At 42.9% G+C, this 60,324-nt stretch overlaps 1 protein-coding gene and 2 long non-coding RNA genes across 5 annotated transcripts; 1 reads left to right on the top strand and 2 right to left on the bottom strand.

Annotated features, from left to right (window-relative positions):
- The first annotated feature begins 21,434 nt into the window (after nt 1-21,434).
- LOC148135569 (uncharacterized) lies at nt 21,435-31,155 on the top strand. 2 transcript variants are annotated; one of them, XR_015755042.1, is made up of 3 exons: nt 21,435-22,127; nt 23,583-23,864; nt 31,074-31,155. It is a non-coding gene; the product is annotated as an uncharacterized LOC148135569 (long non-coding RNA). The 2 variants fall into 2 exon arrangements; XR_015755041.1 differs by lacking the exon at nt 31,074-31,155 and adding an exon at nt 27,766-30,919.
- LOC148135568 (uncharacterized) lies at nt 23,450-34,129 on the bottom strand. 2 transcript variants are annotated; one of them, XR_015755043.1, is made up of 3 exons: nt 34,045-34,129; nt 30,954-31,032; nt 23,450-23,977 (listed from the first exon to the last, which is right to left on the bottom strand). It is a non-coding gene; the product is annotated as an uncharacterized LOC148135568 (long non-coding RNA). The 2 variants fall into 2 exon arrangements; XR_015755044.1 differs by having other exon boundaries at nt 30,954-31,139; nt 34,045-34,119.
- A 1,739-nt stretch (nt 34,130-35,868) lies between these two features.
- LOC148135567 (histone H2B 1/2-like) lies at nt 35,869-36,621 on the bottom strand. The gene has a single exon (XM_087984536.1). It carries the CDS (start codon nt 36,405-36,407, stop codon nt 35,952-35,954), a length of 456 nt encoding a protein of 151 aa, XP_087840662.1. The 5' UTR covers nt 36,408-36,621; the 3' UTR covers nt 35,869-35,951.
- Nucleotides 36,622-60,324: the final 23,703 nt, after the last annotated feature.

Here is a 60,324-nt window from a genome sequence, read left to right as displayed (position 1 = left end):
AAATGCGAGCTGTTGCAAAGAGACCGTGGAGTGCAGGTTTATAGTTTCTTGCAAGTGCAGAGGCCAGTAGATAGGATAGTGAAGGTGTTTGGTATGCTTTCCTTTATTGGTTCGAGCATTGAGAAGAGGTGTTGGGAAGTCATGTTGCAGCCATGCAGGACATTGGTTAGGCCACTTTTGGAATACTGCATTCAGTTCTGGTCTCCCTGATATAGGAAAGATGTTATGAAACTTTGAAAGGGATTGGAAACGATTTACGCGGCTGTTCTCAGACTTGGAGGGTTTGAGGTTTTGGGAGAGACTGAACAGGTTGGGGCTGTTTTCCCTGGAGCATCGGAGGCTGAGGGGTGACTTTACAGAAGTGTATAAGGGGCAGGGATAGGGTGAATAGCCAAGATCTTTGCCCCAGGGTACAGGAGCCCAAAACAAAAGGAGAGAGAAAGAAACCTACACTGCTAACTGACACAGCAGTGAATCAGCTGTTACAGGACATCAGAGTGAGTGTAGGAAAAATTAACAAACAGCAAAATTCACAGCTACCTTTGGAGGAACCTGTGTGGGAGAGCTCGCAGTACAGGAACAGATAAGTGCATAGTTTTTAACATGTAACCTTGCTGTATGTCTGGACTAGTGTATAGAGTGGGTTCTTTCTTGGTTATGTGTTTTATTGAAATCTGTCCCTTGATTAAATGTAAAAAATGTAAACTGTAAGTACGAGGTTAGCCTGGAGCATTGGTTTTTAAAGCAAAACAATGGTGCTATTGTCTGGTTCTGTAGATTGTCGAGGAAATATGGCCTTTCGTAGTGTAATATGCTCTTCCTTCAGATGTGGGAATTTCGGGAGAGTTTCGATGTTACTGTTGATTATGTCTGCAGTATGTTTGTTTGGTTGTGAATCCTACTGGATCACATGGATCAGATGGAGGAATGAGGAATTTACAAGAGGAATATTACAATAAGGAATACATCCAGGAAAGTTATTTGGGTGGAAATGAGAAATAAGAAAGAGATAATCACCTTATTGCGATTGTATTACAGATCACTGAATAGTCAATCGGAAATCGAGAAACAAATTTGTAAGGAGATTTCAGTTATCGGTAAGAACAATGGGTGGTTATGGTTATGGATTTTAACTTTCCAAACACAGAGTAGGGGTTGTGACGGATGGCAGTTATCAGAAGGGAGAAAAACCGCAAACAGTCAGGTAGATGGGTTAGCTCCAGGAAAGGTAGGAGGGGTAGGCTGGTAGTGCAGGAGTCTTCTGTGGTTACCCCCATTTCAAACAAGTATGCTGTTTGGAAAATGTAGGGGGTGATGGGCTCTCAGGGAGCAGGAAAAGCCAGTTCTAATGCAACGAGGGTTATGTTGGGATCCAAGTGATCAATTGTGATGGGGACTCTCCAGTCAGAGGCACAAACAAGTTTCTGTGGTCAGCAGCAAAAAATAAGAATGGTATGTCACCTCCCTGTGCCAGGATCAAGGATGTCACGGAGATGGCGCAGAATGTTCTCAAAGGGTAGAGTGACCAGAGGACGTCATTGTATACATTGGAACCAATGGCAGAGGAAGGGAAAAGGACGTGATTCTGAAGGGAAAATATAGAAAGTTTGGCAGTAATTTAAAAAGGTGGACCTTGAGGGTAGTCATATCTGGATGACTCCTCGTGCTGTGAGCTAGTGAGTATAGGAATAGGAGGATAGAGCAGATGAATGTGTGGCTTAGGAACTGGTGCATGGGAGAAGGGTTGACATTTTTGGATCTTTGGAAATCTTCTAGGGTAGAAGTGACTTGTACAGGAAGGATGGATTGCACCTGAATTGAAAGGGGACCAATATTCTGGCAGGGAGATTTGCTCGAGCTGCTCAAGAGGGTTTTTAACTAATAATGTGGGAAATAGTGAAGACAGAAATCAATCTGAGAGTGGTACAGTTGGGAAAGGGAACAAGTAAAACAGTCAGGGCAGGAAGGAACAAAGCAGAGAACAAGGTCGGACTGATAAATTAAACTGCATTTACTTCAATGCAAGAGGCCTAACAAGGAAGGCAGATGTCCTCAGGTTATGGTTAGAGACATGGTACTGGGATATCATAGCAATTACAGAAATGTAGCTCAGAGATGAACAGGAGTGGGATCTTACCCTCCAGGATATAAATGCTATAGCAAGGATAGAAAAGGGGGCAAGAGAGGATTGGGAGTGATGTTTTTGATGAGGGATGGTATTACTGCTGCACTTGGGGAAGAATACAACCAGGGATGTTATTTGGGTGGAACTGAGAAATAAAAAAGGGATGATCACCTTGTTGGGATTGTATTATAGACCACCAAATAGTCAGCCGGAAATTGAGAAACAAATTTGTAAGGAGTTTTCAGTTATTTGTAAGAATAATGGGGTGGTTATGGTAGGGAATTGTAACTTTCCAAACATAGACTGAGACTGCCATAGTTTAAGGGTTTGAGTACTGTAGATGCTGGAGATTAGAGTAGAGAGTGTGGTGCTGGAAAAGCATAGCATGTCAGGCAGCATCCGAGGAGCAGGAAAATCGATGAAGGACTATTGCTGGAAACGTTGATTTTCCTGCTTCTCGGATGCTGCCTGACCTGCCGTGCTTTTCCAGCCCCAAACTCTCGGATCTAAAAGTTGAAGCTCCAAATTGGAGCAAGGCTAATTTTGACGGTATTAGGCTAGAACTTTCAAAAGCTGATTGGTGACAGATGTTTGCAGGTCAAGCAATGGCAGGAAAATGTGAAGCCTTCAAAAATTAGATAACGAGAGTCCAGAGACAGTATATTTCTGTCCAGGTGAAAGTAAAGGCTGGTAGGTAAAAGAAATGCTGGGTGACTAGAAAAATTGAGATTTTCGTTCAAAAAAAAAGACAGAAGCATACGACAGGGGTAGACAGAAGAGATTGAGTGAATCCCTCGAGTATAAAGTTAGTAGGAGTATATACTTAAGAGGGAAATCAGGAAGGCAAAAAGGGGACAGGACGTAGCTTTGATAAATAGGGTGAAGGAGTGTCTGAAGGGTTTTTATAACTACATTGAGGACAAAAAGGTAACTAGGGAGAGAATAGAGCCCCTCAAAGAATAGCAAGGCAGCCTATGTTTGGAACTGCAGGAGATGGGGGAGATACTAAACAAATATTTTGCATCAGTGCTTACTTTGGAGAAGGGCATGGAATTTCAAAAATGTGGGGAAATAGACGGTGACATTTGAAAAATGTCCATATTAGAGAGGAGGTGGTGCTGGGTGTCTTGAAATGCACAAAAGTAGATAAATCATCAGGACCTGATCAGGTGTACCTTAGAACCCTGTGAGAAGCTAGAGAAGTGATTGCTCCATGCTGAGATATTTCCATTATTGACAGGCACAGGTGAGGTGTTGGAAGACTGGAAGTTAGCTACCGTGGTGCTACTGTTTAAGGAATGTGGTAAGGAAAAGACCAGGATCGGTGAGCCTGACTATGATGGGTAAGTTGGAGGGAATCCCAAGGGACAGGATTTGCATGTATTTGGAAAGGCTATGACGGATTCCAGATAGTCAGCATCACTTTATGCATGGGAAATTATGTCTCACGAATTTGATTGAGTTTTTTGAAGAATTAACAAGGAGGATTGATGAGGGAAGAGCAGTGGACGTGATCTATATGGACTTCAGTGAGGGATTCGATAAGGTTCCTCATGGGAGCATGGCTAGCAAGGTTGGAAACTTGCGGATCATTTCAGAGAATATCTCTGGGATATCCGCACCCAGCAACCCCATTGTCATGTGGCTGAACACTAACTCCCCTCCCACACATGTAGGTCCTGGGTCTCCTCTATCACCTTTTTTTGAAAAACTAACAACGTTTGGTTCCTTCAGCAGTGCATCATTTTCACCGAAGCACAACCCACCCCGACCCATTCCCCTACATTTACCCCTTCACCTAACACTATAGGCAATTTACCATGACTAATTCACCTAACATGCACATTTTTGGACTGTGGGAGGAAACCGGAGCAAACCCACACAGACAATGGGAGAATGTGCAAACTGCACACAGACAGTCGCCTGAACCCGGGTCTCTGGCACTGTGATGCAGCAGTGCTAATCACTGTGCCACCATGCCGCCCAGAGAGACAGAGAGAGAGAGAAAGCAAGACAGGCACACAGAGACTTAATGCTAACTCTCTGCAGCTTGAAGAAAGTTTAACCCTTTGAGATTCACTTTGGATGCACATTTATTTGTTGGTGAGTGAATGTTTGTGTTTTGTGTCTGTGCCCTGTCGTGACTGGGGTTGGTGCCCCTGTCGATCAGTAGTTCTGTGAACTCCAGATAAGATGAAAGACAAACATCCCCTAACGGAAATAATAAGTCTGTATCCTAATTATGAGAAACAATTAAGGGAAAAATCGGCTGCAGCTGCTCAACAAAATAAGGATTGGTCTCGAGGAGGCACACATGATTTAACTCTACTCATTAAAATTGAACAAGGGATTTGGGGAAAAAAGGGAAGTGAGCAGGAAGAAGCCATGAGTGTGGAAAAAGGTAGTTTGGGAAAAATCAATGCAATCATCATGAAGACAAAACTGTATTAAAAAGGGAGTTAGTCCATTAACTGAGGAAGAGTCTGAATTAGATTGGACAGAACTAAAATGCAAATTCGAAGCATATGACTTAGAAGCAGAATTGGAATTGGCTAGCAAAAAAGGAAAGCAAAGATTTAGAACCTAAGCTGAAATGTCAGGAGCCCCAATGAAAAGGAAATAAGAATAAGAACAGGCTGCAGGACCAGATGAATGACAGAGACTGTTCCTTATATCCCATCCTCCCCTCTCCCAAAGATACATAAAGAATCCTGATCCATCTGTGGATAAGGAATGGGATTCTGATTTGGGGAAGGAAATATTTTATGTCTCTCCTCCCATCAGCCGACCTCCTCAAAAATCACCCACAGTACGGTCAAGGTGAACAAGCTTCATAAAACAAAGTCACCTGAACCCCCCCTCCCTACTCTGAGGACCAATCTGCTGAGACCCATGCCCTTCCCCCAACTAATCATTTGTCATAGTGTGTTAGGAGTGTTACAATTGCACAGATGAGTGAACTTAAGATCACTGATTTTGATCAATCTAACTGCTGCTTTTAAAATCAGTTTGTACTCTTTAACCAGATAGTCAAAGAAAATGATGCACTGCTGAAAGAACCAAACATTGCTAGTTTTTCAGAAAAAAAGGTATTTCAGTTCAACTTTAAAACAACCAGAAGTGCAAGTCAAATTCAAATTACTAAAATTTAAAATTCCACTTGGAAGGATTAGGCCACTATAAAGTTGACAATTACAACTCTGCCCCCTAATTAGTATTTACACACAGCCTGTGGCATTCTACTGGCACCATATTTAAATAATTCAAGATGAAAGTACACATGACTTCTACATGATTACTTTAAAACTGCACCCAGATTCTCCCAACCATCCATGCTGTGGGATTGGCTGCCTCTAATATAACTTTGCATCAAAATGTGGACGTCTGTACCTCCCATTCTGCAATATCCTCGCTTACCTCTAAACATCCTCCACTCAGAATCCGCTTCTCTCCTTAAATACTGCTCTCACATTAACCCTGTTACATTCGTACAGGACGAATATCTTGAATTGCTTGATCCTCCCCATGATTGTGTTCTCATAAATTAATTTGTTACGAAACCACATCCTGATCTTACTGATCAGCTTCAGTGAACCCAGATCTTACTTTATGTCGATGGTTCTTCTTCTATCTCTCCAGAGGGCAAATGCATGTCAGGATATCGATTGTCACTTTTTCTCAGACACTAGAAACTTATTCTGTCCACCCACCCTGTTCTGCCCAGCAAGCTGAACTCCTTGCTCTTATCCATGCCTGTATACTTGCTAAAAGAAAGTCAGCTAATATCTGATTCCCATTATGCCTTTAGATGTGCCCATAATTTTGTTCAACTTTGGCAGCAGTGCGGCTTCCTTAGCTCATCAGGAATCCTGACCCTCAATGCCTGTGATGCTAATCTCCTCATTGCTATTCAATTTCGCCCTCAATTGGCAAGTATCAAATGTTCTGCTCACTCATCTGATACATCCAATGTCACTAAAGGCAACAATTCTGCTGACAGCAGCTGCTAAGAAAGCAGCTCTTGAGCAAAAAGACATGGTTACTCAAATGACGAATAGGAAACCAAAGAGAGACTCTCCTATTTCCTCTTCTGACACCCGACCATGCCTGACCGAGAGCAAGTACGGACCCAGTGGGGGACGCCTCTAATGAGGAAAGACAACGTTGGATGAACCATGGTTGTTATGTAAGTAGTTATAACAAGCTTTGGGTTATGCTGGTAAGACAGACATCAGCCCGACATGCTTTTGCCTATTCTAGTTGATTATGTTCATACGCATATGCACGTAGGTGTGGAGGGAATGGTAGACAGAATTCTCCAAACTTGGTGGAATTCCCACCTGAAAGAAAAAGCAAAACAAGTAGCTGCAAATTGCCTAATTCAACAAAAGTATAATCGGGAAAGGAATAAAGTGTCCACCAAGTGAAACTCCCTTGCCAAGTGCACTTTTTGATATTATCCAGTTAGACTTTATAGTTACCTAGATGCCACGGTTATAAGTATTGCTTAGTGATAATCAATGTATTTAGTAATGGATTGAAGCTTATCCCTGTACTGCATAACAACAACTACTTGTAAAATTCTGTTAAGGGAAATCATACCCAGATTTGGAATACTAGTAACGGTCTCTTCTGATAATGGCCCCCATTTCTCTGTGTAGCTAAACAAGGAACTATGTAAGAGCTTGAAAATGAATCAAAAATTCCATTGTGCCAACCATCCCCAAGCAGTGAGAATTGTAGAAAGAGCCAATGGTACCCTAAAAGGTCAGCTAAGCAAATTGGTAGAAGAAGCAGGCCTTAATTGGCTGCAAGTACTTCCAATCACCCTTTTTAATATGAGATCCATGACACAGAAAAAGACAGGATTCTCGGCAGCTGAACTAATATATGGAAAGCCCCTGAGGACTCCCTGATCTGCACCATTAACTGCCCAACACATTGTTGATGTGCTTTCATGGCAGAATAGATGCACAGGTATCTGAATAAACTAACGAAGGCATTGCAGTCTTATCATCAACAGGTCAAATAAGCCTATTAGAGACCAGGGAAGGAAGAAAGAGCTCCAATATTTAAAGACATTAACCCTGGTGACTACATACTATTGAAAGACTTTAATTGTGGAAAATTGGGACCCCCTGGAAAAGTCCTTATCAAGTTCTTCTAACAACTGAAACTGCAGGAAAGGTAGAAGGATGCTCAACATGGGTCTACAAAGGCCATTGCAAGCTTGTAGCCCCCGTCACAGTTCTAGTGTTAGTACTGATACAGGCATCCGATGAAAGCCCAACCCAAGTACATGTGCCCAAATGTAACCAACCCTTCTGTGATAACTCAGACCAGCTAAAACTCCAATGTGACTGTATGTATGATACCTGTACCAATACCATTGGAAGCTTTTAATGCAGCTGCCCAGCTGAAACTCATTTAAACTACTCCCATTGCGTATCCAAACATGACTCTCGACCTTATTGTCATCCTTGCAACACTTCTATGCCAGTCATCGTGAGATGGCACAATTCCATAACCTCGTCCATTCCGTCAACTGAAAATTGCTACCTTGAGATGCTCGTCTGTTCCCTTTTCAAAATGAACCATACAGATTGCAGTATTGAGCATATAGTACATAAATCACCAAACCCTAAGGCACCTACTGCTATGAGACTGACCACTTATAGCTTCTTGATGGAATCCTATCCTCTCCAACCTACTGCCACTGACAGAAATATCTTTACATGTTTCCTGGATTCAGTCGCTACAGTAATTATCAAGACAAGCTGGAAAGATGAAGAAAGACCAAAAATACTATGCACTCCCAATCTTCCTCCTGTTACTAATAGTTTCTTTATTCAAGCTAAACACCCTGACCCATGAATGGAACACCCACCAGCAGGTGAATCAGTATGAAACCACAAATAGAGGAAAAACAAAATGGGACTTACACAACTTCTTCCATCAACAAACCTGGTGGTCTAGGTTTCTGGGAGGCCTTATTCCTGGCTGGGATATTGAGATGGCCCTAGATCAGATAAGTAACCTTGCGTATGATATCAAAACACTTGCCAACTCGACCACCCATGCTTTGAAACTAGTGAACAAAGAGTTACAGGACTCAGATGATGATGCTTCTCAATCGACAAGTGCTAGATTTTCTCCTTGCTAAAGAAGGAGACGCTTGTTCAGTCCTTGGCCCGCAATGTTGCATCCACATCGTTGATTTCTTGAAAGACATTTTGGACGATACAGATGTTATCAACAAAATGGGTCATGATGCAGGGAACGTACCTGCCCCACAGTCATCCGATTCATGTGGATGGAGTATTACTTGTTGGCTATGGTCGCTGTATGGATGGATCCCGTGTGAGATGTACTGATAATCCTTGGTCTCATCCTAGGAATATACATTGCCGTCCACTTATGCATGAAATGGATTGTACATTGCTTTTCACCTAAGCCAAAGAGGAATCTCAGTAATCGACCCATGTCTCCCCCTCTACCTCCATGTCCGAACTTCCATGTTGAAATCCAGTATTTTTCAGATTCTGCTCCTCCGGATGATGACTTGCCAGAGGAGGCACTTGACTTATTAAGAATACAAATTGACTGAATGAACTAAGTATACTTGTTTAAGCCAAGTAGTTGTCATGAAATGACAAAACAAGGGAATGAGAAAGTCTATAGCCTTAAAACCTGTCTTTAAACATTTAGACTAAAATATAATGCTGAATTATAGAACACATTTACTGCACTAGAAATCAGACAGGCAGGAAGGCTCAGAAAAAGGGGGGATCTCAGGGAATGCCAAAGATAGGGACATCTGGGCTCACCAAATGATAACAGGATGCTGTAGAGCAATTAAGAATATTTGCCTTAGCATCGCTGAATCTGTGTGAACAGGACACCAAGTGATAACATTCACAGCCATTCCCTTGTGAAATTAATGAGTGTGTTTCACTCTGACCCTGAAAGGGAACTCAGTACTATCAAAACATTTGTAATGAATGGCAGGATGCTGCCAATTATAATGAATTCTTATTAACCCTTGCAAGTGGGGCGGAGAGAGACAGAATAAAATCTTTGCTCACTGCCCTTTGATGTGAAGGGCAGTGTTTGTCACTGGCCACCCGGTGTTTTCGTATCTTCATGGTGGTGGTATTTGAATAAAGATTCATGCACTGTGTCTCTCACTGTGTCTCACACCTGCACACACGCACACCATGGGTGCTGGGGGAAAAAAAATAATAAGCAATGATTTTTTTTTAAAACAGGGAATAAAGGCAGTGCTTGTCACTGGCCACTTGGGTGTTTTCCTATCTTCCTGGTGGTGGAAAGTGAATAAAGATTTGTGCACGGTGTGTCTTTCACTGTGTCTCACACGTATACACACACACCATGGGTGCTGGGGTAAAAAAAATAAGCACTACCGCACTTAGGTGGTAGTGTGGGGGTTAATTTAAAAAAAAATCTTTGCTGACTTGAGAGTTCAAAAGGCCATTAGAGGGAGAGAGACTATTTTAGTGCTGAGGCTATTGGAGCCTGTAGAAAATTAACACTTAGTGCTTATCTGCTATGGATTGAATTTAACCACATTTTGGGACTCTATGATGCTATTGAGTAGCCATTGCCAGTTATTAAATGCAAACTCTGCAAAAGGTAATATTAATGAAGCTTTAACTTACTTGCTGTTATCTACAGACCATACAGACTGCCCCACAGTCAATGCTAACGAGTCAGATCTTATGTCTTATTTGAATTTGAATCACAATCTTGAAAAGAAGGAGTGTTTAATTCAAGACTAATTAATCATTTTAAATATAACCGTGCAGAAACATTTCAGCATCAGATACAGAATGATTTTGTGCTGCAGATAAAAAGCAGGAATCTGCTTCCGGCTTAAAATTATTCTAAACCTAACATTGAAGAGACAATTCCTGACACAATCTGTCGGGAAGCCATTTTATGGTCAAAAGTTTGCCACCTTTGCTCAGAAGCCATTTTGTAAAACAATGATATCAGACATGCAAGCTTACCTTATGACATCTCCCACTTAATTTAGACTGGTATTTCTTTATAGGAGCTTATCTCGCGAGCAGATGCTTAACTCATCTGGGTATATTTTTCCTACCTGATGGATATCTCATGGCCTGTAGGAGTGATCAGTCAAGTGCACACAGATCTGTCAATCAACTTTTATTCCTTACAAATTATTGTCTTTCATTGTTACCTGTCTAATTAAGAACATGCAATTTTTTTGTAAACATTTGTATAAAATAAGCCACTTTGTAGCAGTACATCGCAGTGGACTACTGGGGCACTTGAAAAGATGGTACCCCACTCTCCTAGTTTATTAAAACTCATTAGTTTAGCTTATAGGTATCAGTGTGATGTTGTAACAGTGATGCTATTAGTGAATAAAGGGGATGACTAAAATTAAACTAAACGGTCTGTAAGAGGTTTTTATTGCAGACTTCCAAAGAGTACAATCTCCAAGATGAACCAAGAGACAGGCTTTACAGGTCCGAGTCCACAAGGGATTCCTTGGGCTGTCTCAAGACTGTACTTGGACATAACCACCCGAAGCCTGGAGGAAGAACACCTGATGCTACAAAGATATCTGTCAGGGCGCCAGCTATTTCCTCTCTCGCCTCCCCGAGCAACTTGGGATAAATCCCATCTGATCCTGGGGATTTGTCTACCTGAATAATGTCTAGCTTACCCAACACATCTTCCTACTTAACGTCAACATGATCCAGAGTAATCAAGCTTCTATCTCTAATCGCAACAGTCATCAAGTTCCTCTCCTCCGTGAACACTGATGCAAAGTTATGATTCAGAATCTCCCATTTTCTCAGGTTCGATACACTGCCTTCCTTCCTTATCCTTTAGTGGACCAATCCTTTTTCTAGTTACCCACTTGCTTCTTATATAAGAATAAAAGGCTTTGGGATTCTCCATAATTCTGCTCGCTGAAGCAATGTCATGACCCTTTTTAGCCTGTTTGATTCCTCGTTTAAGACTGGTCCTACTCTCCCGATTTTCATCCAGGGCCCGTTCTATTCTTACCAGCCTGGACCTTATGTACGCTTCCCTTTTCCTCTTGCCTAGTTGTAAGATTTCTCCCTTCATCCATGGTTCATGATTCTTGCCTTCCCTATCCCTTGCTTTCAATGGGACATGCCTATCTTCAACCTATCTTTGAAAGCCTCCCCCATATCAACTGTGGACTTCCCTTCAAATAGCTGTGTCCAATACCCATTTTACAGCTCCTGCCTAATTTTGATATAATTGGCCTTGGCCCAGTTTAGTATGCTTACCTTTTTTGTCTGTCTAAGAGTATACTAAAATTTACAGAATTGTGGTCACTGTTCCCAAAGGAATGCCCACCGCAACTTCTCCACCTAGCCTGGCTCATTCCCCAACATCAGGTTCAATATGGCCCCTCCCCTCGTTGAACTATTGACATACTGCTCTAGAATACTGTCCTGGATGCTTCTTACAAATTCTGCCACATCCAGGCCTCTGGTACTAAGTGTATCCCAGTAAACATTGGGAAAATTAAATACAGGTGAGGTATTGGAGGACTGCAGGGTTGCTCATATTGTCCGCCTGTACAAGAAGGGTAGTAGAGAAATTCTGGGTAACTACAAACCAGTGAGTCTGATGTCAGTGGAGGGAAAGTTGCTGAAGAACGTACTGAATGAAAAAATCTATTTATATTTGGAAAAGAATGGGCTGAGCAGCGATAGGCAACATGATTTTGTGCAGGGGATATCATGCCTTACCAACTTAAGAGTGTTCTTTGAGGAAGTGACCAAATTGTTAGATGAAGGAAGGGCTGTATATGTCATACACATGGACTTTTGTAAGGCGTTTGATATGGTTCCCCATGGTAAACTAATGGGGAAAGTGAAGTCATGTGGTGTGCAGAGTGTTCGAGCCAGGTGGATAAAGAACTGGTTGAGCAACAGGAGACAGAGTAGTAGTTGAAGGGAGTTTCTTGTAAAGGAGAAAGGTGATCAGTGGTGTTCCACAGGGATCAGTGCCGGAGCCACTGTTCGTATGATCAGCAAGTTGGCAAATGACATGAAGACTGGTGGAGTAGCAGAAAGCATAGGGGACTGTCAAAGAATACAGATAGACTGGAGAGTTGGGTGGAAAAGTGGCAGATGGAGTTCAATCCAGGCAAATGTGAGGTGATGCACTTTGGGAAGTCTAATTCGAGAGCGAATTATACAGTAAATGTAAGAGCCTTGGGAAAAGTTGATGAGCAGGAAGATCTGGGAGTTCAGGTTCATTGTACCCTGAAGGTTGCTGCACAGGTGGGTAGAGTGGTCAAGAAGACATACGGTACGCTTGCCTTCATCGGATGGGGTGTTGAGTATAAGAGCTGGAAAGTCATGTTAAAATTCTACAAGACATTGGTTCAGCCGCATTTAGAATTCTGTGTCCAGTTCTGGTCGCCACGTTACCAAAAGGATGTGGACGCTTTGGATAAGGTGCAGAGAAAGTTTACGAGGATGTGGCCTGGTATGGAAAATGCTAACTATGAAGAGAAGCTGAGTCGGTTAGGACTGTTTTCATTAGAAAGTAGGAGATTGAGGTGGGACCTGATTGAGGTTACAAAATCATGAAGGGTATAGACAGGGTAGATACAGATAAGCTTTTTCCCACATTCAAGTAGAGAGGTGAAAAGTTTAAGGGGTATATACGCGACAATTACTCTATACAGAGGGTGGTAAATGCCTAAAACGCATTGTCAGTAGAGGCAGGCAGGTAGATTCATTTAAGATGCCTCTGGACAGGTGCATGAGTAGGTGGGGAGCAGAGGGATACAGATGCTGAGTGTGGGATATAGGTGAATTAATGTTATTTCTGCAATTATAAGTTCTGATACAGAGTAAATGAACTCACATCAGTGTGTAATTGTTTCAGCCAAAAGCTGAGTCAACAAGAATGGACACTATATAGAGGAAATATATAATCAGTTAAAATGGTATGTCACCATGAAACGTGATTACAAAACAATGGTGGATGTATGGGTGAATAGATAAGAAGTTGCAAGAGAATGCAATCGCTTGTATAACAGTAGGTAAGAACATCTGTTTCCCACTTGTACGGAGACACAGGAACAAACCCTAATTAAAGAGGTCATGAAGGTCAGAGTGGCCTCCGGAGAGGCCCAGATGGAAGGAGTAAATACTGATAAAGAAAGAATATGCCTAGCGATGACCTGCAGTGGGATGACGTCAAACGACCTTATGGGGCCAGAGATAGGCATTTGTCACAGACAAGGCCGGATAAACAGAAGTTGTGGGATCAGTCTTAGGGAAATGAGTGACGTAAGCGGGGGGGGGGACAGTGAAATAAGAAAACAATATGTAGGGACTCAAATTATATAAATTTCGAGAGTTTGCTGAATTTGATGTGTATTTGTCCTCTGCCTTGTCTGGCATTAGACATTGCACCCACTTACAAGGGTACAAATAAAGGACACTACTGATTCAGATTTTTGTCTCAGACTGCAATTGTTTAGTGAGTGAGCTTTGTTTCTCACACTGAGGAATTGGGCGACAAGTTTAGACAGTGGATTTGGATCCGCTCAGGCCTGGATGGCCAAAGGACCTGTTCCTGGGTGTGAGAAACAAAAGCTCACTCACTTCAATAATTTCAGACCGAGACCAAAAATCTGAACCAGTAGAGCCGTTTATTTGTACACTTGCAAGTGGGTGCAATGTCTAATGCCAGGTAAGGCAATGACAAATACACACCAAATCCAACAAACTCTCGAAATTTACACAATTTGAATCCCCATATTTTTTCTTATTTCATTGTTTGCCCTCTCCTCCGCTTACGTCACTCATTTCCTTAAGACTGATCCCACAACTTCTGTTTATCCGGCCTTGTCCGTGACAAATGCCTATCTCTGGCCCCCATCAGGTTGTTTGACATCATCTCACTGCTGGTCACCGCTAGGCATATCCTTTCTTTATTAGCATTTATTCCTCTCCGGAGGCCACTCTGACCTTTATGACCTCTTTAATTAGGGTTTGTTCCTGTGTCCCCATACAAGTGGGAAAACAGATGTTTATACAGGCCTCTCTTCACAGCATTTTATCTCGTGCCTGTATTTCTACCATTGTTTTGTAATCATGTCTCATTGCTGATATATCATTTTTAACGGATTATATATTTCCTCATTCTTGCTAAGTCAGCTCTCATCCGAAACAATCCCAAACTAATGTGAATTCATTTACTCTGGATCAGAACTTATAATTGCAGAAATAACATTAATTCGCCTATATCCCACAATTTCCCCTTTTTCTTTTGATTACCATTTGTTATCTTCTGCATTCTTGTCTCTTTTTTTTTCCTTAAACATCGTTCCCAAAATTCGCAAGCATCATTTCAGAGATTTCATCCATCTTGGTTTCACTCATCTCCTCATTATTAGCCGATAAAGTTACTCTGTCTGATTCCCACTTAGAGGCATCTGTTTCATCAAGGCTGTTTCAATCGGTCTTTGGGTGAGCCCTCGTATACAGGGTATGACACAACAGCCAATGGCCACTAATACCCCGACTACTACTATCAGGGAAGTAAGGATAGAAACCACCACCCCCTTCCATTTTCCAAACCAGGATTCAAGCCATCCCGTGAGAGATGTGTCTACTCCTGAATTCTCAGCCAATTCCTCTGCTAAGGTCATCAATCCCCGTAAGGCCCGAGTAATTGAACCATCAGGCGCAGTATTATTAGGAATAAAGGTACAACAGCTTCCTCCTAACATCACACACACCCTTTTTCTACTAAAATCATGTCAAGGGCTATTCTGTTTTCCCATGCCATTCTACTTGTCGCATCAAGCTTTTCTGATATTCCTTTAACCGCATATCTTGTATAATTTATAAATCGCTGTTGATTATAGAAAATGTTATTTATCCAATCTACATTTTTATTAATTGTTACCCACCAAAAGAGAGCAGAGTCAAAGCTTGCTGTAATCTGGTTACGAGCCTTGAATTCATCAGGCACTCCCCTCGGGACTCCTACCGAGTCGAGATAAATCCTGTCATCAAAAGAAGTATCTAACAGTAACCTCTTACCCCTTCCCTTTTTCCCTACGATCTTTTCCTTCTCAAATGCCAAGGTAAATGGAATTGCCAGTTGTACAATTGCACATATCCTTCTCCAATCCGGAGGTAGAGTGGGTCTCAATATTTTGCCTCTACAGTACCACCACAGATCCGCTCGGGGAACCTTTAGTGCTGAGTAGTTCCCTCCCTTCTCCGTTTCGGTAACATTCTTCATCTCTGTACATAATTTCAGCTCCCCCAAATCTCTCGACCGACTTGTACCTCACCTGCGCACACACGACGTGTGATTTCCAACTGCGGCGGAAAATGTGGGGGGAACTTATGCATCTTTCTTCTCCAAGGGAGGGAGCATCAGAGATAGGGAGGTACAATTCCTATCATTCCATGCAGTCTCATCATGGTACAGAGCTATCATACATTTCATGCCCTTCCTGTCTCGTTCCACCCGAGCGGAAAGGGAACCACCTGGGCCACTGGCCTACCGGAGGCACATCCATAGCAATTGCTTTTGTTCAGACTTTTTACAGTACACTTTACCCATTCAACGCAGGCATTTGCATCCCCGTACCCAGTTTCTATTTCGATGGTCTGTTTCAAGTCCTTTATCTCTATAATTTTTACTACTTTAGGATCATCGGGAGGGTTGAAGAGTTGTATCTCATTACCCAGTCATTTTACCCGTTTTCCCTGTCCTACACTAATTTGAAAACAACAGCCCGCGAAATCCTTCCCAATTGTTTTCATTTCAATCCCAAATGTTTCATTTAATTGTATCTCATAAGTGTCCCCCTCCCCCCAGAATTGCTTCGTGCCATGTGGTTTTCCTTATCGTTAAGTACATTGGGTTACACTTTTTATCGAGACAATCGCGAGCTGGTCGGAAGGGGGCCCGGTGTACTGTGACGAGACCATTATACCAAGTACCATCCCCAAGGCTATCCCCATAGGACTTAAGATGTATCTCAGAGCTGCGGTACCATCTTTGATTAGCTACATCCCCACAGTTTACTAAACTGCATGCATCAGTGTCTATTACTTGTGGATTATCAGACTCAGGAACCGTTAATAATATATATGAAAATGATATTTGACACAATCCCAATACTAAGAAGGCTAGCATCATAACTCTAAACATTCCCAGTATTCTAATCATCATGCTGAAGCACAAAAAGACTTTGTATACTATCTGACAGAAATAATCCCGCGCTCGCGCCGCCACTGTATAGTCAGTTTCTCAAAGTCTCTTTAGTCTGAGTTTTAGCGGGTCTTGCGTTGATTCGGCCATCCAGACTTCTTCCTCAACTGGAGGGTCCACAGGCCCATTGATCTGAGTGTAATGAGTTCAGCCTTTTTCCGCCGTCCTTATTGCCGTTAGGGTAGTCAAAAGAGCCTGGTACGGCCTTTCCCAGTCCGACTGCAATTTAATCTCTGTCCATGATTTTACTAAGATCCAATCACCCGGCCGGAGGGGTGAACAGTGAATTCAAGGGTCGGAGTCTGTGCCAATAAACCCTGTTTCCTGAGGAAAGACAAAGAGGAGGACAAGCCCAGCATATACTTCTTTAAAAACAAATCTTTAGTTTCGGGAATTGGTAATTCTCCATTCGTTCCCAGATAAGGTAATCCAAATAAAATTTCATAGGGGGATAGTCCCAAATCTTTCCTCCGCCAAGGGACAAGCCCAAATGGCATCCTTGCAATCTATCACACTAAACCATCTGTGGTCATGAGGGATCTTACTTAATAACGTGTAGGGGTTTGGCACCATTGGGTGCCTGATCTGTACTATTCGATTCAATGTTCTCAAATCCTGCACCAATCGATAAGTTCCATCAGATTTCCACACTGGTATAATTGGGGTATTATAAGGAGACATACATGGCTCCAACAGCCCATCTCTAATCAGTCCTGCAATTACTGGCTGCAGACCTCGTTTACCTTCTATGGAAATAGGGTATTGTCGTTCACAGACAACGTCCCCTTTCCGTTTTAAATTTATTAAAAGGGGAGGGATATGTAGTTTTCCACGATTCCCTTCTCTAGCCCATACAATAGAGTCTATCTCTCTCTCTGCATTCACTGTCAACATCGCTAGTTGTACAACTAATTCCTTTTTCCTGAATTCCAATCTCCAGTCCTAAAAGGAGAATTATGTCTCTCCCTAGTAAGTTACTTCCTATATCAGGGATGTACAGCAGTTCCCCTGTGACCCTATCCTTAGGACCTTCGACCATCATAGGTTAAAATACTGGAACAGTAAATCCTTCCCTTTTACCCCCGAAATAGTAATTGACCGTGTCGACATTTCTACCTTCTTTGTTTTAAAATTCAGCGATGACCGTGCTGCCCCTATATCTACTAGGAAGACTGCCTCTTCCCTATAGGGTCCCACCTTCAAGTTTATCAAGGGTTCCTGGTGGGCCCCCGAGGGCAGGAACCCCTGACACCCTATTCTTCATCAAAATTCATAAGCGGAATTGCCCTTTCTTCCCTTTGTAGATCAGGACACTCCCGCTTAATATGCCCTATCTTTCCGCAATAATAGCATCCTGCTGTGGAGACTTCCATCTCTGCCCCTGTCACCCAAACCCTATATCAAATGCTCCCCCTTGTCCTCTCCCTGTCCCTCTTCCTCTCTGTCCTACATGCTGCCACCCGCTGCTCCGGTTGCTCACTATTGGTTCCATTCTTTTCTTAACTACCTCATCAACCGTAGCTACCATCATTTTCGCCTTCCGTTTTTGTCTCTCATCCTCCCTCTTTACAAACACTTTCTGTGCCTCTCTCAACAATTCATCTAATGGTTTTTCACTCCACCCTTCTATCTTCTCTATCTTTCTCTCTATGTCTGGCCATGCTTTTGCCACAAAATGTACTTTCAAAAGACCTTGTGCCACTGGGTCCTCCGGGTTCATTCCAGAATATTTCGGCATGGAGTCCCTTAATCTTTGCAAGAAAGCTGTGGGAGTCTGATCGTTCTCCTGTCTAACTTCAAAGGCTTTAGTCAAATTCTGTGATTTCGGAACTGCCTCTCTTATTCCTTTTAGAATCAAGTCTTTCAATTCCCTCATTTCCTCTCTATACTCCAGGTTTTGGTTTTCCCACTGGGGGTCTTTGAGGGGAAACTTCACCTCTCCCTGTCCAGCATCCCCATCTCCAATCGGGTGTTCCCTGTCCTATATTTTAATGGCAGCTCCTCGTATAAGTCCCCTTTCCTCCCCAGTAAATAGTATATTCAAAATAGACATTAACTCATTCCTGAAGAAGGGCTAATGCCCGAAACGTCGATTCTCCTGTTCCCTAGATGCTGCCTGACCTGCTGCGCTTCTCCAGCAACACATTTCCATCTCTGATCTCCAGCATCTGCAGACCTCATTTTCTCTTCAGACATTAACTCAGCCCAGGTATACAGACTGGGCCCCAGAAATTGATCAATTTGTTCAGACAACCCCACCGGATCCTCAACCAGGACCTTCATTTCCTTTTTAAATGTTCTGACCTCCCCACTGGTGAGGGGGGCATTTACAAACCCAATCTCTTTGTCCCTATTGGTACCTCCCGAAGGGGATAAGTCGTTACGTTCTTCCCCTTTTTCTTTTAAAAGAAATATTGCAATATTTCTAGCTCCCCATAAATTCAAACACCAATTCATCAATTCATGCTTGACTAACCTTTAAAGCCTGTTCCTAACTTATAAATATATTTATATATTTACGTTCATTTCTTCAGTATTTAATATTTAAAATGCAAAATGCATACAGTTCCCAATTTTGAAATTCACTGTAATTACCCAGTTTTAGTCCTGTAATTTAAATCCAAAATTAGTTTTCTTAAATAGTCCTGACCAATCATTGCTCAATTACAATACTATGGGTCGTAAAATAATCAGAGCTGCCTTAAAAGAATTTGTCTATTCAAGTTTTTGAAAAAAAACTTCTAATACATGAACAATGGCTGAATCCAAGGTCACGGATATTAACCATAGAATTTTGTTTTTACTACAATCTAATGTTGAACTGAAACTTCAACTGTTCTCCATAAATCGCTTTTATGTAAAGATAAAAGAGATTAGTTAGAAATTGATCGTAAGGCAGTCATGATCTGTAAAAAGAACAGAAGTTATCATTCTTTTTTTTCTTCATAATCTCGATAGAATCCTTAACCTTAAAAGAAATCATGTTAAGTTTCCATAATAAAAATCAGATTCAAAACAGTCCTGGAACTCAAGCTCCAGGGAATAAAACACAAACATTCAATCACCAACAAACAAATGTTCACTCAAACCAAATCACAAAGGGTTAAACTTCCTACCAGCTGTACAGCTCTTTTCATTCTCTCTCTCTCTCTCTCTCTCTCTCGCACATTGACATATAAATTCAGATATTTACAAACCCAGTCTTCGTCCAATCTGTACTTTGGCCAGAAGACAGCGGGACGAAGAATGGATTCCTTAGTCCATACAAAACAACAGTATTTAATCATCTTTCTTCCTTGTACAAGTATTATTTTGCCAATTCCACAACATCCTGCCCAAAGGACTTTCTGGAAGTATGTTGTAAGGGACCCCGCCTCCATTTCCATTGTCTTTTCCTTACTTTGTTTTCCCAGAGGCTTTTTCCTCATCCACAGCACAATCCATATTGAGTTCCTTCGTTAGGCCCTTATTAACTACAAAAACTCAATCCCGGCCACCAAGGCAATACTTAAAAGTCAATTTTCTTACCTTGGTCTGTGCACAGAGTTGCCTGGCCCCTTTTTGCCGTATTGTCTATCAACCTCCTATCACTGTCTGATTCAGATGTCTCTCTTGTAGGATTCACACCAGTCACCCAAGGGAGCAGACCAAACCGGGACACGAGACCGCTCCTCTATGGGGAACAGGATGCGTCTTCCCAGTGTCCAAGGCCAGCCACTCCCCCTGGCGGTGGAAGAAAATCCCGGACAGCCCCCAATTGTGAGAAACAAAAGCTCACTCACTTCAATAATTTCAGTCCGAGACCAAAAATTTGAAGCAGTAGAGCCGATTATTTGTACACTTGCAAGTGGGTGCAATGTCTAATGCCAGGTAAGGCAATGACAAATACACACCAAATCCAACAAACTCTCGAAATTTATACAATTTGAATCCCCATATTTTTTTCTTATTTCATTGTTTGCTCCTTCCTCCGCTTACGTCACTCATTTCCTTATGACTGATCCCACAACTTCTGTTTATCCGGCCTTGTCCGTGACAAATGCCTATCTCTGGCCCCCATAAGGTTGTTTGACGTCATCTCACTGCAGGTCACCGCTAGGCATATCCTTTCTTTATTAGCATTTATTCCTCTCCGGAGTCCACTCTGACCTTTATGTCCTCTTTAATTAGGGTTTGTTCCTGTGTCCCCACACAAGTGGGAAAACAGATGTTTATACAGGCCTCTCTTCACAGCATTTTATCTAGTGCCTGTATTTCTACCATTGTTTTGTAATCACGTCTCATGCTGATATATCATTTTTAACGGATTATATATTTCCTCATTCTTGCTAAGTCAGCTCTCGTCCGAAACAATCCCAAACTAATGTGAATTCATTTACTCTGTATCAGAACTTATAATTGCAGAAATAACATTAATTCACCTATATCCCACATTGGGCTATCAATTTTCTTTGTTCTTTATTACATTTGCCTTCCTAACCGCCACGTGAACCTGCCTGTTAACCTGAAGAGAATCATGAACTCGGACTCCCAAGTCCCTTTGTGCTTCAGATTTCCGAAACCTTTCCCCATTTAGGAAACAGTCTCCGCCTCTACTTTTCTCATCCCATTGCATACCCTCCCACACGGTCATCCATCTGCCAACCAAACTTTAATAGGATCCTGAACTCGGACTCACCCCCCGAGGACCTTGTTTGTGCTTCAGTCCTGGCAGCATCTGTCAACGTTTCGAGTTCTGGGCAGCCGTCCTTCGGGAGAGTGGCCTTTGGTCTTGATATGCCGCCGCACAATTTCTTGTTCACCCCCACCTCTCTGTCTGTGTGTATTTGTCATTATTATTGAATTTGGCGAGTCCCGGAGCCGGCCCTGTTGTTTCTCTCTCCTGAAAGGGTTGTCCCTTTAAAGAGCCTTTCCCCTGAAGCAGCTGCTAACGGTCACTTGGGGCACGAGGCGGCCGTTAACCGCCATCTCGCGCGGGGCATGAAGCTAAAATGGCGCCGGGGCCACGCGGGAAGGAAAAGTGCCGAGGGAGAGCGGACTGTGTCAACATGTCCCGTTCCCGAGGGTCAGGATGGTGGTTATTGGGGGGTGGAGGGGGACAGGAGAGATTCCCCGTCCCAGTGAGGCACTTTGTACAAACCGTGAGGTCTCTTTCCGTTTCCCTCTCTCTATACATCTATCTCTGTAACTGTTTGACTGTCCATGACTTGCTTTAACTCTCGATGTTGATTAATGTCGATGACTCTGTGATCTTGTGTTTCTCTCTGACTCTCTATCACTGTTTCTTTATAACGTTCTGTCCCTCTGTCTCTCTCTGTTTTTCCCTGCCTCTCTATGACCCTCTGTCTCTCCCTGACTCTAGTCGGAGTACCGTTTGTTGTTAAACACAACAACAGTTCCTGCCTTAGAAAAGTGCCTAACAGTTTAGTTTAATCACAGGCATCCCTGTGTCAGTCCTAGAGCTGAATGCCCACCTGGAAATTAGGTAATGGAGGGAGACATCACCTCGTTAAACCGCTAGGTTCGACCCCAATTCAATATATTTTCTGTAAAAATGGTGAGGAGATTTACTGGGAATACTCCAACCACTGCAGAACCGTACACACAATCATCAACATCAGCAAAAGTCAAGAGGGCAATTAGCACTGTGCTGTTTCTAACCAGCAGGCAGAGTCTCTCCTGAACAGCAAATATATCGCCATTTCAGTGATCGGTGAGTTTTTAAGCATTTGTATACAAATCGACATTATCAGAGGAATGTGATAGCGCTGGGGGAGCATGCAGAGGGAAGTTTACCAGGATGTTTCCTTGGGAACTGGAGAGTTTCGGTGATGGAGAGAGAGATTGGACAGACTGTAGTTGTTTTCCTGAGAGCAGAGGAGATTGAGAGTGTGGTGACATGACTGAGATGTATAAAATGAAGAGGGGTGTAGATAGGGTAGAGAGGAAGAAACTTTTCCCCCTTTGATGGAGGGATCAATGACTGGGGGAGGGGCATACGTTGAAAGTAAAGGGCAGGAGGTTTAGAGAGGGATGTGGCGGCAAACATTTTCACCCAGAGGGTGGTGGGGAATCTGGAACTCACTGCCTAGAAGGGTGAGAGAGGCAGAAATCCTCATCACGTTGAAGAAGGATTTAGATGTGCACTTGTGATGCCAATGCTACAGTGAGATTAAGTGGTCCTTGAAGTTTCACTTGTATTTTCCTGCAGAAATAGGGGCTTGAATATGGTGAATAGCCAAGGTTTTTTTCTGCAGGACAGGGGAGTCCAAAACTAGAGGGCGTTGGTATAAGTTGAGAGGGGAAAGATTTAAAAGTGACCAGAGGGGGTACTTCTTCACACAGATGCTGCCTGTTTGGAATGCGCTGCCAGAGAAAGTGGTAGGAGTGGGTAAAAGAGATTTGGAAAGATACATGAATAGGAAAGGTTCAGATGGATATGGGTCAAAGGCAAACAAATGGGACTAGTTTTGTCAGTGAGGCCTGGTCAGCATGGACGCGTTGGGCCGATGGGTCTATTTCCATGCTGTATGACCCGATGACTGGGAAAGTTGTATTAGAGAATAGAGAATTGGTTGCTTTTGACTGGTATGGATTCAGTTGGCCGAAGATCTGGGCTGTAGACCTCTGAGTCTACAATTACTTGTTAAGCAATCCATCAGAGAAAGGTAGGAGCTTAGACAATATGAGCTGAGGGAGGCTGATGGTAACACCAAAGATGTTCATCGTAGTGTAGGGTTGGGGTTAGTGATGGTAACCCACAGGATGTTGACATTGAGATGGGGGTGGGGACAGTGACAATAACCCTCGGGACGTTAATAGTGGGGATGGGGACAGTGACGGTAACCCTCAGGATGTTGATAGTGGGGATGGGGACAGTGACGGTAACCCTCAGGATGTTGATAGTGCAGCGGGGTGGGGACAGTGATGGTATCACCATTGAACATCAACAGGCAATGGTTGGATGATTTGGCCATCCATTCTTAACACAAACCTTTTGAAGTATAGATTTTACAACATAGGGAGACCTTGCAATGATGTGAAATCTTGCTTGTTTTATTTCTCCTTTCCATCAATTATTATCCTGTCATCAAAGATAACATCTGTGAAAAAAGAGACAATTTCAGCGTCTGATCTTTTATTTCTTCTTTGTCTTGTTTTGTTCCAGTTCCTGTTGCTGGGAATTTCTTTACCCCCAGAGCCAATAAAATGGAGATCCTGATTGGCAGTCATCTCGTTCTAGAGTGTGTACTGAGCCAAGGTACTGGACCTTACTTTCAATGGTACTTTCAACAGAAAGCCTTAAACAATGCCAGTGGGAATTACAGCTCGAGCTCAGACAGGACAGAGCTGGCCATTGAATCTTTCCAGTCCCAGCACCATGGCTGGGACTGGAAAGTGTCTCTTGATCAACAAGTGACCAGTAAATTCATCGACCTCACGATGCCAGGTAATCCATTCTTCATCCATGATCTGTGCTCATTCTTCACTGGGGTTCTACTGAAGACTTGACATGAACACTCTTTAAAACAAAATTGCCTCAGGCACTCCGTCTCGCAGCATCTGTGGGGAGAGGGAGAGAGACAGACAGACAGAGTTAATGTTGCAGGTTATAAACACAAAGGGCTGAAAAAACTCAGCAGGTCTGGCAGCAGCTGTGTGGGGAGAGAGAGAGAGAGTGTGTGTGTGTGTGTGTGTAACATCCTTGCTCAGATAAGGGAGACCTTCACAGTGAGACGATTAAAGTCCAGGAGCAGGGATGACTTGCGACAATTGGACAGGGTGAAGAACTGTGTGTGCAGTTTGGGGTCTCCTTATCTGAGAAAGGACATTGTTCCTATGGAGGGAGTGCAGCAAAGGTTTCCCAGAGTGATTCCTGGGATAGCAGGACTGACTGGTGGAGACAGATTGGATTGGTTAGGACGATATTCACTGGAGTTGAGAAGAATTAAGGTGGAATCTCATAGAAATCTATTAAATTTGAACAAGGACGAGACAGAGTAAACACAGGGAGGGTGTTCCTGGTGACCAGGTGGAGAATCCAGAACCAGGGTGTCATTGTCTAAAGGAGACTTGACAAGACTGAGATGGGGAGAAATGTCTTTACCCAGAGAGTGGGGAGCCTGTGGAATTCTCTGTCACAGAAAGCAGTCAGGGCCAGAACACTGAATGTTATTCAGGAAAGAATTGGATTGAGTTCTTTGGGGCTAAAGGGAGAGTGCGGGGAGGCACAAGATGAAGTTGGGTGACCAGCCATGATCCCATTGAATGGGCAGAGCAGGCTGGAGGGGCCGAATGGCCTCCTCCCAATGGTATTTTCGATGTTTCTCTGTGAATGGCCCAGTTGCCACTGACAGATGGATGACACGGAAGCTTTGCCTCAATTATATGTAGGCAGTGAAAATGAGGGACAATAATTTCCAGTGTGGATGCAGAGTACTCTTTTGAGTTCAGCATCAAATATTCTGGGTTGGATTGGTGGGATGTTGTTAATGAGAGGCTGCACAGCAACAGTGATGTCACTGCGATGGTGAGGGTTTGGTGTGAACTTTACAGACACGAAGGTTATCCTCCAAATGGACGGGTGTTGGCAGGGGGTCAGGGTAACAGGGAACAGGAAACAGACCTTCACTCCATGTGATGTTCAAAAGTGGCTGGATTTTAGTTTTGAGATGGTGAAAACTAAGTACACCAAACTGCTATCTGTTTCGGAGTCATCTATAATCAAAAAACAATAAGCGACACAGTGGCTCAGTGGTTAGCATTGCTGCCTCACCGCACCAGGGTCCCAGAGTCAATTGAGTCACAGAGTCAGAGATGTACAGCATGGAAACAGACCCTTTGGTCCAACCCATCACGCCGACCAGATATCCCAACCCAATCTATTCCTACGGCGAGCCGATATCCCTCCAAACCCTTCCTATTCATATACCCATTCAATGTTGTTATTGTACCAGCGTCCACCACTTCCTCTGGCAGCTCATTCCGTACACGTACTACCCTCTGTGTGTAAATATTGCCCCTCAGGTCTCTTTTATATCTTTCCCCCTTCACCCTAAACCTATACTCTTTAGTTCTGGACTCCCCGACCCCATGGAAAAGAATTTGTCTATTTATCCTATCCATGCCCCTCATAATTTTGTAAACCTCTATAACCTCTATATGCACCAGGGAAAACAGCTCCAGCCTGTTCAGCCTCTCCCGATTGAACAAATCCTCCAACCCTGGCAACATCCTTGTAAAGCTTTTCTGAACCCTTTCAAATCCTTCTGATAGGAAGGAGACCAGAATTGCATGCAATATTCCAACAGTGACCTAATCAATGTCCTGGACAGCTGCAACATGACCTCCCAACTTCTGTACTCAATACTCTGACCAATAATGGAAAGCATACCAAACGTCGTCTTCACTATCCTGTCTGTCTGCGACTCCACTTTCAAGGAACTATGAACCTGCACTCCAAGGTCTCCTTGCTCAGCAACATTCACTAGGACCTTACCATTGAATGTATGAGTCCTGCTAAGATTTGCTTTCCCAAAATGCAGCACCTCGCATTTATCTGAATTAACCTCCATCTGCCACTTCTCAGCTCATTGTCCCATCTGGTCAAGATCCTGTTGTAATCTGAGGTAACCTTCTTCGCTGTCCACTACACCTTCAATTTTGGTGTCATCTGCAAACTTACTAACTGGACCTCTTATGCTCGCATCCAAATCATTTATGTAAATGACAAAAAGTAGAGGACCCAGCAACGATCCTTGTGGCACTCCACTGGTCACAGGCCTCCAGTCTGAAAAATAACCCTCCACCACCACTCTCTGTTTTCTATCTTTGAGCCAGTTCTGTATCCAATTGGCTAGTTCTCCCTGTATTCCGTGAGATCTAACCTTGCTAACTAGTCATTTAGGTATGGCATCCACTTCCCACCTTGGCAGAAATGGCCACATCCTGTTTAAAATACAGAGAAATACCCTTTGTCAGGGTCAAGTTTTGGCTTGTTCAAATCATGTGATTTGCCAAGAGAAATTGGTCTGTATGATGACCCCAGATATTTATAGTTCCTCCTGTACACTCTGTCTTTCAGACAAAGTTTGTTATTCTCATCCATTTTCATAGAATCCTACAGCACAGAAATAGGCCTTTCAGCCCAACTCGCCGATGGCGACTAGTTTTCCCAAATACAACGAGTCCCGTTTGTCTGCATTTGGCACATATCTCTCGAAACTTTTCTTATCCATGTACATTTTCAAATGTCTTTGAAATGTTGTAATTGTACCTGCCTCTACCACTTCCTCTGGCAGCTCATTCCATATACACACTCTCCTCTGTGTGATAAGTTTGCCTCTCAGATCCCTTTGAATCTTTCACCTCTAGTGGGCGGCACGGTGGCACAGTGGTTAGCACTGCTGCCTCACAGCGCCAGAGACCCGGGTTCAATACCCGCCTCAGGCGACTGACTGTGTGGAGTTTGCACATTCTCCCCGTGTCTGCGTGGGTTTCCTCCGGGTGCTCCGGTTTCCTCCCACAGTCCAAAGATGTGCAGGTCAGGTGAATTGGCCATGCTAAATTGCCCGTGGTGTTAGGTAAGGGGTAAATGTAGGGGTATGGGTGGGTTGCGCTTCGGCGGGTCGGTGTGGACTTGTTGGGCCGAAGGGCCTGTTTCCACACTGTAAGTAATCTAATCTAAAAAAAACTTTAACCTATGCCCACTAGTTTTGGACACGCCTACCTTGGGGAAAAGACCATACGTATTTACCTTTTCTTTGCCCTTCGTGATTTTATAACCTCTATAAGGTCACCCCTCAACCTCTGACGTTCCAGGGGAGAAGAGCTTATGCAGCTTTTTCTTATAACTCAAACCTTGTAGTTGTGGTCACATCTTTGTAAATCTTTTCTGTACCCATTCAAGCTTAAGAACATCCTTTCGACAGCAAGTTGACCAGAACTGTGCGCAGTATTCTAAAAGTGGCCTCACTATATCCTGTACAATTGAAACATGATGCACCAACTTCTGTCGTCAGTTTTCTGACCACTGAAGGCAAGCATGCCAAAACCCACCTTCACCAGAGTGTCTAGCTGCAATGCACATTCAAGGAACTTTTTGTTTGGAGGTCTTTTTGTTTGGAAACACTGCCCAGACTTGTGCTATTAACAGTACAACTCGTGCCATGGTTTGCCTTACCAAAATGCAACACATCATATTTATCTAAATTAAACTTCTTCTGCCATTCCTTGACCCACTGGCCCAGTTGATCAAATTTCCATTGTACTCTTAGATAACCTTAGATAACAATGCCACCAAATTTGGTCCTGCTCCTATCTGCTACGTTTCTGTGTTGACCTGTTTTCAGGCTGATCAAGTGGAGCAGCAACCACCCTGCATCACATATGCCGCCTTGAGGCACACAGATACAGGAGGGATGAGGGACCAGGTTAAGAGAAAGCGGGAAATGCTTATGCCAGCCATCCATGGACATCGTGAGACAGCACAGAAGGAAGCCTGTGAAGCTTCACAAATCGATCAATAACAATCCTACCTTCCAGCAAATAAGGAAGAGAAGGCAGAGCAATGTCACACTTCTGCGACCAGGCGAGGCTTTGTCTCAATTCACTCAGCAAGATGTCAGTTCCAAAGATGGACTTGTTTTGAGAAACCATCTGAATAATTGTGTCTCTCCCAACCCTCAATGTGTCAGTTTATCCCACTGTAGTACAATCTAACTATTGATGGCAGAGATTTTAAGTTTTATGCTGTTCACTCCTAACTTTAGCATCCATTTGATTTCCTGGCAAATGGGTCCAGGCAGAGGAGCCAATGAATTGAATGTATTCTCCATCTTTTCTTGAAATTGTGGTGGAAATAACTTGCTTTCCTGCCCTATCTTCAATGCCCTCTAACTTCATCACTGTCAATACACATCCAACTCTCTTTTCATACCTCACATGGAATCTAGCTCCATCACGATCCCAGGCTGTGCAATCCAAAATCCTAACAATTCTAAAGACATTTCTCCTCAACTCACTCCTTGCTCTCTTGCTGACAATCTTGAAATTGTGACCCCTAGTTACTGAACATGCTAACTAGTGGTAACAAAATATTCTTCTTTCCCCTACCAAAATTCTTCATAATTTTGAACACCTCCATAAGGCTCTTCTCTTAATCTTCTGTGCTCCAAGGAAAAGGAGCCTGATATCACTAATCCTTCCTGCTATGTAAAATTCTTCATTCCTGCTATCATTCTAGTAAATCTTCAGTGAATGCTCTCCAGAGCTTGAAGTTCCTTCCTTAAATAAAGTGTCCATTACTGAACACAGCTGTGATCTGACCAATGATTTGTAGAGATGTAGCATTACTTCCTCAGTTTTATACTCAATGCTTCTATTTATTTATAACCACTAGGATCCTATCAGCCTTCTTCACAATGGTTTCAGCTTGCCTGGCCAACTTCAGAGAATGATACACGTGAACCCCGAGGTCCCTCTGTTCCAGTGCTACCTTCAAAGACGTACCATTGACCCTGCATTGTTGCTCTGTGTTTCAGGTAGCAAAATGCATTACCTCACATTTCTCTGCATTGGAATTCATCTGCCAGATTTCTGATCATTTGGCCAAATTGTCAATCTCCCTGTGAAGTCACTCAGCATCATCCTCCCAATCATTCATCTCTCTGGGTAGTATCAACTGCAAATTTAGAGATTATATTACATTACATTACATTACATTACATTACAGTATGAAAACAGGCCCTTCGGCCCAACAAGTCCACACCGACCCGCCGAAGCGAAACCCACCCATACCCCTACATTTACCCCTTACCTAACACTACGGGCAATTTAGCATGGCCAATTCACCTGACCCTGCACATCTTTTGGACTGTGGGAGGAAACCGGAGCACCCGGAGGAAACCCACGCAGACACGGGGAGAACGTGCAAACTCCACACAGTCAGTCGCCTGAGGCGGGAATTGAACCCGGGTCTCTGGCGCTGTGAGGCAGCAGTGCTAACCACTGTGCCACCGTGCCGCCCACATCTTCAACACCAATTCCTAATCATTTATATAATCAATGTAGTTATCAATGTGTACTTGTCAGTTCCTTTTATATGCATATAACTATCAATCTCTACCTGTCCATTTCCCCTATGTGAATGTGTGTTTACCAGTCTGTTCCTTCTGTGAGTTGATCCTGTCAATATTAATCTGTACTTGTCAATTTTTCCTATATCAATATGTGAATGCAGTTACCAATCTATGCTCCTCAATCTCTGCCTTGTCAATACGTGAATTCAAATATAGATTTCTACCTATCAGATCCCCGTTTCTGAATGTGAACAGTGCAGTTACTAACATGTACCTGTGAGGTTCTGCTCTGTGAATATGCGTGTCGTTGTCAGTGTACTTGTCAGCTTACGCTGTGTGAAACTGGGAGTGTAGTTATAATTCTGTTCCTGTCAGTTTTAGTTTTGTGAATTAGAGTATAGTTATTAATCTGTCCCTGACAGTTATTGCAATGCGACTGTGTGACTACCCAGTTGTGACTGACTTAAATTAACAGAAACTGACCGACAGAGAGTGATAGTCGTCCATTTGCATCACATTAACTGTGTCGTCATCTTTTGTTTGTCTGTTTCTGCAACATGAATGAGTGTGTAGTTATCAACCTGTACTTGTCAGTTTCTACTCTTGTGTGTCAAAGTGGAAGCTAGTAATATTCTCTGTGTCTATGTGATACATTCTGTGATAGTTGTTATGAGAGTGCTGAGACTGGGTCTTAATCTTTTCTGCACTTTGTGATTTTCTTTTAGTTGACTGTCAGTCTGTCGGGGTGGATGGGGGAGAGAGGGTGATGGCAGAAGGGAAATTGCTTTGATCTGAGAACCATTTTGAATCATGGTCACACATTTCCTGTTTGGGTCGAGAGTCTGGCATCTGTGGTTTCACTGAGACATTTAGTTTTAATTTGTACCCAGACATTGTTGGTGTTTTTTTGTGAAAGAGTTTTATTCTGCATGTCAGTTCATTTTTGTATGGTATTTTTTAGACCATATGCAACACAACAGCATGTCATCTCCTTTCTCACCAAAATCTGAATCACTGATATGGTACATCTCAGAAGCAGACCATTCAGCCTATTGTGCCTGTACTAGGACATTCTCTTATGCATCAGTTCTGCAGTAATTGTTGGGAATGTGAACTTTATCGACTGATTGTCAATATCTATATAGATACTGACAATTTGACATCAGTTCTGCTGTCATCTTTCTTTTAATAACTATAGTGCTAGTTTTGATATTTCCCACAATCTCGATCACAGATCATTTTAAGATCACATTTGTGTTCAGTTCTGGGCGCTCTTTTTAAGGGAGGATTCTCGAGCTCTAGAGAGGGTCATTGGAGATTTACTTGATCTCATTCATTTATGTTCAGTTGTGTGTTTGTGTCTGTGTGTAGCATAAACTCTGTGAATAAACTCTTTTGAATGAAGCTTAATTGTATTGCATTTCAGTCTCAGATTATTGTTAGATTGTGTGTGCACTTGCCTGTACATGAGCCTTTATCATGCGCTGCTGGGCACTGTATATCCTCAGTTGTGATAAATGATGTTGAGTCAATTCATATCTGGAAATAATTGAGGTCAAATTTTATTCTTTACCTTTCAGCATCCAGCGGCTGAGTGAGAGTGAGTTTACTCTTGTGCTGCCACTCTGTAACTCAGTTCACGTCTCCTGCAGTGAATGGAAAATAGCCAAAGTTCTTTAATTGTTTGTGCCAGTAGGAATCATGTGCAAGTGAAAAAGTAACACAGTGCAACAGAGAGGATTCCGTGCTGTTCTTCAGAGTCAAGGTCGGAAACACAATAAACCTTTTGTATCTTGTATAGTGTGGAATCTAACGGGCAGTAATGATATTAAAATGTCCGTCTTCAGAATGCCATTAGTTTTTGTTTCAGTGCATATTGATGTACTTTTCTGAACACTGCTGAACTAACAATCAGTGTAAACTGAATTCATTTGCAACTAAGTGAAAAGGTGACAAACAATTCAATTGCATTGGAGCTGACTGACCATAATGTTCCTTGTACAGAAAAGACAATTGATTCATTCACTTCTATTTTCTGATGGAGACAGAACATCACCCTGCTCTGTCGTGTGATGACACACCATTAACAGTAGATTAGATTAGATTAGATTACTTACAGTGTGGAAACAGGCCCTTCGGCCCAACTCTTTGGGTTACTCCATAGTAGGAAGGAGGAAAAGAAAAGGAGTTTTTTTTTTTGGTATGCAGTGCACAATATGTAAACTGCCAAATTCAATTTATTGAACAATCAACACTGTTCAACTCTGCTTGAAAATAAAATGAGTAGTTCTACAAACCTACTAATTTTTGCCTTTTCTTTTCCCTTTCTCCACTGCTTTGAAGGGTGGTTATTAGATTCCACTGATACATTTTGTAAATTGCAGATAGATGTCATGCTTTTTCTGAGATACGTTCCAGGGAGGGGGAAGAGGAGTGCAGAGCTCTTTGTCGAAAATTGCAACCAATTTTGAAAGAATACATAATTATCTAAAAACAAAAAGTTTCTGCTTGGACTGAACCAGACAAAACAAAGTCTTCTACTGCAATATGAAGAAGTGGAGAATAATGATGTGATAAAGATGGGGATGGCAGCTCCTCTGCTACCATGATACATTTATGCAATTGGATGCTGCATGCTCAGGATGAAAATTGTTAGCTGGTTGTTTCTGATCATGCAGACTCAAAAGTTTTCTAGGGCCTGATTCTGTGCTGTAGGCCTCTCTGACCAGGGATTTGTGGGTAGAAATCATTTTGAATGTAACATTTTGCAATGTCAATAGAACAGTATAGCTGTTAGACATTGTAATGTGTGTCAGGATGGTGGATGTTTTTGAAAGTCATCATAAGTCAGAGAGAGAGACACTGTGTGTTAGGGGTGGGGGCAGAGAGGGGAAACATTTGGTTACGTACTTCTATGTCAGGCTTTGACGTAGAATGTGGACTTGGAATTTATATTGTTTGATTGCTGTGTCTATATACGTGACAAAAGATTACTTGTCGTTCTCGGTTACTGATAGTTGAAATGTTTCCTTCGAGAACAATTTGTCCTTGATCCACTTTACACATGGCTGTTCAAAGTAATTGCGTCAGCTATTTGTTCCCCTTGATTTTAACATTAAAGCTATCGTGAATAAATGCAGACAATATAAACATTAGTGGATTTGTGGGTGATGTATAAGCTTGTCAAAGGATACCCAAGATATAGATCACTTGCAGATATGGGCGGAAAAATGATAGATTGAGTTTAATCCGGCATGGTTTCAAAGGGTGGACTTTGGGAGATCACATGTTAAGGAAAGGTAGACAGTAAATGGCTGGACACTCATCATTGACATACAAAAGGATCTTGGGGTTCAAGTCCATTGCTCCCTGAAAGGGGCCATGCAAGTATTCAGGGTGGTATCTGAAAGGCAGCATGTGGCATGCTTGCCTTATTGGTCAGGGAATTGAGTACAAGAGTCAGGATGTCATATTGCAGCTTTATAAGACTTTGGTTAGGTCATGCTTAGTTTTGTGACAGAAGATTAATTCTGTCCTTCTTTGTTACTGATAGCGGAAATGTTTCCTTCAATATCTGTACTCACTATCTACTTATTATGGTTGTTCAAACTAACAGCATTGTCTATTTGTTCACCTCTATTGTAACGTGAAAATTATATTTTCTAAAGTTCAGAACCCACGAGGACAGCCTCAGTCGGGACGTTGGGTTCCTGTCACACTATACACTCTCTCTCACACACACACCCGTGCCCACACCCTCTCACAGGCTGATACACCATCACACTCTTACACACAAACACACACATTTGCATATGTACTCACACTCACAACCCACGGAAACCTAAACACATAAATAGAAAGCAGGCCATACCATCAGTGCTTCAGCCGGAGGCTCATTGATGATGTAACCTAGAATGGTAGAAAACGTCTAAAACAAACCTTCCAGTTCAGCAAACAAACCTATATCCAGAGGTCTCTCAAATTGAGATGCATGGTTACGGTTGATGGTCAGAATCTTTTTCGAAGACTTGAAATGTCTAAAACTAAGAGGCATACATATAAGGTGAGAGAGGGAAAGTTCAAAGGAGACCTAAGGTGAAGTTTTTATTTAAAGTAGAGAGTAGTAGGAGTAGAATGCACTGCTAGGGGTGGCAATGGAGGCAGATACGATACAGGTATTGAAGGAACTTTAAAATAAGCAAATTAATATTCAAGAAATAGAGGGATATGGACCAAGGGCAGGCAGAAGGGATTAATTTCATTCGGTGTCATGTTCGCCACAACATCGTGGGCTGAAGGACCCTTTCCTGTGCTGTACCATTCGATGTTCAGATTTAATGCAGTGTATATTTCAGCTGAGAATTCATTCAAGTTGATTGGAAATGGTTGCATGCATTGAGAATATAGATTAAAAAATATAAACTTCTATTTCCTTGGTAGTGGTTAGTTCTTGGTTTGAACATATCTCTCTGGAAATGGAGTTCAATGTGAACCTGACTCAATTCACTCTGATCATGGAAAGGATGTTCTTCGCTGTGAGTGGTAACACACCTGTTGTTTGTTCGAAGCAGCTGGTCACACTTGGCTCTGCACTGAGAGAATATTACATTGTATCGGTCCTTTGAGTACTTGCCTGGAGGAAGATAGAAGACATACCTCATGTAAATCAACATCAGTTGTGACTGGCATCAATATAACATTCAGTTAATAATTAGGATTTTTTGTTCAACACCAGCAATTTAAACAGAACCACAGATCTGATTCCATTCCTGCTCTGAGCTGCTCCTTGTCCATTTTTTTTCTTAAAATTCTAACACCAGTTGAGAGAGATTCAGAAACTAAACAATACCCAAACAGCTCCATGAATGGGGCCACCTGATATTTTTATTTCAAAAATATACTTTATTCATAAAATATTTTATGATCTGTACAATTGGTCTTGCCATATATACGTAAACATTCAATTTCTTGGCATACAGAGACAAAATAATCATTCATATATACAGGTCTGTACGATTACTATCTACATATTTAGCTGGGGGTCAGCAGAGCCCCCCTACTGCGTCAGACCCCTGTGCTTCGGCAGGCAAAAGTGACACAGTGGTCTTTTCCGACCGCACCTATTGCAAGTGTCCATGTGGATATGAGAGTTTATACCTGTCAGTTCCGGCTTGGTGAATGTGTGGGTGTAGTTATCAAACTGTAACTTTCAGTATATGGTAAATATATTTACATATTTACACAGCAGAGATGGCAGAGTCTGATTGATAACTAGAGAATCATGACAATAATACAGCATTGAGGCAGCCATTTCTGATTGGTCCCATTGTCCAGCCCCGCCTAACGTTGTTTCAATTCCCAATCAGATATCTGCCTCATTCCCCAATCCGGAGAGGGCACGGGGAGGAAGGCGGAAAGTACCAGCGCCAAATCATCAACCGCTTTTTTACAACTTGAAAAGCCCGCCAATTTCCAAACAAAGTGTGTTTTACACTAAAAAATGAAGGGCAAAAAACTGACTGTTTAAAAAAATAATAATACTCATGTTAATTTACTTTTAGTTTACAAATGTGTACTTCACAGTCTTCCTCTCCCTCATTTGCTCACCTGTATCTGTCCATTTCTGATCTTGGGTGGGTTATTTTTTAAACCTTGAAAAGAGGCTGAAACAAAACGGGCCAAACACTGCCGTCTGCAACCTGTCTTCTCACTTCATATTTAAGTCACACGCCGGCATGCTAATAAAGCAGCACACATTCTTCCGGCTCAGTATCGATGGCGAACACCGTTTACGACGACATTTTAAAGTTGTCCTCCCTTATCGGTCTCGAACAGAATCAGCAATAATCGCCACATTTCAGTCCGGCAGCTGTTTTGGTGTTCTCTCGGTTCACTTTGAAAGCCTCTCACCGACAGCAGAAAGTGTATTGCTGTTTACATTCTGAAAAGTCGGATTAAATCTGCGCATTGGCAATGTAGCACCAAAGATGAAAATACATCAGTGGGACTGAAAGCTGTGGGCACTTCCAACAGGGCTTTCAGCAATTTGAACTGTTTATGAAATCACTCTCCCCACCTCGTCAATTTGCAACTCACTTATAAAATCAAATATAGTATGTGACTAAAAATACCTGCTCAAGAATCACATGCAGACCAGAACTAATCAATCTTAAAAATGACTCTGGTGCTTAATCTGCTGTCTCTCTACTGACAAGGGAAGAGGCTGTATGTGATGTTTGAGGCTGTTTCTTACCTCACCCCCCCCCCCCCCTTCCCTTCCCCTTCATTCCCGTATCTCAAATTGCAAAGCAATGATAAAAGCTAAAAGTTAAAATAAAATCACATTTAAACTAAAACAAAATGTTTAAAGAAATGGTTCTGCTGTCTCAGGAAGTTTGTGGGTGGCTCTTAATAGAGCCTTTGGGTTGTGGATGTGTGTTTCAGTACAATGCGGTCCCTCACTTGGAGCTGGTGTACTTGGTCACCGCCTTTGTGCCCTCCGACACGGCGTGCTTGGCCAGCTCCCCGGGCAGTAGCAGCCGCACGGCGGTCTGGATCTCCCGGGAGCTGATGGTGCTGCGCTTGTTGTAATGGGCCAGGCGGGAAGCCTCCCCCGCGATGCGCTCGAAAATGTCGTTGACGAACGAATTCATGATGCTCATGGCCTTGGAGGAGATGCCGGTGTCGGGGTGGACCTGCTTCATCACTTTGTAGATGTAGATGGAGTAACTTTCTTTCCTGGTCCTTTTCCTCTTCTTGCCGCCCTTCGCTGACGTCTTCTTGATGATTTTCTTCGCGCCCTTCTTGGAGGTTTGCTGTGCTTTCTTCTCATCAGCCATGATGCCGCTCTCTTTCAGACACAGAATAAGAGAAAGTTGGCTCGGAGCTCCCTTTTTATAGACTGACAGCGTCATCAATGTTAATAAGGGATGGAGGAAAGTCTGGTTCCTGATTGGGTAGTTAACACGGAGTCATTCCCAAACACTCACCTTCTGTGATTGGTTAGAGTGGGACCCAATGTGGAGCTGTCAGAATCTGCAACGAAATATGAAGTGGATGGTGATTCTGTTCCCATCAGCCTGACTGAGGAAGATTTGTTTTATGCCTGTGACACAGAAAGTGACTGTGGAATTGGTTCGCTTTCCTTTTGCTCGTTGTTGTGAAGATATGGGAATAGAAGGGTGTGTTTCTAGCTCCACATGTCTGTTTCTGGTCCTCTCTCTGGGCTGGAATTAAATGAGCTTGCCACTTTTCTCAGTGGTTAGCACTGCTGCCTCACTATGCCAGGGACCCTGCTTCGATTCCAGTTTCAGGCGGCTGTCTGTGTGGATTTTGCACATTCTCCCCGTGTCTGAGTGGGTTTCTTTCGGGTGCTCAGTTTCCCTCTCACAATTCAAAGACATGCAGGAAGGTGAATTGGCTATGCTAACTGCCCCGGGATGTGTAGGTTAGGTGCATTAATCAGGGGTAAATGCAGAATAATGGGGAATGGGTCTGGGTGGATTACTCTTCGGAGGATCGGTGTGGACTTGTTGGGCCGAAGTGCCTAATTCTACACTAGGCATTCTAAGAATGTGAGTGTTTTCTAGGTTTGGGTTGACGGAACTAGTTCTCAACTGCACGGAGTTGGAGAGAGATGAAAAAAGTCCCCATTTAAAGCGGTTTTTTTTGTGCCTCGGATTGAAAATGTCTGTCTTGACCGTGGGATAGATATATTTCTGAGAAATTGATTGTTAACTGTGGGCCCAGAGACCGTTCTGTAAATGTGTGCTTTGCAAGTACCTACAGTGTACCAGAACCATGTTGCTGCACTTTTTATTTCGGAGTATTGCAGTTTCACGAAGAGATTTAGGGCATTTCTCTGTCTCATACAAATGCCTGTTAACCAGCAACTGTTAGCATGCTATATGTGTGGCACTTTAATTTTGTATCTGTCCAGTCTTTATTTATATATTTGCCATTAACTCAACATCTGAGGCTCTGGTCCTCTGTGTAATAGTCAATTAGTGTTACTTCAAGACAGGTTTTATTCTGTATCCACCAAACACTGATGTGAGCGATAAAACATTACACTATTTGCATGCCACTTGGAAATGTTCCTCCAATCTGTGCCTATCCATTTCTGGGATGTAAAGCATTTTTGTTTGCTCTATTTCACAGTCTTTACATGTCAGTATGTTACTGGACTGTAACTCAAACCTTCTAAAGTGTAACCTGTTGTTTTTACTCTGTAGGTGTCAGTCATTAACACAAGAATGTATCTCATTTAGTATCTACAATTTTGAGTGTGACCACACACCACTTTGGACAGTCTCAGGTAGGACTCCGTCCCCTCCACACCCATATTCTTTGAATATCAGCTTCTGCGAATTGAAAGTAAGTTTATATTTATAACTGCAGCGTTTGGTAAGGGGAAATATCTTGTACATTGCAGAAATTGGCAAGAACAATGTTACGAGTGATGTTACACTGTTAATGTCAGTTTCTCACCAATGGATAGTTGCATTGTATCCTAACAATTTAGTGCTTTGTAACTGACTCCGTATTTCATTCTGTAACTGCCAGTTTGTTGTTTCTAATCTTGTTTTTACTCAGTTTGTCAATCACTGGCATGTGAGAGAGCAAAAACCTCAACATTTCTAGCTTTCAGATGAAATGAATGTTTTTTTAACTCCATCCCTGTTATGTTATGGTGACTTGTAATTGAATCTGTCAGTATGTGATCTGTGAGCACACAAAGTAAGTTAGAAATAAAGTGAAAGGTGAGTGATGCCTCTCATTTCTGTCATGCAATTGCAGGGTATACACTCGTTATTAATTTCTTTCAGAATTGTGTCCGGTGGCACAGTGGTTAGCACTGCTGTCTCACAGCGCCAGAGACCCGGGTTCAATTCCCACCTCGGACAACTGTCTGTGTGGAGTTTGTGCAAACTCCACTGACTGTGTGGAGTTTGCACATTCTCCCTGTGTCTGCTTGGGTTTCCTCTGGGTGCTCCAGATTCCTCCCACAGTCCAGTGCAGGTTAGGTGAATTGGCCATGCTAAATTGCCCATAATGTTAGGTGAAGGGGTAAATGTAGGGGAATGGGTGTGGGTGCGTTGCGCTTTGGCGTGTCAGTGTGGACTTGTTGGGCCAAAGGGCCTGTTTCCACACTGTAAGTAATCTAATCTAATCTTAAAAAAATGTCTCAAAGCAGGAGACAATAAGAAAAATGAGAAGACTGACATTTTTATTTGCCTGTGTGTACTCAGCTCTGAGAATATGTTGTTGTGGTTCTGTTAGCCGAGCTGGGAATTTGTGTTGCAGACGTTTCGTCCCCTGTTTAGGTGACATCGTCAGTGCTTGGGAGCTTCCTGTGAAGTGCTTCTGTGATGTTTCCTCCGGCATTTATCGTGGTTTGTCTCTGCCGTTTCCGGTTGTCAGTTCCAGCTGTCCGCTGCAGTGGTCGGTATATTGGGTCCAGGTCGATGTGCTTATTGATTGAATCTGTGGATGAGTGCCATGCCTCTAGGAATTCCCTGGCTGTTTTCTGTTTGGCTTGTCCTATAATAATAGTGTTGTCCCAGTCGAACTCATGTTGCTTGTCATCTGCATGTGTGGCTACTGAGGATAGCTGGTCGTGTCATTTTGTGGCTAGTTGGTGTTCATGGATGCGGATCATTAGCTGTCTTCCTGTTTGTCCTATGTAGTGTTTTGTGCAGTCCTTGCATGGGATTTTGTACACTACATTGGTTTTGCTCATGCTGAGTATTGGGTCCTTCGTTCTGGTGAGTTGTTGTCTGAGAGTGGCTGTTGGTTTGTGTGCTGTTATGAGTTCTAGTGGTCGCAGTAGTCTGGCTGTCAGTTCGGAAATGCTCTTGATGTATGGTAGTGTGGCTAGTCCTTTGGGTTGTGGCATGTCCTCATTCTGTTGTCCCCTAGACAGGGGACGAAACGTCTGCGACACAAATTCCCAGCTCGGCGAACAGAACCACAACGAGCACCCGAGCTACAAATCTTCTCACAGACTTTGTTCTGAGAATATGTCTTATCAAAAATGTACCTGTCGGTTTTTTTAAGGAATATGAGAACATTGTTTTAAATCTACACCTGTCAGTTTCTCCAATATGAATGTTTGAGTGCAGTTTTCGATCTATACCAGAGAGTTCCAACTACATGAATGGATGAGTGCATTTGAAAGTATCTGTACCTTTCAGTGTGTGCTCTGTGAATAAGTGAGTGTACTTATAATATTTGGTTCTGTTTAACATGACACTTACCAGAAACTGCAGGAGCTCTTTTTACTTCAAATCTGTTGCTCAACATGAATAAGATTTTATCTATTGCCATCCATGTCCGAGTAGCATGGTGGCACACTGTTTGCTGTGATGGAGCTGATCACTAATGCCAAGCTATCTTATCTAATTCATTCCAAGACAGATTTTAGTAAAGGCTCTAAATACTCTAAGAGTTGATTGTAGTGAAGCTGAACAGACTGCTAGACCATGCACCAAATCTGCCACTGCTAGACCATGCACCAAATCTGCCAGTCACAACATCATTAGAATAGCCAGATGTCCTTCCACACACAGTAGGTGGGGCATATGGTGGGCTCTAAAACGGCAACAGGTGCATTAGGAAAGAAAACAGATCCATTCAAAAACAAGCTTTGGGTTGGGTCATTAATTGAGAGGTTTATAAAATCATGAGGGGCATGGATAGGGTTAATAGACAAGATCTTTTCCCTGGATGGGGGAGTCTAGGACTAGAGGGCATAGGTTTAGGATGAGAGGGGAAAGATATGAAAGAGACCTAAGGGCAACCATTTTACGCAGAGGGTGATGCATGTTGTCGGACTTTTGCTCAATCTACCAACTTACTTTCTTCTATGTGTGAGCCAAGTCCTGCATGTTCTTTAAATGAAGCAATAGCAGAAGATATTCGGTCTCACACTTTTAGTTTATTTTAGCAGTAAGTAGATAAAGCATACGGAGCTCTGGGTCTAGACCTTTCTGTCCATGTCAAACTATATAGTGTGTCAGTTCAGAAAATCCCACACCTTTCTGTCCCTGACCCAGTCTTTTTATATAATAAAAAACGTCATGCAATCACTGAGGTGGGATTGTCTTCTGATTGGCTGTTGATCTGACTCCATTCTCCGCCTCCTTGCGTTCCCGGATGTCCGACCCCATGTGACCTTGTTTTGCCCGCGAAACGGAGTACCACGTGACCCTGTTTTGCCCACGAAACGGAGGACCTCTTGACCCTGTTTTTCCCATGAAACGGAGGACCACGTGACCTCCTTGCACGCCTCCGGCGCGTGAAACAGAGCATCACGTGACCTCCCTGCATGCCTCCGGCGCGTGAAACAGAGCATCATGTGACCTTGTTTTGCGCGCGCGCATAACGGAGCATCCCCAAAGGCTTTCGAATGCTGAGTATATTTACACTCGCAGCCAGCCATATATTTATAAGTAAGTCATATATTTACAAGTCCCCCTTTTGGTCTCATGAAAATGAGACTAACAAACCAGTTTTATACATCACATTCGCTCTCCGATACATAGTTTTCCCTTCTTGCCGGAGCCATGGTTTCCATCTCCATCTGGTAGGGCGGGGGAGCCTTCCCTTCAATTGCTGTGATGATTACCCCCTGCAGTCTGACCGCATGGGGTGTCCCCTCCACCACCCTGTTAGGTCCTGTCCACCTTGGCTCCGACCACTTCCGTATGATCACCTTCAGCAGGACCCAGTCCGTGGTAGGTGGCACCTGTCGGTCCCCCTTTTCCAATCCAACCTGTTTGGAGAAAGCTGACACCAAAGCTGTTAGTTGATCATAGTAAGGTTTGTACCTCAGAGAGGCTCTTCCTCCCTCTAACATCTGTATTCCAGCTCCTGGTCCAGGGAACTGCTGCCCTGTTGTTAGCTCGTACGGGGTAAACCCTATGATGGAGTTTACTGAACTTCTAATGGACAGTAAAGCAAAGGGTAGGGCCTCCACCCAACTTAACTTTGTTTGGGCACACACTTTTCCTATTTTTCCTTTTATGGACTGATTTATTCTTTCCACTTTTCCTTGTGACTGAGGATGGTACACTGTTCCAAACGCATGTTTCAGTCCTAAAGCTTCTTCAACTTCTTACAGGTCTTTGTTCTTGAAATGTGTGCCATTATCTGACCTGACTCTCTTTGGGAAACCCATGCATTGGAATGTATTGGTTTATCCAAAATTTGATCACTGTTTTTGCGTCTTCCTTTTTCGCAGGTATCGCTTCTGGCCAACCAGTGTATGCATCCACTGCAACCAAAAGGTACCGGTATCCGTTTACTCTCTCTATCATGTCAGTGTACTCAATCACTATTTCCTGACCTGGCATTCTTGGGAGAGGGAATTTTCCCTCGTGTGGTTTCACTGTTGTTCTCACATTGTATTCTGTACACGTTGTACATTCTCTGATGTAATTTTCAATCATTGCTGGCAGGAACGGATGCCGCCAATGTGTCAGACACCTCTGCATCTGTGTTTTTCCACAATGTATCAACCCATGACCTTCCTGGAGCATGGAAGCTATCAAACCTGGGGGTAGGACTGGTCTACCGTACAGTGACCTCCAAATCCCTTCTAAATCTGTGGCCCCTCTCTCTCTCCAAACTGTCAGTTCATGAGGAGAGGCTTTCTGCTGCTCTTTGATTAACACATTTGCATCACAGGCAGGCAGCAGGTCATACACTGTTCTCTCTGTTTGCACCATTATATACTGTGCTGTATACCCTGCTGCTTTCTTTGCTGCTGAGTCGGCTTCTTGATTGCTCTTCGCTACTACTGTATCTGCTTTATCATGTCCTCGACACTTGACCACCGCCACTTCCGCAGGTTTCATTAGGGCCTCCGCTAATCTTTTCATATCTTTTTCATGTTTAATTGGGGTTTTTGCTGCTGCTAAGAATCCTGCTCTAATCCATTGACTGAGTTCTACCTGTATAGCCCCTGCCACATATGCAGAGTCGGTGTAGATATTTACTCTTTTTCCCTCTGACCATTCTAACGCAGCAATCATTGCCTGTAGTTCAGCCAACTGGGCTGATTCTTTGCCTGTCACTTTTCCTGTCAACACTTCCTCAAATCCCTCACTTTAAGATCTTCAGTTGGATGTCTGTAACAGCAACCATCTGTGAACAGCACTTCTTCTGGGTCTACTGGCGTAATTGCCTGTAAGTCTGCCCTAACTTTGACATCTCTCTGTATCCTTTCCTCACACATGTGTGGCTCTCCGTCTCCCATGTTGTCAGCCATGTTAATTCCTATATGTGGTGCATTCAGGATTTTCTCTAACCTGGTTTGCCGCAGTGACGTCATTGTAAAGGCTGTTGAGTTCACATAGGCCACTATACTATTTGTCGTCAGTACTGTTAGTGAATGACCCATGACTATATGTGCTACCTTTTGGAGAATTTTTGCTACCCCTCCTCTTGTACATGGAGGGTGTTTGTCCTCTATTGGGTCAAGGATAACACTTACATACATCAGCACCTGCCTGCCTCCCCCTTTTTTCTGAAAAAGAACACCATTTACTGTGTGTAATGTTTCAGAAATATCGAGAAAAAATGACTCTTTGTAATCCGGGACCGCTAAATCAGCAGCCCGCGTTAGGGCCTGTTTAAGAGATATGAAACTTTCGTCTGTCTCCGTGGTCCACTGCAAATGGGCCGACAAATTTCTCATGCCTTGCTCATTGACCATGGCTCTGAGAGGGAAAGTGAGCTCCCCATATGATGCAACAAATCGTCTGCTGTATCCTGCCAACCCAAGAAATGAGAGCATGTCTCTGACAGTGACTGGTTCGGTATGATGCAGAATGGAGGATCTATGGGATGTAGAGACATCTGTCCCCTTAATGGAAATCACTCTACCCAAAAAATACACCGTTTGTCTGCAGCATTATAATTTAGCCCGTGAGACTTTGAAACCGACTTTATACATACGAAGCAGCAACGTCTTTGTGGCTGCCAGACAAGAAACATGGTCGGGTGCCGCCAAAAGAATGTCATCCACATACTGGATCAATATCACCCCCTTTTGGAGTGTCAGGTCCTTCAGCTGCTGTTTCAGTACCTGATTAAACACCCCCGGCGACAAAATGAACCCTTGAGGGACCCTTGTATAACATAGTTGCTGGCCTTTATAGGTGAACGAAAAAATGTCCCTCAAATGATCAGCTAAGGGCAAACAGAAGAACGCCTTGGCCAAATCAATGCACGAGAACCACTTATGGTCAGGGGTCAGGACAGACATTGCAGTGTAGGGGTTTGGAACTGGAACTGTTGGAGTAGAAACAACGTTATTAATCCGTCTAAGATCATGCGCCATCCGATATTTACCGGTATTCTGCTTCTCTACAGGTAAAATAGGAGTGTTCCAGGCTGACTGGGAGGGTTCTAGCACCCCTGCTGCTAACAATCCTTCAATTGTGTCAGCACCGGATTCAGCCTCTGGTTTGTGTGAATATTCTCTCTGCCAAATTGGAGTGTGGTCAATTAAATCGAATGTGATCGGTGTGACGTGTTTGCAGTGACCAACGTCCGTTGAACCTGCTGACCGCAAGATGTCTGGTAGAGTGTCAAGCATCGCTGCAGCCTGTGGATGGTCTGTTTTCTCCCTGCCACAAAACCTTTCAGTCTGCCTATGTTCCAGCAGTACCTTGTCAGTTGTCCGATACATAATGCTGTAGGCTTCCTCTGATGGTGAATATTGTAAACCGGGAAGCTGAGTCCAAACCCAATCATGTAGCGCCATCATACGTTTGGACATAGGTCCCAGATCCTTGGCCTGATAGTTAGCATGCACGGTCAATGTGAGATGAGGTATAGCTTCTTCAGGCATCTCATACCATTCCAACTGTTCTGCAGTCAGTTCAACCCATGTCAACCAAAAAAGACAGATTCTTGTCCATTATCCTCATTTGCATATAGGGGTCTGCCAACGCCACATGCCCCTGGATTCTCGGGCCCCGTCAATATTCGTACCCCTGCCCATCCGGCATAGTCTGGGGGTACTCTCCTTGCACCGGGGCTGCAGCTGCATTTGTGGCTTGGTAAGGCTGAGCAGCCTATTGAAAAAGAGGCTGACTTGAGTGGACATACTGTCCTCGGATCAATTCCTGTCCTCCCTTCTAGCCTCATCGAGCTGTAACTTCAGCAACTGCACTTGAGCTGACTCGTTACTCTGTTTATCTTCATCCTGTTTTGTCCTGTAACGCTTCATGTAGTGCTTCAAGTGTATCTCCCACTGTTCTGTAGAACAACCTGGGATATCAGGATTACTCTCCATTGCCTCTTTTACCTCCTTAGGCATCCCTGCCATAACGGCATTCCTAAATAATGTGGTCTGTAGGTGACCCGACCCTGGATGGCTCCCCGCAGTATCTGTCGACGTGCCCTTACACCTAGCCAAAAAGGCAGGCATATCCTCACCCTCCTTCATTGTGAAGGTGAGCGAGTGCATTGCTCCCGGTGGAATCGGAAATCAATCCCTCATTGCCCTTCCCACACAGGTGGCATGCTGCACAAACGGTTCCGAATCGGGTAGTAAGGTGGTCCCCACAGACGCTTGAATCTGCTGTATTTCCCACATATTCAATTGCTTGCCCAACAATGCTCTCCAATCGCCCATAGCTAACTTGTACCCTAGTGTATATTGGCAAAATTTAGTCATCCAAGGCCCACCTCCCTCCATGGGTGGGGGCGTTTTATCCAGGATGCAGTTCATGTCAGTAAATGTGGAGGACTAATAAACATCTCCCAAATAAGATCCTCTGTAAATTAATGGCATTTGGTGGTGCTGATACTGTACGGGTTGTCGTAATGTGTCTCTGTGACGCAGGCTGTAACTTGCTTCAGGTAGGGGCTTCATTGGAGGGCCATGTTCGGTATGCATTGTGAGTGAGCCTTTCAAAGTGACGGGGTAAGTGTGTGGGTCATCCTCTGTCAGGGATTCTTCGTCCTCAATATCTGTACTATTTTCAGACTCCCCCCTCCCCCATCCAATTTGTCTCTATCTCGCTCGTCCCTCAAATCTCTCCTTCTCCTGTCTGAGAACCCGTCATCTAGTAACTGAGCTGACCTATGTAATCTTCCCCTCCTTCCGCTCTCAACACAATACGGTGTCGAGTGAGCATCTGGCTCTTCCAATAATGAATGTCTCCCTTGTTTCTGCTGTGCGTCACTATCACCCTGCTTGCCTCCTCCACTTCTTTAACTCTCCGTTCAGCTTCTAGTGTTAGTTTTTCTACCTTTCTGATGCTTTCTTCTACTGCTTCCGCCAGTCTCTCTTTTACTGCTTCATACTCTCTTGTTCCTACTTCTTGCACATCTAACACCCCTTCTTGAACATACATAAGTGGCATTTGTGATACAGGATATGCGGGCGGTGATTGTACCCCAGACGATTTAGAATATAATAGCACGGATGGTCCTGCCTTTTCTGTCTCCTTTGCCAGTTTTGTCTTAGAGGCACCACCTACCCTCTGTTGTAATGTTTCTACCGCCATACAGGCTAACGTCATGTTGTGCAAACGAATCCTCCTCTCTTCTTTCTCCTCGCCTTCTTTTGGCCACTTTCTTCTAACTAATATTGACCCTTTCTTTCCCTTCATGTGCTCTTCAACTTCTAATTTAGCTTGCTCTTCTGCTTTTCCTAAAAACTGTGACAATTTCTCCCTCTCCTCATCTTTAGGGACTTTGCCCTGTTGTTATAATTCTTCCCAAATCTTATCATACTTCTCCATCATTGTTTTTTGTTTGTCCTTTGCAAGCCCAGTAACTAACTGACTTCTAGCTTTACCTCACTGCTGTTTTACAGGCAACATTAAGTTGAAAGAACATCCTCCGTATTCCTCACACTCTTTATCAAATTCCCCTTCCATTTTACGTATTTTTGTTTTAATCGTCCCGTCTAGCAGTCAATTGGTTTGGATATAATATAACTGAGCAACTACCCCAATCAGAGACAAATCCGATGGCCAGTCAGTTTGTATGGAGTACACCCGAGCAACTGACCCTTTCAGCGAGATTTATCAGCAGTGTCGTTGGTGTCACCGTTAGGTTTCCACTGCCAACTCTCTCTCGCTGAGACACCACCGTCCCTGTCTTCAAGACACGACTGGCTTTTCTGCCACCCTCCGTACATTCCCCAATATAAGCTTTAAAACATACAACACAATCATACACCACAATTTGTGAGCGTTGCTTTTATGAGATCCTGCTCAATGGACTTTAAACCTCCTCACATTTATGTACCTTGTTGCTTTTATGGGGACTCTAACCCCACAGGACTTTAAACCTGTACGTATTAAACTTTGTTGCTTTTATGGGGACTCTAACCCCAAGGGACTTTAAACCTGTACGTATTAAACTTTGTTGCTTTTATGGGGACTCTAACCCCAAGGGACTTTAAACCTGTACGTATCATACTTTATTGCTTTTATGGGGACTCTAACCCCAAGGGACTTTAAACCTGTACGTGTCATACTTTGTTGCTTTTATGGGGACTCTAACCCCAAGGGAATTTAAACCTATACGTACCTTGTTGCTTTTATGGGGACTCTAACCCCAAGGGACTTTAAACCCGTATGTACCGTGTTGCTTTTATGGGGACTCTAACCCCAAGGGACCTTAAACCTGTACGTACTATGTCAATACTTTATCCACTTACTATTACTGGGACACTTGCAGTATAATGACAACAATCAATTTAGTATTTCCAATTGCAGAACTTCCATATAAACAGGTGTCTGCTCACTTTTTTTTATGCAGCGCCGCTTGTTGTTGTCATCAGACGTCAGTTGTCCATTGTTTCTATTTTTCTGTCTTCTCCGTCTTCATCACGTTGGGGTCACCAAATTGTTGGACTTTGGCTCAATCTACCAACTTATTTTCTTCTATGTGTGAGCCAAGTCCTGCATGTTCTTTAAATGAAGCAATAGCAGAAGATATTTGGTCTCACACTTTTAGTTTATTTTAGCAGTAAGTGGATAAAGCATGCAGAGCTCTGGGTCTAGACCTTTCTGTCCCTGACAAACTATATAGTGTGTCAGTTCAGAAAATCCCACACCTTTCTGTCCCTGACCCAGTCTTTTTATATAATAAAAAACGTCAGGCAATCACTGAGGTGGGATTGTCTTCTGATTGGCTGTTGATCTGACTCCATTCTCCGCCTCCTTGTGTTCCACGATGCCCGACCCCACGTGACCTTGTTTTGCCCGCGAAACGGAGTACCACGTGACCCTGTTTTGCCCTTCCACGCCTCCAGCGCGTGAAACAGAGCATCACGTGACCTCCCTGCATGCCTCCGGCGCATGAAACCGAGCATCGCGTGACCTTGTTTTGCGCGCGTGCATAACGGAGCATCCCCAAAGGCTTCCGAATGCCAAGTATATTTACACTCGCAGCCAGCCATATATTTATAAGTAAGTCATATATTTACAATGTATGCCGTCAGCTGCCAGAGGAAGTGGTGGAGGTTGGTACAATTACAACATTTAAAAGGCATCTGGATGGGTATATGAATAGGAAGGGTTTGGAGGGATATGGGCCGGGTGCTGGCAGCTGGGACTAGATTGGGTTGGGATATCTGGTTGGCATGGACGAGTTGGACCGAAGGGTCTGTTTCCGTGCTGTACATCTCTCTGACTCTATGTTGCCAGGCACCCAGTTTCAGTACTAGCCTTGGCTCCTTGTGCAAACTGCACTCAGACATGCTCCCCACCTCTGCATTGGTTTTGTTATGGCACAGGGTAAACTAATTTAAAACCAGCAACACAGAAAAGGTTTATCCCATGCAGTAATCTGTGGAAAAATGATAAGCCAAGAACGAGGTAAAGAAAAGATTAACAACTTTATTTCTTCAAATATAGCAGAGAGTGATTAACTAAAAACTATTTACAACTCCTTCTTCTAACCTATCTTCTATAATACTAGTCTGATAAAACTCCTGATTAAGATTTACAAAACAAAACTTCTTTTCTCAAAACCAGGCAGCTTTCGGTTCTTTTCTGTATTCCTGTCTTTTGTTCTTCTTGGGGATTCTGCTTCACAGGTTACTTAATGATGAATGGACCTTTAAGAGAGCTATTTTTCAGGCAGTCTTTTTACATGCTGGTGGCTTGGCAATTCTCTTTCCAACTGTTCAATTTTCCCTGGTTTTATACCTCCAGAGCATCGGACGGTGTCATTGGCTTTTAAGATTGTCAATGTACTCAATTCGAACTGGATTGGATATTGATATTTTCAGGATTTAATTTAAACTGATTGGTTGATTCAAATGTTTTTGTCTCCAGGCAAACAGCTACTTCCGTTCGACCAAATGTTACTTTTTGTTTTCAGAACACTTGGTGATGTCTGGTAGTTCTACTGGCTGATAACTTTCTTAAAGGTACAGTACACCCACATCTTCAAAACAGTTTCCTCTGGGTGCTCTAGTTTCCTTCCACAGTCCAAACATGTACAGCTTAGCTGGATTAGTGATGGTAAATTGCCCTGTAATATTCAGACTAGGTGGGTTAACTATGGTAAATATGTGGATATGGGGATTAGGGTGGGGTCTACATCCGGGTGGGATACGCTTTGACGAGTTGTTGCAGGCAGATGGGCCAAATGACCTCGATCTGCACTGGAGAAATTCTATGTACTGTAAATGAAAGTGAGACTTTTTAGACCATTGTCAGTCTCTGACACTCTCAAGCAGTTTGGATAATTTCCACAACTTTTATTCGATGGCCCGGTTTGATTGTAAGCTATTTTCTGGATTGGTCAGTTTCTGGTCTGAATGTGTACTTTGAATATGAAAGTTTTTTCATTCAGTGTCCTATAATGTCTGTGTATCTGTTTAAATGTGTACCTTTTCATGTTTGATTTTCCTTTGGACCACTTGAAAACAAAGTATTTATTCAGTCATTTTGTCTGAGATGTGTTCTGTTTTCTCCTTTTGGAAACAAATTAAATTGCAATATTTGTTTCAATCTGGCACGTGGTCTGCTATTTAGTTCCTCCAGTTTGGACAAAAAGAATTGATACATGAATTACATATAGTCAGTGAGTCAGATAGCAAGTTTAAACCATGGTGAGGTAATTGAATGAATAATTAGTCTGAATTTTTATTTTTTCCCTACTTAAGCGGAATACATTGTGAACAACCAATAGGTTCAGTATTTTCTCAGAAACAAGTAGAATTTACTTCTTGACCAAGGTGATACCATGTATTTTAATTCTATAGGAAGTTGACTTGTACACTGGGACTGACATATCTCACTGTCACCCTGTCCTGGATAACTTGTTTAATGAAATGCTAGTTCTCCCACCTGTGACATCTTTGGGGTCATGACTTTTCTATTTTTACCTATAGACCTATTAACCTGACAGTATTTCTGTATGTTGCAAGTAATTTTGTACCCACTGTGTATTGGCACCATCTCACTCTTTGTTCTGTCCAGAAATTATCAGTTTCCTTCAAGTCCTTCATGACATGAATAAGCACAATAACTGGTGCAGTCTGCAACTGTTTGTTCTTTTGCGAGTGCAGAACTCATCTTGTTTCTTCCATTTACTTGTAAGGTTTGTGTGCTTAGAAATTACTATTTACCTGTCAGTCTGTGCTATTCAATGGGACTATGGATTTGGCTTATTGTCCTTTAAAACTCTGCTCAGATGTGACAGACTGTGAACAGATTAGAGCCATGCTGTCTAGTGAAAAACTTGGAAATGAAAATTTAAACTTGACTACGCAGGCTGTTGTGTACATGCACTGATTTTATGTAGAAAAAACATTTTTGAAAGAAACAGGATATAGGAAGGATGCCCACACTTGATTGATCCTGCTTCAATCTTCCTGCATTGTGTTACTGAGCAGTTTAAATGCTTGCTGTGAAGTGGACAGCCAGTTAGCAAAGGAGAGAGTTTTCAGTTCATGTTTCCTGAAGTGAATGGGAAAGACCTTATTTTCTTTGACTGTTTGTGTCTGTAAGATTCACAGGCAAGTGAAACCACAACACATTGTCACAGAAAGGTTCTGTGCTGTTCTTCAGAGTCAACTCCGATAGTGCAGAGTCTAACTGGGAGTAATGATATCAAGGTGTGGCCTTCAGTGTCATACAGTTTTCCAGCACAGAAACAGATCCTTTGGTCCAAGTTGTTCGTGCTGAGCAGAGATCCTAATCTGACCTAGTCCCATTTAAGTTAAAAATTTCAACACCAGGTCATTCTACGACAGGTTTACGTGGAAGCACTAGCTTTCAGAATGATGAAGGAGCAATGCACTGAAAGCTAGTGCTTCCAAATAAAGCTCCTGTACGATAAAATGGTGTTGTGTAATTCTTAACTTTGTCCACCCCAGTTCAACGCTGGTACCTCCACATCATGGCTAGTCCCATTTGGCAAATATCCCTCTAAACTGTTCCTATTCTTACACGTATCCAGGTGCCTATAAAATGCTGTAGTTGTACCCATCACCTCCACTTCCTCTGGTAGCTCATTCCATGCAAGCACCATCCTCTGTGATAAAGTAACCCCTCAGGTCCTTTTTAAATCTTTTTTCCACAATTTAAACTGTGCCCCCTATTTTTGCATGCACCCACATTCAGAAAAAGACCTTCACTATCACCCTATCATGCCCTTCATGATTTTTTCAATCAGTACAAAGGCCACACCTCATTCTCCGACAGTCCAGGCAACAAAGCAACAACCTGTTCAGCCTCTCCCTATAACTCAAAGGACTGAGAAGTGTCGGGTGGAATTTAAATCAGATAAATGTAAGGTGCTGCATTTTGGGAAAGCAAATCTTGGCAGGACTTATACACTTCATGGTAAGGTCCTAGGGAGTGTTGTTGAACAAAGAGACCTTGGAATGCAGGTTCATATCTCCTTGAAAGTGGATTCGCGGTAGATAGGATAGTGAAGAAGGCGTTTGGTATGCTTTCTTTTATTGGTCAGAGTACTGAGTACAGGAGTTGGGAGGTCATGTTGTGGCTGTACAGGACGTTGGTTAGACCACTGTTGGAATACTGCGTGCAATTCTCGTCTCTGCATTCTGATGTTGTGAAACTTGAAAGGGTTCAGAAAAGATTTACAAGGATGTTTCCAGGTTTGGAGGATTTGAGCTATAGGGAGAGGCTGAACAGGCTGTGGCTGTTTTCCCTGGACTGTCGGAGGCTGAGGGGTGACCTTACAGGGGTTTACAAAATTATGAGGGGCATGGATAGGGTAAATAGGCAAAGTCTTTTCCCTGGGGTTGGGAAGTCCAGAATTAGAGGGCATAGTTTTAGGGTGAGAGGGGAAAGATATGAGAGACCTAAGGGGCGACCTTAGGTGGGCGGCACAGTGGCTAGCACTGTTGCCTCACAGCGCCAGAGACTCGGGTTCAATTCCCAGCTCAGGCGACTGACTGTGTGGAGTTTGCACGTTCTCCCAGTGTCTGCGTGGGTTTCCTCCGGGTGCTCCGGTTTCCTCCCACAGTCCAAAGATGTGCAGGTCAGGTGAATTGGCCATGCTAAATGGCCCATAGTGTTAGGTATGGGGTAAATGTAGGGGTATGGGTGGGTTGCGCTTCGGCGGGTCGGTGTGGACTTGTTGGGCAGAAGGGCCTGTTTCCATACTGTAATGTAATCTAATCTAAATTTTCACACAGAGGGTGGGACGGGTATGGAATGAGCTGCCAGAGGAATTGGTGGAGGCTGGTACAATTGCAACATTTAAGAGGCATCAGGATGGGTTTATGAATAGGAAGGGTTTGGAGGGATATGGGCCGGGTGCTGGCAGGTGGGAAGAGATTGGGTTGGGATATCTTGTCAGCATGGACTGGTTGGAACAAAGGGTCTGTTTCCATGCTGTTCATCTCTATGACTCTATAACTCAAATCCTCCAATCCTGGCAATGAAACATACTGATGAGAGTAGTGCAGTTGATGTGGTTTACACGGACTTCTGTAAGGCCTTTGTCAGAGCATAACCTCCGACTGGGGATGAAAGACTCGGCAGGCAGGCAGGATTCAAGCAAGTGGTCGGTGTTTATTCAACCAGAACCTGGTTAGCGCAGGCAGAGGGCCAAAGGATTGTCCTCTAAGACTGGCCTCAGAACAGAGGTCCAGGACACTCTCTGATTTTACAATAAAAAGCAATATTGTTTTGTTATCAGAAAATTTATAATCATAAACTTGATTACAATGATCTTACCTTGCATACCCTATTCAATGAGACACCTAATCAATGGTGGGCATTTCTTTGGAAAATCCCAGGATCCCTGACCTCTCAGTTTCATGGAAACTAATCTCAAGGTCTTGCGATCTTTCTATTCATTCACATTCCAATGTTATTTGCGATACGCCTTTGGGTTTCTCTCAGGCTAGCTTGTCTCTCAGGACAGCTTGAATGTTGTTATTCATTGTATTCCATTTTATCAAGTTCAATTGCTCCTCTGATATAATTAGGGCAGTGGGAAACATATGAAGAAAAATCAAAGGACAGTTTGTTTTGACTTACTTGCCATCGACTTGTAATTTTAATTTTTGTTATACAAAGTTAGCTACAAAGTGTAAATTTATTTGCCCCAATTGTTAGCACTCTGATTAATAGGCTGTGAGCAATCTATTTTGTACTGGCATAAGAGAAAGCATTACTTCAAGCTAGCTAACCTTCACTTCCAGGTTTAAATGCTTCTTTTCCTCTTTATGCTTTGGTATTATGCACCTTTTTTTATGCTGAAAACTATGGTGATGATGGTAAGACTCTTTACGAGAACCTTTTCCTTAATTCAAGAAACTGAGTACTATAAGATAACTTAAGCTGTTGCACCCTCGGCTGTTTTAGGGCATTAATGGGCTGTTACTGGCACCTGGTGATTGTTCATTAACTGGGACAATTACCCTTTCATTTAATGTGGCTGGAATTACTCATTTATCAGACCTTTGGTCTGCTTGTCAGAACTGTTTTGAATGGGAACTGGCTGGGTCCTTGGAGTGACTTGTTCAATGGTATCATTCTGCCTGAGTGAGTCGGCTGTATGCCTTAGTTTCTGCCTGCCATTCTGTTTCACAGTCTGCTGCTTAATTTTACTTTCCACTTCTCAGCCAGTTTGTGTTAACAGACATGAGCCACTCACTTCTGGCCAGATACAGGCCACCCCAATAGCGTTTGACAAGGCCAAAGTCCCATATAAAAGACTGGTCCAAGCTTGGGTCTTGGAGTCTTAAGTGCACTGGAGCTGAAATTAGCTTGCAGACAGGGTGAAAACTATTATGCATTTGTGACTGGAAGCCTGTGACCAGCAGTGAACCACAGGGATCAGTGCTGGGACCCTTGCTGCTTGTTAAGTACATATTAACAATTGGATGTGAATATAGAAAATATAATCAGTAAGCCTGCAAATTAATTTTTCGTGTGGAAGTATTAAATATTTCAGTACAATCTTGGTGTACAAAGGACCTGTTTCTGTGTTGTATTGTTCTTTGTTTTATGACATGAAAATTGGTGGCATTATTGACAGTGAGGGGGATGGTCTCAGGCTACAGTATGAGGACATTGGGCAGAGCAATGGCAGATAGAATTTAAATCCTGATAAATATGAGGTAATGCATTTTGGGAGTTCTAATAAGGGAAAGAATTACACAATGAAGGATTGGTCCCGAGGGTGTACTGAGGAACAAAGGGACCTTGATGTACAAGTCTATAGATCCCAGAAGGTGTCAGCATAGGCAGACAGGCAGCTGAAGGCGGCATACAGAATGTTTTCTGGAGCTGTGGAATATAAGAGCAAGGAAGTCTTATTCCAACTTTATAAAACAGATCAAATACTGTGTGCAGTTCTGATTGCCACACAATTAGAAGGATGGGATTGGCTGGAGAGGATGCAGTGGGTTGGAAAGTCTCCATTAAAAGGGGAGACCGTTTGAGCTGGGTTTGCTTTCCTTGGAGCAGAGGAGGTTGAGGGAGGATCTGACTGAGATATTCTAAATTGTGAATGATGCAGGTGGAGTAGATTGTGAGAATCCTTCTCTCCTTGGCAGACGTGTCTGAGACCAGAGGGCAAAAGTTGAAGTTGTGGGGAAAGCAGTTTAGAGAATATCTGAGAAAAATAGTTTGATGTTGATGGTGGGTAAAGTTTGGATTGTGCTCGCTGAGAGTGTGATGGAATACTCTCTCAGAATTTAAGCAGCATCTGGATATGCCCTTAAGAAACCAGGGCATAGTCAGCTGTGGGCCAAGTGCAGATAAATAGGATGAATGCAATTTGGTGTTTGTTGGACATCATGGACATGTTGGGCTGAAGGATCTGTTTCTATGCTGTATGACTATATCACTATAACATCCTTGTAAATCTTTTCTACAGCATCTAAAGTTTAACATCATCCTTCCTGGAGAAGGGTGATGAACGTTGTACGCAATCTCAAGTGGCATCACTAATATCCTGTACAGCCACCGGATGACATCCCAACTCCTACACTCAATGTTATGACCATGAAGAAAAGCATGCCAAATGCCTTCTACACTGCCCTGCCTACCTACAACTCTACTTTCAAGAAAAAATGCAGCTGCACCCCTCAGTATCTTTGCTCAGCAACATTTGCCAAGGCCCCACCATTAAGTGTATAAGTCCTGCCCTGGTTTGCCTGAATCAAAATCTAACACCTCACATGTATCGAAATGAAACTGAATCTGTCACTTCTTGGCCCACCCGACAAAGGTCATAATTAATATTTGTTTTTCAGTGCACTTGAAGATTGTTGAAGTAAAGGTAGGTGTTAATTACCCTGCACTGTATTGTGATGGTGCTCACCATGATTGGGGCACTTGTGTGGCTCTACAGAGGGCAGGAGGAAGCAATGATTTTCTCTCATGCTGTGGTGCAAATTGGAACAGCCAAACTAAACTTTTTGAAGAATGAAACTTTTGAATTCTTCTTGTAAAAAGAAAAATGAGCAGCTTTAGTAATCTACGTTATCTTGTGGGGAGTTACCAAGACATAGTCACACCTCAGGTACAAGAAAAATGGCCAATGGGTTACAGTCAGGGGACTGAAGGGGAAGGAGCCCCTGTGGCCATTCCCCTTAATAACAAATATACTGTTTTGGGTACTATTGATGGGCGGAGGGAGAAAACTTACCAGCAGTAAGCCACAGGGTACAGGTCTCTGGCAAAGAGTCTGTCCCTGTTACTTGGGAGGGGGGGTAGAGAGGAAGAGTGCATTCGTTATTGGGTTCTCCATAATTAGAGTGGAGTTGTGGACAGTGCTGAAGGATGTTACAGGTTACACAGGTACATAGATAAGCTGTAGAGTTAGGCTGAGAGGTGGCAAATGGAGTTTAGTGTGGAAAAGTGTGAGATAATTCACTTTGGAAGGAGTACTAGTCTAATGGTAAGGTTCTTGGTAGCATAGATGAGCAGAGAGATCTCAGTGTACATGTACATTGATCCCAGGTTGATAGGGTTGTTCAGAAGGCATACGGTAGTTAGCTTTTATTGGGAGAGGGATTGAGGTTTGGAACCATGAGGTCATGGTGCAGCTCTACAAAATTCTGGTGTGGCCGCACTTGGAAAATTGCATCCAGTTGTAGTCCCCACATCACAGTAAGGATGTGGAAGCTTTGGAAAGGGTTCATAGGTGATTTACTGGGCTGTTGTTTAGTCTGGAGGGAATGTCTTATGAGGAAAGACTGAGGGACTTCAGACTCCATGAGAGAGAAGAAGGTTGTGAGGTGACTTAATAAGAGACACTTAAAATAATCAGAGGGTTAGAAAGTGTGTGTAGTGAGAGCCTTATTCCTCTGATGGTGTTGGCTAGCACCAGTGGACATCGCTTTAAATTGAGGGACGATAAATATAAGACAGATGTCAGAGGTAGTTTCTTTACTCAGTGGTAGGGGCATGGAAAGTTCTGCCTGCAACTGTAGTAGACTCGCCAACTTTAAGGGTGTTTAAATGGTCATTGGATAAACATATGGATGAAAATGCAATAGTATACTGCACTGTCATGTTCTGTGTTCTATTATCTCTCTAAATCTTTCCTACTCCATTGTTTCAAATTATGATTATGTGATCACATTGAGTACTTGAGAAAATGGGATTGAGTTTTTGTGTGTCTTATATCAGACTTCATAGAAATGCAGGGCTATTTGTAGAAAATTAAAGTTACTTTGAAACAATGGAGTAGGAAAGATTTAGTGAGATAATAGAACATAGAACATGACAGTGCAGTATGTTTATCCAATGACCATTTAAATGCCCTTAAAGTTGGCGAGTCTACAACAGTTGCCTTTTTGATGAAGATAGAGGCATAAAAAAAATCTGTTCCTGCAAGTTGGAGAAATGGAGAATGATGTTATGATAAAGGTGGGAATGGCAGCTCCTCTGCCACCAAATACATTTATGGAAATGGAATGCTGTCTGAGTGGGAGTAGAATTGTTAACTGGATGTCTCTGACTGCTGCAGACCACAATGACTCCATGAGAGAGTGATATTCATCTTGATTGTATCATTTTCTGTTGCCTGAAGTATATATGGAACTCCATAACTGTTAGTCCTGCTCTGCAGTTATGGTGTTTGTATTTTGAACTAATTCTGAATTACGTCAGTTGCTTTGTGTGTGTGTTTATATGTCTGTGTGTGCCTGCAGTATTTATTCTATATTGTCAGGAATAAAAACAGAAATTCCTAGACAAACGCGGTTCTGAATAACAGTTACTGATCCCAAAACATTAACTCTGCTTTCTCTCCACACATGCTGCTAGACATGCTGAGTTCTTTTTCAGCAACTTCTCCTTTTGTTTCCAGCTTGGAGCATCTGCAGATTTAATTGTCAGGTTTTGGCACAGAATGGGTGTTTGGAATTCACATTATTTAATTGTCATATGACTGTATGTGACAACTATTCATTAAAGGGTTAACTCTGTCCTGCCCAATCACTAATAAATTAATAACACTATTTCATCCTATAAATTGGTGACTTTTGTCTGGTTTCCTTCTATCTCTGTATTTAACATCTATGTTATATATGGTTTTTGAAATGATGCTACAGTCGGATTTTCTTTTCCATCTTGACTTTAACTCCAAAAAGTCACATTAAATGTAAATTTAATGCCTTCTTGGGCATATATTTCAGATAAGAATTCAGTCTAAACCTCTTGAAAAATGGTGTAAATGTCAATGGGCTTGACAATATTAGGTAAGAACTTCAAAAAGCTGATTAGTGGCAGATGTTCACAGGTAAAGTGATGGCTGGAAAATGGGAAACCTTCACAATGAGATAACGAGAGTCCAGTGACAGTCTGTTCCGATTAGGGTGAACGGTAAGTCTGGAAAGTGTAGGGAATGCTGGATGATGGAGAAATTATGGTTTTGGTCCAGAGAAAGAAGGAAACGTATGGCAGGTATAGACAGCAGAGATCGAGTGAATCCTTAGAAGAGGAAAAGGCAGTAGGAGTATACTCGAGAGGGAAATCAGGAGGGCAAAAAGGGGGCATGAGTTAGCTTTGGTAAATACGGTTGAGGAGAATCCCAAGGGATTTTAAGAATACATTTAAGGACAAAAGGGTAACTAGGGAGAGATTAGGGTCCCTCAAAGGTCAGCAAGAAGGCCTTTGTGTCGAGCCACAGAAGATGGGGGAGACACTCAATGAGTATTTTGCATCACTGTTTAATGTGGAGAAGGACATGGAGGTTACAGAATGTGGGGAAATAGATGGTGTCATCTTGAAAGATGTCCATATTACACACACAAGTAGTCCTGGATGTCTTGAAACGCATAAAAGTGGATAAATCCACAGACCCTGATCAGGCGTACTCTAGAACTCTGTGGGAGGTTACGGAAGTGATTGCTGTGTCCCTTGCTGAGATATTTTTATTATAGATAGTGACAGGTGAGGCGCTGGAAGACTAGAGTTTGGCTAACGTGGTGCTACTATTTAAGAAAGGTGGTAAGGAAAAGTCAGGGACCTTTAGGCTGGTAAGCCTGCCATTGGTGTTGGGCAAGATGTTGGAGGGAATCCTGAGGGACAGAATTTACACGTATTTTGAAAGGCAAGGATTGATTCGGGACAATGAACATAGTTTTGTGCATGGGAAACCATGACTCTCAAACTCCACTGAATTTTTGGAAGTAGGAACGAAGAGGATTTCCCCATGGGAGACTGGTTAGCAATGTTAGACCTCATGGAATACAGAAGAACTAGCCATTTGGATACAGAACTGGCTCAAAAGGTAGAAGACAGAAAACAGTAGTGGAGGGTTGTTTTTAAGACTCGAGGCATGGGACCAGTGGAGTGCCACAAGGATCGGTGCTGGGTCCACTACTTTTCTTCATTTACATAAATGATTTGGATGTGAGCAATGGAGGTAAGACACCAAAATTGGAAGTGTAGTGGACAGCGAAAAAGGTTACCTCAGATTACAAACAGGATCTTGATCAGATGGGTCAATGGGCTGAAGAGTGACAGATGAAAATTAATTCAGATAAATGCGATGTGCTGCATTTTGGGAAAGCAAATCTTAGCAGGATTTATACACTGAATGGTAAGGTCCGAGGGAGTGTTATTGAACAAAGAGACTTCGGCGTGCACGTGCATAGTTCCTTGAAAGTAAAGTCACAGGTAGATAGGATATTGAAGACGGCGTTCCATATGCTTTCCTTTATTGGTCAGAGTATTGAGTACATGTTGCAGCTGTACAGGACATTGGTTAGACCACTATTGGAATATTGTATACAATTCTGGTCTCCTTCTTATCAGAAGGATGTTGTGAAACTTGAAAGGGTTCAGAAAGGATTTGCATGGATGTTCCCAGGGTTGGAGGATTTGAGCTATAGGGACAGGTGGAATAGGCAGGGGCTGTTTTCCCTGGAGCATTGGAGACTGAGGGGTGCCCTTATAAAGGTTTATAAAATTATGAGGAGCATGGATAGGATAAATAGACAAGTTTTATGTTCCCTGGGATGGGGGAGTCCAGAACGAGAAGGCATAGGTTTAGGGTGAGATGGAAAAGTTATATAAGAGACCTAAGTGGCAAGATTTTCACACAGAGGGTGGTACATGTATGGAATTAATTGACAGAGGAAGTGGTGGAGGCCAGTAAAATTGCAACTTTTAAAAAAGCTTCTGAATGCGTATATGAATAGGAAGGGTTTGGAGGGATATGGGCCGCTGCTGGCAGGTGGGACTAGATTGGGTTGGGATATCTGGTTGGCTTGGACGAGTTGGACTGAAGGGTCTGTTTCTGTGCTGTACCTCTCTTTGACTCGAAGATGGATGAGTGAAGAGTAGTGTATGTGTTTGATATGGACTTCAGTAAGATGTTTGACAAGTTTCTTCATTGTAGACTTGTTAGCAAGGGTACTTTACATGAAAATCAGGAAGAACTAGCAATTTGGACACAGAATTGACTTGAACGTGGAAAACAGAGGGTGGTTGTGGAGGGCTACCTTTCAGACTGGAGACCTGTGATCAGTAGTGTGCCACCAGGATCAGTGCTGGTTTCACTGCTTTTCCTTATTTTTTCAATGATTTGAATGTGAACATAAAACATTTGCAGATGACGCCAAAATTAGCAGTGTCGTGGACAGCAAAGAAGGTTCCCTCAGATGACAACAGGATCATGATCAGATGGGCCACTGGGCTGACCAGTGGCAGATGGAGTTTAATTCAGATAAATTTGAGGTGCTTCATTTTGGAAAGGCACGTCAAGGCAGGGATTATACACTTCATGCTAAGGTCCTGGGGAGTAATGCTAAACAAAGAGACCATGGAGTGCATGTTCATATTCCTTGAAAGCGGAGTCGCCGGTCGATAGGATAATGTTGCAGCTGTATAGCTAATTGGT

This window comes from Chiloscyllium plagiosum, unplaced genomic scaffold (genome assembly GCF_037043375.1).
Source record: "Chiloscyllium plagiosum isolate Xiang-an unplaced genomic scaffold, Cpla_swu_hap1 HiC_scaffold_49, whole genome shotgun sequence".
In the NCBI taxonomy this organism is placed as follows: domain Eukaryota; kingdom Metazoa; phylum Chordata; class Chondrichthyes; order Orectolobiformes; family Hemiscylliidae; genus Chiloscyllium; species Chiloscyllium plagiosum.
This window is presented reverse-complemented; position numbering and strand designations above follow the sequence as displayed.

Coding starts and splice junctions, on each gene's coding strand:
- LOC148135567 (XM_087984536.1), bottom strand. CDS start 36,407: ATGACGCTGTCAGTCTATAAAAAGGGAGCTCCGAGCCAACTTTCTCTT.